The 68,388-nt window shown below is 43.6% G+C and overlaps 1 protein-coding gene across 1 annotated transcript; it reads right to left on the bottom strand.

The window, feature by feature from the left end:
- Window positions 1-23,447: 23,447 nt before the first annotated feature.
- Window positions 23,448-39,245, bottom strand: SLC10A2 (solute carrier family 10 member 2). Its single transcript, XM_033145882.1, has 6 exons — window positions 38,802-39,245; window positions 35,309-35,427; window positions 29,408-29,496; window positions 29,148-29,323; window positions 25,926-26,083; window positions 23,448-24,388 (listed from the first exon to the last, which is right to left on the bottom strand). Exons 1-6 carry the CDS (start codon window positions 39,239-39,241, stop codon window positions 24,219-24,221), a joined length of 1,152 nt encoding a protein of 383 aa, XP_033001773.1. The 5' UTR covers window positions 39,242-39,245; the 3' UTR covers window positions 23,448-24,218.
- Window positions 39,246-68,388: the final 29,143 nt, after the last annotated feature.

Here is a 68,388-nt window from a genome sequence, read left to right as displayed (position 1 = left end):
TTCCTTGATAATTCGTCACCCCTTCCATTATGGAACCCGGGGCGGCCCGCCCCCCTCGCCCCCCTTGCTATGCCCCTGAGCACTATGACCCAGTATTTCCCCATACACAATTCAAAGTGTTGGTCCTGACCTTTAAAGCCCTAAATGGCCTTGGCCCTATATACCCGAAGGAGCGTCTCCACCCCCATCATTCAGCCTAGACACTGAAATCCAGCACTGAGGGTCTTCTGGCAGTTCGCTCACTGCGAGAAGTGAGGTTACAGGGAACCAGGCAGAGGGCCTTCTTAGCAGTGGCGCCTGCCCTGTGGAACTCCCTCCCACCAGATGGGTGGGGTATAAATAATAACATTGTTGTTGTTGTTGTTGCTAATATCTGCAGATCAAGCTGTTTTCAAGAGTCACAGGAAAAGGTGTGTGTGTGTGTGTGTGTGTGTGTGTGTGTGTGTGTTGTCAGGCAGGAGGCAGCCCTGTTTACAATGCAAGGGAGGCTGCAATCACGTTTGCTAAAGAGCTGTGCCCAGTATTTTCTTTGATCCTGCCATAGAACTTCAGACACGCCTCTGATGAGATTCTCCAGTGCAGCCAGTAGGCATTGCAAAATATAATGGGCCTGTCCAGGTAATTTAATTTTCTGGCAGCCAAAGCAGAGTGGGAAAGGCAGGTGCATAGAGGGTGTGTGTGTGTGTGTGTGTGTGTGTTGCAACAGAGGGACCGTACATGTAAGGATCAAAAGAAGAAAGGATGAGATCATACACCAAACCTTAGAAAGGGGATGGGATGATAAAGGTTATTCTCCCAGGAGGATCAGCATTCGCTAGACATGGAACAGTTAGCAGCTGGAATCTTGACATCAACTCTTATCCCTCCCTTTCTTATACCACTTGAAATGTTTCCCTCCCCCCTCCCCCGCCATAGTGGTTAAGCCAACTTTCTCAAACTATTAATATTTGACAGTTGGGTAAATTATTAACAGGTACGTGAAATAAAGCCAACAATCGGAAAAAAAGAATGTTTTGCATTCTGGTGGCTGGGAACGCAAATGTCGAGACCCTCCGCCCCCCCCACCTCCCTCCGATGAATGGGTTTTATTAAGAAGATTTATAGACAGGTGCATTGTCAGCTGTATTTTAATTAAGACATAACGGCTAAAGGAGCTGTTCAATAATGAGCGCTTTAAAGTCAGGTTTCCCTAGTTCGGAGATAATGCAGCTAACATTTCAGCTTTGATGTAAATCCAAGATACCGTGGATGCATCTCCCGTCTCTGCTTCCCATCCAGTATGTCACACTTGAGATAATGATCGGGGTTCGGTTACCGCTCTAAAAAGAGCTTTTACGATCCATCAAGGAGCTGCCGTTACAAGGAGCTGCCACCGGGAGTCAGCATGGCTCTTTCGTCCCCCAAAATTGGGCTATTTATTTTGTCAATTAAAAAAATGGATCGGGGTGAGAAGGGCGGGTAAGAACACCAGTAAGCATAAATAGCGCAGAACTTAAAAGAACAAATCCAACAATGGGATCTGTATCGTCAGCTCAATGCGATGCATAAAAAAACATATTGTCAGGAGGGATTATTTCAAGGGGTGTTAGATTTCTCTCCAGTTACTGAATTTGTTGTGTATAAGAGGCCGAAGCAAAGAAATAGTCTGGTTTGTTTTTGAAAGGATGAGTATGGGTGTGTGTGTGTGTGTGTGTGGGGGCTCCAGATATTGTTAGAACAGCCCCAGCTAGTAATAGTCAGGTCTGATCAGTGCCGGATTTATGCATAAGCTAAACAAGCTATAGCTGATGGCCCCACTCTCTTGCCCACCCCCAATATACTTCTTCTTAATTGTATTTCACTATTAATGTACTTCTTCTTAATTTTATTTCAGTTCAACAGTTACTTTGATAAAATACCTATTTTGTTATGTGCAAATGGCTTTAGATACCTAAAGGTAAAGGGACCCCTGACCATTACGTCCAGTCGTGTTCGACTCTGGGGTTGCGGCGCTCATCTCGCGTTACTGGCCGAGGGAGCCGGCGTACAGCTTCCAGGTCATGTGGCCAGCATGACAAAGCCGCTTCTGGCGATCCAGAGCAGCACACAGAAATGCCATTTACCTTCCCGCTGGAGTGGTACCTATTTATCTACTTGCGCTTTGATGTGCTTTCGAACTGCTAGGTGGGCAGGAGCTGGGACTGAGCAACGGGAGCTCACCCCGCCGCGGGGATTCAAATCGCCGACCTTCTGATCTGTAAGCCCTAGGCTCTGTGGTTTAACCCACAGCGCCACCCGCATCCTATTAGATACCTATTATGTTCATAAATTAAAAGGGACGCGGGTGGCACTGTTGTCTAAACCACAGAAAGAAAAAGAGCAAAGCTGCAGGAGAAGGTAAAAGTGAAAATCTCTCATAATAGCAGCAAGGCATGGCCTGACTGAGATACTGTACAGCAGGCTGAGCTCTGGAAAGAGAGGAAAAGACAGTTGTTTGGAAGTTAGAAGAAGAGACTGTAAGCCCATGCTTGGATGATCATGTGACTGTAATTAATATGTTTTAATTCATCTATAACTATAAGTTTCTGCAAGTAAAAGTTTCGAACGTTAATGTCTGGACGTTGGTTTAATTTCCAAGGAAAGTTGTCAGTCATATATATGATTTGAGCTTCTTAGCTTGTTTCTGCTACCCTTGCTTCAACATTGGAGCCATTCTGTTTTGCTAGCACATCTTTTAAAAACTCCGTAGATTCTGCAATAACGGATCGCAGCCAATAATGGGTGGATGGAGAAAAAACCTTTGGCAAATATGCAATAACAGAGAGGGGGGCGCGTTAGACTAGGGCTGCCAGATGTACACAGGTATGTCCCTGTTGCCGTATCAGACCGTTGTTGGAGAGTGTTGTTGGAGACAGCCACAGGACAACAAGCAAGGGTTCAAAGGCCATTGATACCAGCAGCTGCAATTCAAAGCTACCTAAAGAGGTTAGAGCGGCTTCTGAAGGCAACGAATTGAGACACTCTGAATTTCTGTCATAATGGTGAACTTCCGTATTGTGGCTCAAACACACCACACACAGACACAGACACAGACACAGACACAGACATAGACACAGACACAGACACAGACACAGACACAGACACAGACACAGACACAAAGACCCCTCCTCTGCTTTTCCCATACTGATTTAAATGATTAGGAGAAGAGTCAGTGACGTGATGGATTCAGTAAAGTTGAAAACTTGAGCCACATCATTTTTTTTAAAAAAACATGATTGGGACAATTAAGCAGCACCAGTGATGTCCAGGGGGCAGCAATCAGAGAAACAGAGCTCAGCAAACAAGTACCATTTTGTGACCCATACATTACAATCAGCCTTCTGCTTGCTGATTATAATGCTGATATCTTTACTCTTTTAAAAGGCCTGACAGCAAGGGGTACCGTTGTGACCTCTTTAAGCCTAGCCTGACCCAGTAATTGATCTCTGTCTGTGGCATAAGGTGGACCCGACTGCATAGGTCAGGGTGTGCCAGCTTCTCTGGAGCCTATGGGCACATTTGCAAACTGGAGGAACTTTCGTGGCCACTGCATTTGCACCGTAACTGAGCGTGTCACAAAGCCTCTTCCATTGGCTACAATATAATGCTTTTTTCCAAGCCTAATTTCAGTGGAGGCGACCTGTGGGTACCAGCGATGGACTTCTGAGGATGCCATGTTGGTGATACCTGACAAAGGCTACCTGATTGATGGATTGCCAGGGTAAGCTGTGATCCTCCCACATAGCAGGGGGTTGAGCTCGGTGGTCTTTTAGTCATTTTTTTCTGTGTCTGGTCTCCAATATTAAATCGCAGAAAATCCGGAACAAGTTGTTTTCCACCTCTGCCTTCTTAAAAAACAAACAAGCACCAGGCTTCATGTGTACTATACTTTATAGCGCATTGGAGACAGGGATAGCCTGACTTCTATGACACACGCTCTGGTAACCTTGAGGTTATTCATGGAGCTGCCTCTGGAGACGGTTTGGAAACTTCATCTGGCGCAAAAATGCGATGGCCAGATTGCTCACCAGAACAAGACTGTTTGAGCATATAACTAGGGTTGCCATATTCCCCAAAGTGAACATCCGGACAAAGTTACCGAGCTTTTTTATTGGAATTCTGGGGGATTTTTAAAGCATTTTTTTTAAATTAAAAAAAATCACCCTACTTGGCAAACGTCTGGGTTTTCCTGGGCATTTTACTGATTCAGCAAAAATCTGCCTGGACGCCATTTTTGGGATGTGTCTAGGAAAACCACGACATATGGCAGCCCTAGCATAACACCAATCCTGGCACAACTGCGCTGGCTGCTGATTAGTTTCCAGGCCCAATGCAAAGTGCTGCTCTTGATCTATAAAACCTTTCACAGCTCAGGACCTCAGTAACTGACAAGGTTTTGTGAAGACTTCATATCCCCATATGAACAGACCCGGACCCTGCACTTGTCATCTGAGGGCCTTCTCTATGTTAACATAATAATTATATTAATTATTTCCTATGCCAGACCCCTCAAGTGCCCTGAATTATTCGGGACATCCTGAATTGGCAGAAGATGCTCCTGCTTCTCCCTATCCCGAAGGTCCCAATTTTGCTCCCTTGCGCTGGTCGCGCCAGAGCAAGGGAGCAAAAGGCGGGTGTTTTTTAGTTCTGCTGTGGCGCGAGTCCAGAAACAGGACCAAAAAATGGAAGAAAAACTTATTGACCTCCTCGTCCGGAAGTTCGTCTGAGGTGATGGAGGAGACGGAGGCAGGTCCAGTCTGCGCTGCATCAGGAGATGTACTGCAGGCTGGCCTGGCCTTCCAGCAAGCTGCACCAGGCTTCTCCAGACGGGGCGCCGTTTCCCCCAATGCTCCTGGAGGCTGCAGAGGAGGACGACTGACGGTGGGTGGTGGCGAGTGAGGAAGTGTCAGTGGCAGGGAGCCGGTGGGGGACGGTGTCAGCGGGGTGGTGGTGTCCCTGAATTGCCCCCCAAAAGAAACATGGGGGGGTACGGTATGCTGTAAAACAAAGACATATCTCAGAAGCCAAATACAGCACTAGTGTAGTCTAGCAAGGCTACTGAGAAGATGCACAAATGAATTCTCATGGTCAGAAGCACGAGGAAATTATTTGATTGTTGTGGGGCTTCTCTTGAAGCAGCCTACCAAAGGTTCGCTGGGCAGGGCCAGGGATTGTCACCGAAAGAATGCTTTATCTGTTTGCTTGCTGTATTCAATTAGATATTTTACACCTATTGCCTCCAGTGAATCAGCCAGGCAGGAAATCAGCCTGACCTTTCAAAAGTAACTGACAAGGTTTTGTGAAACGCAATTAATTAAAGAGACAGGGCAAAAGTTTCCACTCAAATGATCTCTCTCTCCCCCACCTTCCCAACATGCAATGCTTTCTGATAGAGTACAGCCTAGTGCATCACACCCAATGTGGTGCTGGTTCATTACGTATTCAGCAAGGAGCAAACCCTCTCACCAAGTATGGCCTAAAAGCTATAAAATATTCTATTTGAGACGGATCGACTCAATTATACCTTTCTCTGCAACGACTCTACTCATTCCCTAGCTGATAATTGAAGCAATCAGTTTCTCATTATCCAACTGATCCAGCTACAGCATTTTAATTTTAAAAATTCCATAATTTCTGGTTTAATAGCTGATGACGTTAGTGTAAACATCTGTTTATAAAATACACAAGTGATTTCCTTACCTGGCGCAACACCCTGGGAGTGCGAGCTTCATCTTCAGCAGACTCACGGGGCCCAAAACTTACACGGCTATCATGGTTTCCGACATTCCCGGATAAACCAAAGGCATCACTGTGTACAGACTAGCAAAGTTCGCATCATTATGGTCGGCTGTGTTTGCTTCAACACATAGAAGTAAATAGGAACAATTAAGGTCTGTGGAAGAAAAGGGGCTACAATCAGTAACGTGGCTGAGCTGGACAAAAATCAGGGCCGGCTCTGCCATTTGCAGACTGAGGCAGACAACTGCCTCAGGCAGCAGATTTTCAAGGGTGGCAGGGGTAGCTCTCAGCTATTCCCTCCAAACCCACCAGCCACTCTCCTCTCTCGGTGTGTGTGCATGCCACACAACCTGTCCGACGCCCACTAAACTTGCCTGGTTTGGTCAGGTGTGATAGCAGATAACATGAACATAAGAACATGCTGGATCCATGGCCCGGGTGGTCTAGCATCACGTTCCCACTATGACCACCCAGATGACTATTTAAGGCTGCTCACGTACCATACATTTAAAGCACCCTTCCACAATCCTGGGAACTGTAGCTTGTTAAAAGCGCTGGCAATTATAGCTCTGTGGGTGTAAACTATAGCTTCAGGGAGTCTTTGAAAAAGTGCTTGAAATGCTGTACCAGAAAGGTATCCATTGCACCTCTGTAGGGAGGGAATTCCAGAATTTAGGGGCTGTCACAGAGAATGTCCTCTCCTGGGCCATGATCCCCCAAACCTCTGAAGGTGGCAGAGCAGTCAAGAGGGCAGCCTTTGTTGCTCTTACCACCAGAGGGGGCCTGTAATGTATATTCCTTTCCCTGCATGGAAGTCCATGTTTGGATCTGAGCCTTGGGGAATGAAGCAAAGATCTCAAGCAGTTTTATAGGTACGAGTACCAGCCAATGATGAGTCCATGGGACACAGATTTGTCCTGTTGCCGTGTATCCAAAATGATAAATCCTCTCTCTACTTCCAAGTCATAGCAGAGTAATGCAGTAACATTCAACATCAATCAAGGGGCAGACACCCCCAGAAAAAAACCACTCATTTTGTACATTATTCGGAAGCGGAGCTGACTGAAATGATTAGGTTTGAGGGTACTCAAAACACAAAAATAAAAACAGCCATATTGCAAGTGGTAAAAGCTGACACCGTTCTGAAAAGTTAAGAAGGTGCGTCATTAAAGGGATTGCCTCCTAAGTGCTTAGGCCTTGAGCAATTTGTAGGATGACCTTGTAAATTCCAATAAACAGTAGCATTTGGGAGTGGTTTATAGTATGCCGTGTTGCTCACAATCATCATTGATTCTCTTGAACTTTGGTCCCACTGGTGGTTTTAGTAGATAATAGGAGTTGATGAACTCAGAAGGATAGACTCTCTCAGGACTATTGTGGCAACATGGTCATGAAGTCATTGCCTTCGCATCATTTCCTTGAATTCAGCAGTGGAACGCGCCCCCCCCCCCCCAGCTCAACCCACCTTTTGGATGTTCCTGGTTTCTGCGATAAGCAAAGAGAAGCATTTTCCCCTCCATCATCTGGTTTTAAAACATTATGCAACAAAATCTTCTTAACTGTTAATTGCTGTGGATATTTCAAGAGCTGGATATGATTGCTTAAATTTTGCATTTCGCTTTTGTACACTCATTATTCAAAGCAGGTTGGATCGGGGCCCCAAAACAAAATCGTCCGGCCTCCAGGTTTGGTACAACATTCTGTCCCCAACTTCAATTGCAAGGAAAAGAAGCCGTTGCGTTTCATGCGTTTACCGCCTTTATCGTATTGCTGTCTCCGAGGAAGGAGACGTAGTTAGTGACAGAACAAGGAAGAGAAACAACCGGGAGACAGTTCAGTGTTCATCTGTGTTAGAAATGGATGGTGAGCGGACATGCATGTCTCCTTGATTTGAGCATGTCAAGGAAGGAGCCTCTCTAGCCATAGGTACCTGTAATTGCTTCAGGTACAGATAATTGCTACAATATTCATGTAGACAAGAGTTGTTGTTCAAAATATAGTTTTGCCCGGTGGATGCAAGCTACTATACTCCTGGGTGTTTAAAGGATGCTTTCCTTATATTTTTACATATTGATATCGTTGTGTTAAAAATGCTTCTAAGACTCTGGCACTATTATTGTCATCCATATCTGCCTTGCAGGCCAGTTTGTACCTTAGCATGCATTGTGACATATCATCAATCATCTGTATTTGATGTCTTGTGGAAATTCATCTGTATTTGATGTCTTGTGGTTTCTTCCTGAATTACTGCTAGGCTTTAGGGGCAAAGAAGTTGTCTCCCAACCAATCTGTTAGAAAATTAATCCCCTTGCCCCACAAAGCATATGTTTCAATTGGAGGCAGAGATGCCATGTTCTGCCTAACATGCTTTCTGAAGCCCCGGAGAGCCAGTCAGTGTAGATAAAAGTGCATTAGATGGCCTGTCTCTGTATGGAGAAGCTCTAGATGTTGCTGCGTAGTCATACAACCTCTGACCTTGTAAGGGCAAAGTGCTGGCAGGCAAAGTATCCTTTAGGATGTCTCAGCTGCAATTGCTGATCTTCCTACTGAGGAGGAATGTGTGACACTTTTCCAGGGTCCCTTAGAATGCAGTTTGAAAACCATCACTGTATAAAGTTTCACATAACCAGCATTGGCACGAGACTGGACATTGGGCTGCATCCAGACTAAGTCTGTTAAATGTAGTTTAATTTAACAAGATATAATTTAAGTCATTGCTCATTTGTCACGTTGGTTTCAATAGGATCCAATCCTTTGGAAAGAATTTAAGGTCTCTGGTGTTTTATTGCAGGTGTCTCCTGCAACATGTTTCTGGCATCAGTGGTACATTTACTCTTCTTCATCTGACTGCTACTACATGTTGTGTAATAAGAACAGCACCAAATGAAATAGACTGAATTGCAGTGCGATTCAATAGAGAAAAGGGCGATTGGATGGGATGGTACCTTTGTGTAAAAAGCAATGCGGAACTTTGTAAACTTCAAACTTTTCATGATTTGGCCTATTTTATTTCATGAAGGTCAGCTCGGAAAGGTAAATTTCACTTCCACGGCACCTTCTGAAACAAATTCCAAGGATCAAAAGATGGCAGGCAAACTCTGCTGATGCTGTCTCCCTGTACAATTCAAAATATCAAGTGCTACAACATATAAAATGCAACAGCTATTACACTTTTAAAAGTAATACTAACAGAATTTTTGGGAAAGGCCTTGCAAGGTCTGAGTGCTATTTCTGATGATGGTAATAATAATAATAATAATAATAATAATAATAATAATAATAATAATAACAACAACAACAATAACAATAATAATAATAACCATTTGTTGTCATTCTCTGGCAAACATGAATGGCAGCACATTTAACAATGTTCATAACACCAGCATTTCTTAAGCTTTTAGTCCTGTGTAAATCTCCTGGAAATGTCAGGCACTCCTGCCGTAGCCACTTTGTGGTGGGAAACTATTGCCACTTGCAGAACTGAGTGCAGAAATAATTCTGCATATTTGGTTTGGACTGCTTTACATGTTTACCTGTAGAGATTTTTCATGTGCTACAGGAAAATGTAGACCCGTGTCTGTAACATTGTGGTGGAGGAGCAGGTTCAGGAAGCTATTGTCAGTGGAATCCCCCCATTGTGATGAGATCCTGTAAACAGGATTAAAGCTAAAGGGACCCCTGACCATTAGGTCCAGTCGTGGACGACTCTGGGGTTGTGGCCTCATCTCGCTTTACTGGCCGAGGGAGCCAGCGTACAGCTTCTGGGTCATGTGGCCAGCATGACTAAGCCGCTTCTGGCAAACCAGAGCAGTGCACGGAAATGCTGTTTACCTTCCCACTGGAGCGGTACCTATTTATCTACTTGCACTTTGACGTGCTTTCGAACTGCTAGGTTGGCAGGAGCAGGGACTGAGCAATGGGAGCTCCACCCTGTTGCGGGGATTCGAACCGCCGACCTTCTGATCGACAAGCCCTAGGCTCTGTGGTTTAACCCACAGCGCCACCCACGTTGTAAACAGGATTACCGACTTTCAAATCAGAAGAATGTGCGGTGTGCCTTTAGCATCATGTGGAGAGACAGTGGAGACACTCTCTCTTCCTCTGTCTTTGTCTCCCTCCATCAGTTGTAGGGCGACTCTCTGCAGACATTTTAGAATCTTGATTTTCCAGGGTTTGTGTGGAGAAATCCCAGGAAAGGAAAATTGGGGTGGAGTGAGGAGACAGTGGGAGAACAAGTCATTGCATCTAAAACAAGTGAGCCAAGGCCAAGAAGTCGTCATCAGTGGAAGAACATTCAAGAAAGGAGGACTACATCTGATCATATTAAGCGTTTCTTGCTCACTTTACACCGCTTGCTTTTAACAGCTTCATCGTGCATGGAAGTCAGAAAAGTGAAGTTTTGCCTGGCTGATAGGAAGCATTCTTTATTCAGAGTCAGCTTTCCCTATGTTCAGAACACGATGGAAACCTACATGTAGGAGAGATGCCCACTTCTGTAATATTTGCCTTAATATAAGCAGGCACTCGGTGAGCTTGTCTATATAAAGAACAAGATGAACTCACCTGCACAAGAAAAATGTTTCTTCTGAAGAGTTTTTATTTGGAGAAAAGTGCTTAGATTGGTAAACAAGATTATATTACTTCTGGGAAGAAAGAGTCAAATGAGTGTGTTTGTGCCTCTCAAATCAGCTTATGGAAAGAAGATTCAAGAATATTTATTTTCGGAGAAATTGACTTGCTAATAGATGTGCACAAATCATAGGAACTATAATCAGGCAGCTTCAGCAGTTGATATTACCATAATGCTGAAGACAGATGGAGCAAGATTATGACTTGATCAGTGATAGCAATGGGAGATCTTGCTAATTCAGAAAAGACACAATGTGCCTATTAATATTTAGGTAGCATGTCTCATGCCTCTCATACTACTGATTAAGGACTGTATGATTCATTTTGATATTTTTTTTTAACCCAGTAGATTCACAGTACACAATTTTATGGAACAGTTTTATAAAAGAAAATGTTACCAGGCTATAATTGGGAAAGGGTTTGGGGACATGGTGTGGGGTTTGGGGATGAAGGGAAACTTTGGGGGTTCTTCTTGGTCTGCTGTGACTGTTGATGGTTGATGATGATGATGATGACGACTTGTTACTCAGTGGTTACCCAAAAGTCTTCCAACTATTCACAATGCATTTAAAAACATAAACCTAAATAAACCTAAATACATTAGGTTTATATTTTTACCCATATCCACCATATCCACCTGTTTTCAGAATTGTGGGTCCAAATTTATGGTATTCACTTCTGGTTGAGGCCAGACAGACCTTCCATGTTGAACTTCTGATGCCTACTGAATATTCCCCCCTTTTTTATTTCAGCAGACATTTTAGCTAAATTCAGATAATATAGATTTACTGTCTAACTTAAGTTACGTGTGCATCGCTTAGGGACAATTGTTATCAAACAATATATAAAATGCCAAAATAATAAATTTAAAAAGGACAAAATGGAAATAATTTGTGGTATAAATAGGCCAATTGAAACATCCTATTAATTAATCAATATACAGTAAGGTGTGCTCTACTGGGAGCTGGCTTCAGACCCCAGGCCCATTGGCAGACCAACGTCAGACCCTCCAAGTGTCTGTTTTCTGATCCCAGAATGTCCTGCTTTTCCTTAGAACCTCCCTATTTTCATCAGAGAAATATTGGAGAGTATGGATAGGATTGTCAGGAGGTCCTACACACGAGTAGGTGTCCAGCAGAGACACATGCCTGACTGGCATGTTCTCTCCCTCCTGGTCGTTCATTCAGGAGATTCAAAAGCTTTCTCCAGCTGGAACATCACAGCGACTGATACCAAGAGGCACCAGCACACTTCAGGATCAGCAGAGTATAGGCAGTTGGCATTCAGCAACACTGGAAAAGAATCCTAACAAGGATGTCCCTGTTTTCATTGGAGAAATGCTGTAGGGTATGAACTCTGTGTTACAAAGATTCCCCAGATGTAACCTTCCAACAATTGGACTCCCCCCTCCCCAAAAGGGTACTCGTCTATTTTCTCTTGAGACAGACGGATGCCAACAAATGCAGTAAGTTTAAACAATGCACTAAATTCATGCTCCCAATTTTTGAGTTGCTCCTTGTAGACGTTTGCCCATCTGGTGTTTAAAAACGATTACAACTTAATTCACGAATGCCCTGACTTCAGTCAAAAAGAATGCAAACACCTCCTACTCTGGTCCAATTACTTTTTATTCCGATGTATTATGTCCTTTTGGCAGTCTTCTTTACATCTTTACACTAATTGGCTCAATGGACATAAATTAATATCTGATTTGCTCCACCCTGCAAATAACTGCCATGCTAAAGAACTGGCATAGCTGGGAGATGTTTCTTGGCCCCCGTGGAGGTGTGATCTCTGCAACAAGAGCCAAGTTGCTAAAGGGCAAAACATATGCATGTCCAAGTTAAACAAAGACACTATTGGTGCTAACCTGCTCCTAGGAACTCCCAAATGTAGACTTAAGCGTGCCTTGAGGAACGGCAAGTTATTCTCAACAGCATCTTATTTGACTTGGACACTTAAACACCCAGCAATTTTCTCTCTTGGCTGCTGCTGTAGACATCACACCTTTATGAGGTTGAACGCAAGGCTTTGTCTTATTTTTGGGGGGACACGTGCAATGTTTTCGACCTGAGATTACCATGTCTGTGTTGGGGTGTATGCTGTCCATTCATGGCATAATTATGTGTGATGCAGTATCTTCATAACCATTGGTATCAATGGTGACAAATTAGTCCAGAGGACTAACTGGTAGATTTAAAAATAAATAAATTCACATACAGTATATATGTGAAGGATAGTTCAGTTGGAAGAGCGCGAGACTCTTAATCTCAGGGTCATGGGTTTGAGCCCCATGTTGGGCAAAAGGTTTCCTGATTTCACATGTATCTCAAGAATTAAAATAATGGAGCAAAATGGAAGCAAATATCCCTGTCAGGAAGAAATAAAGAGCAGAGGAGGCAGAGACATAACATGGACCTGATGAAGTTTCAACAAGACAGAAAAGAACAGAGATCAAGACCAATCTATGGAATTAAAAATGCTAGACTAAATTAAAATAGTGCTGCCGATGGCATATTCCTTGCAGTACACATCAAGAAGTATCTGCCAAGAGGTTGCTCACATGGCAACTAGAGCAGGGTTGGGAAGGGGGAGGAAAACCTAGATTCCTACACCTTTAATAGAGCCATTGTGGCATAGTGGTTAGAGTCTTGGACTAGGACCTGGGAGACCAGGGTTCAATCCCCACTCAGTCATGAAGAAGAGTTTGGATTTGATATCCCGCTTTATCACTACCCTAGGGAGTCTCAAAGCGGCTAACATTCTCCTTTCCCTTCCTCCCCCACAACAAACACTCTGTGAGGTGAGTGGGGCTGAGAGACTTCAAAGAAGTGTGACTAGCCCAAGGTCACCCAGCAGCTGCATGTGGAAGGAGCGGAGACGCGAACCCGATTCACCAGATTATGAGTCTACTGCTCTTAACCACTACACCACACTGGCTCTCAGTCATGAAGCTCACTGGGTGACCTTGGGCCAGTCACAGCCTCTCAGCCTAAACCACCTCACAGGGTTGTTGTGAGGATTAAATGGGTAGGGTAAGAATCCACCTTGAGCTACTGGGAAGGGAGGTGAGATATAAATGCCATAAAATAATACTACCCTTCAAAATGTACAGGTACAGATTGTTATAGTTTGGAAATTAGTTACTTCTAAAATGGACATTCAAGAAGATATAAAGCGGGGAGATATCGTAGCTGAAGTTTATTCCTCCTGGTTATCATCTGGTTTCAGAATCCACCTTGTTGTGAAGATGAAATGAGTAGGAGAACCATGTAATAAACAAATAGTTGCACAGAAGAAGAATTTTCAGCAGACGTAGCTTGCAAGACTACCATTAAAGGTGCAGGAGCCCTGTTCTCTTTTTTCAGCTGACCACCCTAATGGCAAACAGATTAACACAACCTAATTGCACATTCCTTGGTGTAACAATCTTAATGGATGGAAAACTAACTGAGTTGCAGGGCTGGCCATTAACAGGAAGCTGTGAGGTTTTAGAGTATTTCCCCCAGGATCGTTTGCGTAACCTACTGCTTTACAGTCTTCTCCCAGCATCTTTTACGAACTTAGATCTTGCTCCAAATACATATTAGAGCAATGTGTTAGCAAATCCGAATCAAAGGCCTCAGTCCACAGAATTCTTTTAGAGTGCCTGAGGGCTTGCACATATCCAACCGATTTTTGTAATTTTTTTTACTCGAATTCTTAGAATACGACCCCCTTCAGAACATCCTTGTCATTTACCGGATGGAAGCTGGTTTGAGAGAAAGTGCATCAGACAGCAGTATTTCTCAAGAAACTACAAGATACATATGGATTTAGGGCATAGCTGTCAACCTTTTCCCTTTTTTGTGGGAAATTTCCTTATTATAGCAGTGGGGAACAGCAGGGAGGGTTGACAGCTATGATTTAGGGTGACAACATGGCTTCAAACACAAGTGGTGGGATTGCCCTGGAACTGGAATGAATAGCAATGGGTACACAGCCTCTGATAACGCTTTTGTGAAACACCCTTGTCAAACATCTTGGATAGCATTCAGAATATGCAGCCTTGGTTGATGAGGAGCAGCGGCCTGTTTATAAGGCAGCATTGTATAGTCATAAGATCACTATACCAAACTAGGGACTATGCCAACTTTCCGAATGAGTGAAATTGGCAAAAATTCCTGGCACATGACTGTGAAATTTGAACTTGACATTTCCCCCCCTCCGATTTCACCCCTGTAAAGAGGAACTCTCTCTGTTTCCCAAGGATTCTCAGAAACCTGTATAAGGAAGTATTTCAGATGTCTCTGACTCAGAAGACTGTCATTTATTTGACACCTTATGCAACCAACCTACGCACACGGCTATTTTGCTGTTTACAACACTAATTCAGTTATACCTGATCTGTTGAATCACTACATGGTACTACAAAGCTTTCTCTCTGAACATGAGATCCCACTAGCTTTATTCCCCTTCTCTACTGTGCATTTGTAACCTCATAAAAGACATTTTTTTTTTAGAACCCGTTTTAAAGATGAACGCTCACAAGGGTGCCCATCTTACTGAGTCTTTGTTACCTGGCATTTTCCTGGGGAAGGCAGTCCTTTTATCATGAACTAATTGTGTTTATTAGGCATCACTGCTCCTGTATGAGGGGGCTTCCAGGCTGTTGTCATTTCCAGGTGAGATTCAATCAGATACTAGCAAATTCCAGCTGCACAGTTAAAGTTGACTTGGAGTTTTCCCACAACAAACCTGCTTCCCTACTCCCCTGCCTCCAAATAGGACTTTTTGCAACAACAACAACAACAACAACAACAACAACAACAACTGGTGGGAAAATGCACTGGATAGTGTGGGATAACACTTGCTTGATGCTATGTTGTGTGTCCTCCATGCAAGCAAATCAGAACGGATGCTCAGTAAATCACCTACACCATCTAACCTCCCCGCAAATGTAGTGCAAACAAGTCAGAATGAATGCACAATAAGCAGGTTGTCTGGAAGTGACGTGTTCAAGTTGGGATCTTCACCAAAGGGCCTTCCCTGGGTGCTCATGCTGGCAGAAGTGAGACAGGTGGCTAATGGAGAGAGAAACTTGTCTGTGGTTGTAACAGATTTGCCGAGCTCCCTCCTGTGAGACATTTGCTTTAACAAAAGTTTACACACCCACTCTCATACATACACTGTAGGGAGTATTCATCTCAGCAGAGGATGATTCACAGATGATAAAGAAGAGGATTTAAAACTTTATTTGTAGGGAATAGGGATTTTAAAGCAGTGCGGAAGAACTTCTGAAACCGCCTTCTGAAATGGTAGCGTTTAGGTTACCGGTAGGTTGATGAGATGGAAAAGAGGACTCCTGCACCTTTAATAGATGTGCAGAATTAGTACTGGAATGGGAGACCAAAGATAACATGGCAAAGGCGACAATGACAAAATCGGCTATAAATATTGGTTACAACATAGAATTGTCTCCGTGGGAAAAACTATGGGGGGAAACGATGAATTTCTCTGCCTGCTATCTTATTAAGGAAAACCTACAAAAGATGATGTACTGGTGGTACCTGACACCCAGCAAATTAGTGAAAATGTACAAAAAAGGGTCTAATTTATGCTGGAAGTGTCAAGAGAAGAAGAAGAGTTTGGATTTGATATCCCGCTTTTCACTACCTGAAGGAGTCTCAAAGCGGCTAACATTCTCCTTTTCCTTCCTCCCCCACAACAAACACTCTGTGAGGTGAGTGGGGCTGAGAGACTTCAGAGAAGTGTGACTAGCCCAAGGTCACCCAGCAGCTGCATGTGGAGGAGCGGAGACACGAACCCGGTTCACCGGATTACGAGTCTGCAGCTCTTAACCACTACACCACACTGGCTCTCAATAGAGGTAGAGGGAACCCTGATTCATATGTGGTGGCCGTGTAAGTACGCTAGAGGGTATTGGGAAATGATTCACAAAGAATTAAAAAAGATTCTAAAACTCACATTTCCCCAAAGACCAGAGGCCTTTCTATTAGGGATAATAGGTGATGACATTCCAAAAAAGGCACGAAATATCATTATTGTACGCAACCACTGCAGCTAGAATAGTACATGCGAAGAAATGGAAAGAATAAGAGATACCCACAAAGGAATTTTGGCAGAATAAATTGATACAATACATAGAATTAGTAACCATGACCATGAAATTAAGGAATAAGGATGAGTTAAAGAGTAGAGTAGAGTAGAGGTGTTTGGGAGATTATCTTAGAGCATGGGTAGGCAAACTAAGGCCTGGGGGCCGGATCCAACCCAATCGCCTTCTAAATCTGGCCCATGGACAGTTCAGGAATCAGCGTGTTGTTACATTAGTAGAATGTGTGCTTTTATTTAAAATGCATCTCTGGGTTATTTGTGGGGCATAGGAATTTGTCCCCCCCCAAAAAAATAGTCCGGCCCCCCACAAGGCCTGAGGGACAGCGGACTGCCCCCCTGCTGAAATTGTTTGCTGACCCCTGTCTTAGAGGGTACAATATACAATTTAACATACAAGTAGGAGTTAACATATGAGCAGCAGTTTAAAAATAGATATGCTGAATTTGGTTTTTCCATAGGTTTCAGCTTCTCAAGAGACGAACAGAAAAGGTACAAGCGCACTTTTGTATCTGTTCACCCTAGTCTGGAAAAGGCTCTATCATGTGGCATTTCTGAATGTGCAGTTAAATTTGGAGGCCTCACATGTCCCCTTTGAACAAAAGATACAGCCCCAGCATTCTGAGATATTGGTTCAATTACAATTTGCTCAGACAGAGTTGACTGGGCCATATTTCATTCAGATACTTGGAGCTAAAAAGCACCTGAGAAACAATGGACTTGGGTGGACAATCAATGGCTGTATTTATTTATTTATTGAGAAAACAAAACTTGAAGAAGCAGATTGCTTAAGTGAAATGCATGCATGCAACAGCATAATTTTATGCATGACTACGCAAAAGCAGATTCCACTGGGGTCTACTTCTCTGGATTTTAGCCTAATAAACATAATTGGAACAAATAATGCAATCCTCAACTTGTTTACTCAGAGGCTCCTTCGGGAGAAAGTGTGGGTTAGACATTGAAACAATAATAATCATCATCAATATAAATACCGGTAATAAAAAGCCCCCTGAATTCAATGGTGTTTATTCCCCTGGAAATGTGTTTAGGATTGCCGTCTATAGGGGGCAATCCTACAGCAAGAACAACAGGTTAGGATCCAGCTAAGTTGAGATGTTCCCAGCATAACCGGGCTACACTGGTTTAAATCTCTCACTTTGACTCGGCAAAGATGCACAGTGCATCTCTTGCATGCTGGCTCAACCAAGACCTAGTCAGCTGAGTCAAACCCAACAGATAGGGTGAAAATATTTAAAATATAATTAGGACAGCTCACCATGGTACCCTGAAGTCAGTGTGTTAAGAATTTATGATTTTGAACTAGTGAAGAGATATGTGAATTGATTATCAGCAGCGGTTTAAGTAAAATAAGATGTAAGAATTGATTTAAGAAGTTATATGTTGTATTATGAAGTAAAAATAAATATTAAGAAGCTATATTTGGATATTTTGATGGTGATAGATTTAAATTTTAGAGATGAGAAGTTATTAAAGTAAATTAGAATTGGAAGCAAAGGAGAGAAAACGGGGGAAGTCCCCCAAGTAGATTTGAAACAAGATTTTTTAATTAGTAAAAGGAATGTTGGTATTCCAGTCCAGGTTTGTATCTTTGTTTATTTCTGTTTTAATTGTTGTATTTGTTGATGTTGTATTTGCTTTATTGTATTGTTTTTGTCTCTGTGGAAAACCAATAAAATCTTTGTAAAAAAAAAAAAAAAAAAAAAACCCAACAGACCTTAAGTCAGTGCAAGCCAGCCTTTCTCATACTCGAGTTCCTAGATGTTGATGGACCACAACTCCTATCATCCCTGACCACTAGTCCTGGTAGATAGGGATAATGGGAGTTGTAGTCCAACAGCATTTGGGGACCCAAGGGGTGTGTAGTAGCACCTGAGGTGCCTGGCAGAGGACTTAGGCTGGATCCCAGGCCCATTCGGCTTAGTCATGTCACCTTGGCAACCTGGCACAAGTTAAGCTGGCAAAAAAAGGTGGTGGAACTCAAATGCTATTTTAAAGGCTTGTTTCCCCTCTGCCTGGCTGAGGACAACTCAGCCAAAAGCAGCCCAAATACCGAACGGAATTTGGTTCTAATTTTATGCCTGCCTTGCTTTATGCCAACTTCTTGTGTATAGGATTGCTCCCTAAGTCACTTCTGTTGATCTTGAAAATGTCTGCAAGGGCTGTGTTGGAGTTAGTCTCAGGATCGTTGGCAGAGTTTCCAGCTTTCCGACTGGCCCCTGTATCTGTCTTTCCGACTGGCCCCTGTATCTGTCTTTCTAACAGCAGCAAGTCAATGTACATTAACAGATGATGAGGTTTCTCTCCCTGTTGTTGAAAGCTTCAGTTGTGGAAGGCATCCAGGCACTGGGGGGAGGGGGCATAGGCTGGAATAATTTCCTAGTTAGCTGGAATTTGGCTGGCCAAATGCAAAAGAGGACAGGCATCCCAGACCTGTAACAGTTGTGCAGAAAAGAGAACTTCAGCACGAAAAGTCGCATTGCTGAATTTTGCTCTTCTGTGTAGCTATCAAAGGTCCAGCAGCTCCTTTGCATCTGGCCACCTCCGCAGGCACCAGTAAGTGTGACTTTAGTCCTGTTGTGAGACAAATCAGGCAATCCTCCCATAAATGGCTTTCCAAGCGCATAATTTTATGTGATTTTTTTTTAATGCAAAGTTTAAAAAAGAAGTTAATTGCCTGGGTGTTCTTAGAGGTTCAAAACCAATCTTACCTGTGCTGTAACTGAAAGATAAGATGTCTATATAGAAATCAACGAGAACCTCGCATGTAATTTAAAGGACACCTATCCTTACAACTTATCAGATAAGCTGAGTAGATAAGGAGATATGCACTTTGCATTATCAAAGGTACAGTAGGAACTTAATGCTCTGCCAAGACCTAGGAGGAATTCTCTTACTTTTAACCCTCAAGCCGTCCACATGAGAGGACTTTTTCTGGTTGCCTTCCTATGCAGCCTTAATGGACCATATGTACCACTGAACTCTGTGGGACTTCTTTCTGAGTAACCATTCATTTCATCAGGTTACAATCTCTCTCTCTCTCTCTCTCTCTCTCTCTCTCTCTCTCTCTCTCTCTTTTGGGGGAGATTTCTGCTAAGCAAAGATGCGGAGCTACAGCTGCCATCAGCCCCAGAACCACGGCCAATGCCCAGGGACGATGGTAGATGTGCTTCAGCAACATCTGAAGGGCCGAAGGTTCTCCGCACCTGGGCTGGAAAAAAAATGGAGGCAAGAAACATCCGCCAGAAACATCCACAAGAAACTGGAAATTCTGCACTGTAGTTAATGGAAGTTACCATTGTACTCTTATGCAGGGGGGAAGAAGAAGAAGAAGAAGAAGAAGAAGAAGAAGAAGAAGAAGAAGAAGAAGAAGAGGAGTTTGGATTTGATATCCCGCTTTATCACTACCCAAAGGAGTCTCAAAGCGGCTAACATTCTCCTTTCCCTTCCTCCCCCACAACAAACACTCTGTGAGGTGAGTGGGGCTGAGAGACTTCAGAGAAGTGTGACTGGCCCAAGGTCACCCAGCAGCTGCATGTGGAGGAGTGGAGACGCGAACCCGGTTCACCAGATTACGAGTCTACCGCTCTTAGCCACTACACCACACTAGAAGTAAGCTTCACTGAAGATAGTAGAGCTTCTCAAGAGGCATGCCCCCCCCAATGTGATGTCATGCACTCAAAAGTGTGAGGAGCCAGGGGGCAGAACCAAACACCCTCTGAAAAATGAGAGGGCCTGGCCCTTCAAAAAATATATTTGGGAGGCTGAATCTGCCTTGGCCCCTAGGAGCCGGCACCTATGTTAGTGGGACTTTCACTTGGGCACAAATGCATTGAATTGCATTGGTGCTTGTCTTTTAAAATGTTCTTAATGGGAGTGTCTGGTGACACTCCTGCCTTATTAGCTCAGCATACAGAGAAAATGTTTACTTTCTCAGTGTGGCCTCATACCATCTCCTTTTCCGAGTATCCATGGTGTGAGAAAGCCTCTCCTCTTCCCAGAGGGGAGGGGTTGTGTGCGGGAATCGCTTCCCACGCTCTCAGGGGTGTGTGGCTAGGCCCCCTGTGTCACTGGAGCCCTGGGCCCGCGTCATGGCTGGGGGTGTGTGCTTTAGCCGGATTTAAATGGCTGCGGGCCCACAAGCTTCCCCTTGGTTTTCTGGCTTCCACGAATCACCCACTCTCCCTCCCTCTAGGTTTTGCTTCAGCTCCTGACCTTGCTTTGAACTGTGGTTGGCCACCTTTTTTTCCACTTGGCAGATTGGCCCCAGCCACTTGGTTTTTCACCTTGTAGCAACTTTGTAAGGTTTGGCGGTTAGGCAAACCCTCCTCTTGAAAGTTATTCTGTTAAAGGAATCCGGCGGTTGTGGTTCCTGTCCGATGCCCAGGTGGTGGCTAGGGCCATGGCACGACCCTCTGGTAACTCTAGGGGAAAGCTTCCAGTTGATTTGCATCAACAAGCTCCCTCTATAGTTAGTTAACCCTGCAGAGCAGGCAGGAGTCAAGTATAGTCTGTTTGGATCCAATGCCTAAGCCAGTGGTCGGCAACCTAAGGCCCATGGGCCGGTTCCGGCCCATGAGCTTGCTGGAACCGGCCCACAGCCGTTCCGTGGATCAGCATGGGGATTCTGTACTTTTCCCCTTGTGACGCCATTTTTTTTTCTCGCTGCGGGCACTGACTTCCTTCCCGGAAGTGCACCAGAAATAGTGTGTGTGCACACGCATGCTCCAGCCCACCGAGAGGTCTGCCGGGGAGTGGACCGGGCAGGCCTCAAAAAATGTTGCTGACCCCTGGCCTAAGCCAATACCACTCACATTCTCTAACCAATAAAGTTGTGGCCTTTTTTAGTCCATTAACCTAAATACTTGTGTCCATGTGTCTTATTTCATAGCCAAGCGGAGAGCGGGGCCTCAACTCCAAAAATGCAGACTGAGGCAGGGGAAGGTGTGGGGCAGCAAAAATTTGGAGGAAAACACCATTTGGACAAAGGAGAGGCACAGGAAGCTTGTTATTAATGTTAAATGACAGTATGGATGAGTCAATAAGGGGGGGGGTAGGCAACTTCAGGCTAGGCATGCATTGTAGCTTGATTTATTTTTGCCCCAAAAGTTGAAAGTGACATTATGTGTGTGTTTTAGGCAAAAGTGCATATCTCCTTCAACTGTATTAGAATTGAACACCTGTTTGCAGCTTTTCACATGGAACCTGCAGTGTGGAGCTTTTTGTTTTGGTGATGGAGACTAGAATATGCAAGAACCAGTAACCACACCTGCTAAATTACTTTTGGAATTTGCCATGTTAGGTTTAGTGGGCACATTGATCCGGCAAAGGTTTGTTTTCACCAATAAGAAACCAGACGGTTGCCATGGAGATCCCACACACAAACACACACACACACGGGCAAGGCATGGCATGGCATGGAGAAACTGTGCTTCTTCAGATGTTGATAGGCTACAGCTTCCCTCACCACTGACTGTTGGTCAGGCTGGCAGAGGCTGATGGGAAATGGATCTGGTCGGCCACTGTTTCCCCATCTCTGTACTAGAGATTCAGATCATTGCTTTAAGTAGTCATGCTTAGGTTGGACTGTAAATCCAACTCCACCATTTTCCGTGGGGCATGCCTCCCAGTTCTCCTCATGTTTATTTGGAAGTAAGAAGTCTGAATTTGTACACCATAAGGCATTTCCGAGCAAGTGTTCAAAGGATTGCAGTCTTAGTCACCATGTCTAATTTTTTCAGGGTTGTGCCTTGGCTTACTAGGACGGTTGCTTTCAGAGGTGCAATGCTATGGATGATTTAAGGGAGCAAATTTTGCGAAGTGCTGTGCGCTCATGTGGTGAAAGAGTTTCTGCACACTTTGGCATATGGTGCAGAATATGGCACTTCTTTTTCAACATCTGTCCCACAACGGCAACTCATTCTTTGCTCCGCTTTTGGCACATTCCTTTTTCCTGAATCGTGGAAAATAGCATGCTTGCTGCTTAGAATTCGTCATTTAAGCTGTGCTTGCCAAATGCACATTTTAAATAGAAAATGCAGAGCAATAACGTTGCCACATTAAATCACAGCACCCAGAAGTGGGTTAATTGATCTTTTCCATGTGCGGGAGCTTCGGCTAAGAATCTTTGAAGCAAATAGTCCTCTATATCTGCAGTATTTCTTTATTTTATTTATTTCTTTATTAAATTTGTAGACTGCCCTTCATAGAAAGATCTCAGGGAGGTTCACAGCATAAAAATACAGAATAAAACCACAAAGTACATAATAAAAACAAGAACAAAACAAACCATTAACACCCCCCCCCCATAAACACATTTAAAAGGTCACAGACTGTTCATCAGCTAAAGACTTGGTTGAAGAGGAACTCTTTTGCCTGATGCATATAGCTGTACAATGAAGGCGCCAGACAAACCTCCATGGGGAGAGCATTTCACAAACAGTAGACAATTTTTCTCCCTGGAAGAAGCAGCATTGGTTTTGAATCAGCGGTGCCAACTTGAATGAAATATTGAGGGGGCTAAGGTAATCAATCACAAGATGTGGTGTCTGCATACCCATTTGAATGGCAGTGCCTATCAACTTTGGGGAGACGAGCCCCCTCAAATAATTTATTGGGGGACCAAAGGATCTTGGCTCCTAGAAGTTGGCTCCTATGATTTGGAAACATAATGAATTTGGACTGGAGGGATTATCCACCATTCTTTGCTTAGAATGGACCACCTGTAACCAATCTGTGGAGTGGGAGATGCTAAAGCAATGTGCCTCAACTTTAGAAGTTCAGGGAATTCAGGGCTTAAATTGAGAGAGGAGCATTGCTGAAGTTGTTAGTTATACTTGTTTAGATAGCGATTCATAAACCAGTGTTGGTATTGTTGGTGTTGTTGTTGATGATGATAACGGTTCAGAATACGAATTTGTCTGCCCTGTAATGATCAGCTGCTTCAAGCCTCATTTCCCAGTTCTTCTGTGGCTTGGAGTGTACAACTCCAAGATTCTGCACATGCATGAACAATGTTCACGCTGGCCAGACTACTTTGTAGGTGTGCGCACGAAAGGTCTTAATAACTTCTTACTCCCTATGAATCTCTCATTGCTTGGGACTTCCAGGGAGGAGATGGTGGACTGAACATTTTCTGTCGACAACCCTTTGACAGAGATCATTATGTGGTGATTAATGATAGCCAAGCCATAAATTGCGGAGTCGGAAGGGACCCTGAGGATCAGCTAGTCCTGTTCCCTGCAGTACATGACTATGCAGCTGCCCCATATGGGGATCAAACCTGCAACCTTGGCATTATCAGCATGATGCTCCAACCAACTGATTTTAGATTTAATGATATTTATAATCTACAGCCATAGGAGAGCATTAAATAGTTAGCCACTTATTTAATGGTTTTATTTATTTATTTAGCCATTCATTCATTCCTAAATAGTGTTATTGGACACCCTAATCCCTGCCCAGCCGTGCATGGAATTCCAGATGTCTTGGTCCCCATCCAGGGTCTGTGCTCCTTTGGAGAATTGAAGATGTAGTGGAACTGTTGTAGCTTTAAGAAATATGGTCTATTCACATATTTACACTTTTACTCCTCATGGAGAGAGTACAGACCATACAGCATGGTCATCTCAAGAGGGACTTGTTCCCCACAGTCCAATGCATCTCTCCAAGTCTGCCTTCAGCCAGCCTGCTCAAGGCTATACTCTTCCATTGGGAGTCGCTGACACGTGCTTCTCTCCTTCTTCTCCCACCTCCAAAGTAAATCCTCCATTCATCATATTGTGTGTTGGCTCCTGAGTTGATTCAGGTTCGTTCTCCTCGTCGGTCGAGTCTCGATCAGCAAAATACCTTTTGTGCACCTGGTAGACTAACAACATTGGCACGACATGTCAAAGGTCGTAATAGACAGGATTGAAAGCATTTCAGTGTTTAACCGAACCTGGTATGTCAAAGAAGAGCTGGGCTGTGATTCTGTACCCGCTTGCCTGTGAGTAAGCCCCACTGAACTAAATGGGACTTCCTTCTGAGAAGATATAGCTAATAGTGCACTGTTGTTGTTAAGGCTGGTATTTCTTGCTAATGCTGAGGAGTGCTTAACAGCCAGCCTCTCTTTCCTGGGATTGTAGCTCTGTGGTTGTCTGGGGTCTCCAAACAACTCTCAGCAGCCTTAGCAAACTACAGTTCCCAGGATTCTTTGGGGAAAGCCATGGCCGTTTAAAGTGGCATGATATTGCTTTAAATGCAGGGTGCAGATGAAGTCATTAAGATGATACACTGCACACAACTTAAGGTCTCATTTGCACAACCCAGAGAGTTGTAGACTGGAAGGGAAATGAACAATATTGCGTGTATGTAGCTGCTGTATGGCTCAATAACCACCCCTGAGAAATAAACAATAAATCATGAACACTAGCCCTGAGATGAAATTACAGCCAAGGGAGGCGGGGGAAGGCCTTGTTGAAGTCAGCGCACAAAACTCTGGTTTGAGTTTCCATGTAAACCATGGTTTAGAGCAGTTTGTTAGCCTTTTATTTCTGTTTGCTCTCTCCCTAGGTGCAGTGGCCTTCGAAAGTGGAGCAACACCTGCAACAATGGTTTGCTAATTGTGGCTTCTGATTCTGATTTGCTGGCTGATTTGCCAAATTCAGACATTGCACCAAACAGTTAAGCTTTAATATCCATGTTTTGGCATAATGTTTGAGCTGAGCCAGGTGACATATTCTGCATACGTTGTTGGACAAGAGCAAAGGTTGAGACTGGATTGGCACCAAGTCCTCTCACCCCCTTTGGGGCAATCCTTTGTCTTGGATGGAGGGGAGGTTGTATTCTCTGCCTGCCCCTCCAAAGGCTGGGGTATCCCGTTAAAGGGATCCGGGGAGAGTGGTCATGTTTACGTGCCCAGGCGGGGCCAGGGCCAAAGGCACTTCCCCAAACAACGGTTCCTGCGGGGGTGACCCTGTTTGATGTAAGTCTTACGAACCCCCGCCTGGATTGACCTATGCGTCACTTCCTGGGGGCAGACCAGAAGTATTTCAATTGCCCCATGCCCAAGCCAAACATCTTTCATCTGTATTATGGTCTGTTTTGATCCAAACCGATCATATTGGCCTCTTACTTATATGGGTTGGGGAATGGGGGGGGGGACAAGGCAATTTACTTGTACAGTTTGCAACCTTGATGATTCTTGGATTTGTTAATTCATCTATGAGCAGTATTGGCAAAGTCAGAGTTTCTTGTTCTGTTTGGTTATTGTTTTTAACTCTCTCTCTCTCTCTCTCTCTCTCTCTCTCTCTCTCTCTCTCTCTCTAAAAGAAACAGAGTAAAAACCCTTGTTCTATTGTAAACTGATAAAAAGTGGGGGGGGGGAAGAGAGATTAGAATGGGATGTACATAGGGTGGCTTACCTCCCAAAAACATTGCTGCAAGTAATAGCTGGAAAATGCTGTAGATGAGTGGGAAAGTAAACATCAACTCCAATTGTTCTGGGCTGAATGAGAGCTGTACTATGGTGGAAGCGAGCTGAGTATTCTGCATCCCCGTTTCCAGAGCTACAGTACGACACCTAAAAGAAACAACATTATTTAAGAATCACACACACACGCACAACCACATTTAGGGTGCTTTCACACCCCACCCTAAGATTTTACTGTGAAATCACCACATCTTGTTCACTCTCTCTTTATGGTGAATCTGCACAACGCCATCACCCAAACATTCTCATCTTGTATGATGATGATAATAATAATAATAATAATAATAATAATAATAATAATAATAATAATAATAATAGTTTTATCATTTATACCCTGCCCATCTGGCTGGGTTTCCCCAGCCACTCTGGGCGGCTTACAGAATATATCGAAACATAATAAAACATCAAACGTTAAAAACTTCCTGATACAAGGCTGCCTCCTGATGTCTTCTAAAAGTTATGTAGTTCTTTACCTCCTTGACATCTGATGGGAGGGCGTTCTACAGGGAGGGTGCCACTACCAAGAAGGTCCTCTGCCTGCTTCCCTGTAACTTCACTTCTTGTATATATACAAGAATCTCAACAGGTATAGATGCCTTTAGCACCACCTTTATAAAAGGTTTGGGTTTTAACATAGGTCGTCCCCTATTGAGATATTAAACTTATCAAAGCTTAGCATATGATTAAAATCTTTGCGGTGAGCACTTCTTAATGGTCCCAGTGATATATTCCTTACATTAACATTTTAATTAGCACTAAAATAATTTCTTTTTAATGAAAGAACGATTATACACTATAAAGTCAAAAAGGTGTAATATGTTTGGTTTATCTCTTTTTTAAAAAAACAACTTAGCTGTGTCGCTGCTACAACAACAACAACAACAACAACATCATAGTCTACTTGTGTTATAGAACCATAACTTTACAACATTATATTATTTTCATGAAAAAATATAGCTTGAAAAGCATTTCAAAGCTAATTAAAAGATCAGTTAAGAGAAATAAACGAGGTAATAAAAGGTACCTTCCACAAGGGTTATAATGAATGTGACCTATGTCGCACACATTAGTGCTGACAGAACATAATGTGATGTACACATTGAAAAAGCACTGCATTCCTGATAGTGTGACAGCCAATTGCACTTCTGCTGAGAGGTTTTCTTCCCATCTAGCGGTATATAAAATTTGTAAAATAAATAAAATAAATATGAGCAATGATTGGGTAGGCTGGGAGCAGCTCTGAACTGGCAGTATCATCACCACCATCATCATCATGTTGTTGTTGTTGTTGTTGTTGTTGTTGTTGTTGTTGTTGTTGTTGTTGTTTTAAAAAATAAAATGCTTAAATTTACCTAGGGCTATACAATAAATTTTAAAAAGACATACACGCTTTAGACATTGTCCTCATGTTATATTTTTAAACAATGAGCCTGGCTTGCCTGCATCGTTATTCTGTTTATGGGCTACATTTTTTTTTCATTAATCTGCACGTGGCCAGACCAAACCAGAGATTTCACACAGTATACACTGAAAAAGGTGGTGCAAAAGTAGACATACTCAGTTTGCGATATACTAGGTAAATTTCTACTGCTGGAAAACTCAGGATGCAATACTTTGGGTGCATATTGGGCAGTGAGACCCACTCAAATAAGTGGGGATCGACCCCAAGTTATCACACATGGGATTGTGCTCCCATTCTCTTAACTCCATACCCAAGGGCTGAACGATATGACTGGAATAATAGGAAGGGTGGCGAAGTGAGCAAGGAAGGCATTGGATATTTCTCCAGTCATTTGACCAAGGGCAACCAATCTGTATGCCTTCCAGAGATTGTTGGACTGCAACATGCAACATCCCAGTGCCCAGACCATGGGCAGTGCTTGCTGGGAATTGTAGGCTCACCAACACTTAAAGGTAAAGGGACCCCTGACCATTAGGTCCAGTCGCGGACGACTCTGGGGTTGTGGCGCTCATCTCACTTTATTGGCTGAGGGAGCCGGTGTACAGCTTCTGGGTCATGTGGCCAGCATGACTAAGCCGCTTCTGGCGAACCAGAGCAGCACACGGAAATGCTGTTTACCTTCCCGCCGGAGCGGTACCTATTTATCTACTTGCACTTTGACATGTTTTCAAACTGCTAGGTTGGCAGGAGCAGGGACCGAGCAATGGGAGCTCACCCCGTTGTGTGGATTTGAACTGCTGACCTTCTGATCGACAAGCCCTAGGCTCTGTGGTTTAACCCACAGCGCCACCCGCGTCCCACTCATCAACTCTTGGAGAGCGCCATGTTAGCTCCCCCTGCACTTGACCAAGGGCAAGATGGAAATAGTTTGAATGGCAGACGGTGGGTTCTTTAAGAATCCGTGTGAACTTCCCTGCTGAGCAACCTCACCTAAAATTGCTCACTTGCATTCTGAATGCACACCTTGAAATTGGCCCTGGGGAGCTTCACCTTGAGCTGATCCAGAGTCAATTACACGATGCATGAATGTGTGACTAGTATCATACCGCATCAATGTATTTTCTGTCAGTGTACATTGCAAAACAGGGAGAAAGAACGAGACATTAAATTTGCAGATATAGCAGTGAGTGACCTTCCTGACTCTGCTGTGGAGTGCATCTTATATTGCCATTCCACACATGTACCTTGCGGCTGCTCGGACCTGTATGCATATTGAGGCCTTTAAAACAGGGTGCTGTCTGACCATGCATGTATTTCAGTCCCTGATGTGCCTTCTCAACTTGACTGGCCTTTGCAAATCTCTGTTATACAGCACAAGCTAATGGGACGTCCTTTGGGTAATCACCGAGGGACTTGTCGGTCACCTCTCTGTGTTGAAGCCATTAGTCAGCTCCCAGGAAATGAGAAGACAAATTTGCTTGTACACAGCACCAGATAAGTGGATGGGCACGGATTGCAAAATGTTGCCACAGTGGGGATGCTGAGGAACAACTTTACAAAAGTATTTCTTATAGCTTTGTTGCTGCAGAAGAGCTGTGTGTCGGGAAATTGCAAAAAATGAGATGTTCTGCAACATGTTTGGTGTGTTCCAAAACTTTTGCGTTGCATTTACAAGCATTACTCCAATGTGTGTGCATACATCAAGCCTGAAAGAAACAGAAGCTGTTCGATTCTTGTATTCTGGAGCCTTACCTGTGCCAGGACTGGCCAGCTATGCGAGCCAGAAAAAACCCCATCGAATAGCCAGCGAATGGGAAGATGGCTCCGATAATCCAGAGTGCAGGAGTGATGGTCCAGGAGCCCTGGTACAATATCCCTCCAACCACAGCTATGAGCACTATGAGAACTGCACCACCAATGGAACCAATCTGAGGGAGGAAAGAGGAGGTCAGTACACCTTGACATTTCTGGGTAGCTTTTAGATAATGCATTAGGGGAATGTCACACCTTACCCTGAGTACGATTTTAGCTTTTGTGGGCCATCGATGCTTAAAAAATATTCCGAGCGAAGCGGGAATGACAAGTGCTACCAGTGAAATGCCTGGAAAGAGAAGAGGACAGGTTGGGCACAGAACTCTTTGCTTGAGCACTTCCGGCGGCGACGACATCGCGGAGCGGTCGTGGGTTGCCTCGGCTGCGAGGCGACCCAGTCCGTCCCGGGGGTTGGAGCCCCGCTACCGCAAAGCGGGGCTCCGATGGGGTGCGGGAAGAGCGTCCCGCACCCTGGGCTCCCCGGCTATGCCCACTATGGCTCCGAACCCTTCCCTCGCTCCCCCTGTAAAGGGGGAGTGGGGGTGAAGGGAAAACGGAGCCGGGCTTCAGGGGACATGCCCCAACCGGGACGCGAAGCGGCGGTTGCCCCCGCGATGAGCGTTAACGTTCTACCTGTCAAAGTTGGAGTTTAAGAATCCCGGTGTCGTGAGTATTGGATTGGATCTGTTTTTGTGCTTTGTTGACGACCTGGGGGACATTTGGAAAGGGAGCCTGCCTTTTTCCCCTCGGGAGATAGAAAATAACCAGCTTAAGAGACTGCTGTTACAGCGGTGGCTACAAAGTATTTAAAATTTGACAAGTGAGACTTTTGGATTTCCCTTTGGGGATTAAACAGGAGGACAGTATCTCTTTTTAAAATTTTCGATTCTTGCGCCCTGGATTCAGGGAAAATGGCCGTGAAAGACTTGGACTGAATGGAAAGTTACTGGCAAGATGGAGAAGTCTGAGAACCGAAACTGCAATTTGACACCTATGCCCGCTTCTGCCATGCTCGGCTTTGTTTTTGACTTGGTTATGAACTGTGAAAGGACCCATGAAGAAAGGATTATTTTATTGAGACTGGAACTGCTCAACCGAAAATTGGAAATATTGAACTGTCATATGTCAAAAAAGCTATATCCCACAGAGGAGACTGTACAGGAAATGGCTGTATTGGAGGAGAGCCTTGGCACAGAACTGAAGGGGCTGATTGAACAACAGGATGAAAAGGTATGGCTACTCCGGAGTAATGGATCGTCTTTTGGGGGTGGCAGACCCAGGACGGAGAAAATTGTTATATCTAACTCCCAAGGTGAGAGCTTGGGAGCGAAGGTGAGAACTTTATGTTTATGTCTACAAATAAAAGAAGAATGTGATGATGAACCGGAGAGGCTGGGAGAAAAGGTGCGCACCCTGATGTTCTATGCAAGGACTATTTTGGATTTAGTCTGGATCTGTGGTTATGTAAAGAAAAAGGATACTTCGAGGAGCAGCTCTGGAGCAAGACGACCAAAGAAAATGGACAGAAGGGGGATAGGGTGAACGATATTAAGGTATAAAGGCAAAGAATGTATTATGGTAACCTGAAACCGGTGTGTCAAGACTTTAAGCTTTTAGAGAAAGAAAAGAGGTATTTTAAATTTTTGTTATTAACAGCAGTTATAGTGAATGAAGATATTTGTTATGATGCATATTGAAAATAAGGGGATAAGAACTAGAATCTTGTGTGGAATTAATATGAAGTTATAACATGTTTTGATTTATGTTAAGTTAAGAATGGGAAAATATTGTTTATTACGAAACAGGATTTGTTAAAAAGAAGCTTTTGAATTTTAATTTTTAGATATTTGGATTTTTTAAGATTATGATGGTATAAGATGTTATTAAAGTAATATTTGGGATTGGAACCGAAGGTGAAAAGGCAGGGGAAGTCTGTACCAAGATTCGACCAAGAATTTTTTTTTTTACAGCATAAGAAGAAGAATTATTGGTATTTGTGTATTTGTTTACTTCTAGTTGGGGGTGGGTTAATGTGGGTGTTATATTTGTATGTTGTTTGTTGTAAAACCAATAAATTCTTATAAAAAAAAAAAAGAACTCTTTGCTTGAGAAGGTTGAGGTCCGAACAATGTGATCTTTTGAAAATGCAGGTTTGGGGAAGGGGTCAATATATAATAATACTATAACAATTTATTACTTATACCCCGCCCATCTGGCTGGGTTTCCCCAGCTACTCTAGGCGGCTTCCAACAAGAGATTTAAAAATACAGTGGTACCTCGGGTTACAGACGCTTCAGTTTACAGACTCTGCTAACCCAGAAATAGTACTTCGGGTAAAGAACTTTGCTTCAGGATGAGAACAGAAATCATGTGGTGGTGGCACGGCGGCAGCAGGAATCCCCATTAGAACGGTTTCAGGTTAAGAACGGACCTCTGGAACGAATTAAGTTCTTAACCCGAGGTACCACTGTACATTAAAACATCAGTCATTAAAAACTTCCCTAAACAGGCCTGCCTTCAGATGTCTTCTAAATGTCAGAAGGTCCCAGGTTTCAACCCCTGGCATCTTCATGTAGGGCTGAGAAATACTTCTTGCCTTATACCCTGGAGAGTCACTACCAATCTGTGTAGACAATACACATAGGCTCCAATTCTATGGGGCTGAGGACACCTCACCCCCCCCCAAATATGTGGGAATAGGGCTGAGCCCCACCAATCCTGAAGGGCTGGGGCTCCTCGTGGTCTCCTCTCGACACACATGATGTGTCACACATGTGATGTCACGAACATGCAACGAGCCCCCCCAATGTCAGGTGGAACCCTGTGCCTCTGGCACGGAGCAATGGTCGGATTCTGCATAAGGCATCTCCCTGCGCTCTTTATTTCCGTTCCCATGCTTTCTCACACATAGTTGTCCTTTCTGCATTGAAGGATCAAATATTAATCAATTATCTCATTCAGGAAGCTCATGGCTGTGTAGGTGGGGATTTTCCTGTGGATGACAGAGCGAGGGACTGCCCTAACAGGGTCACCCAGGGATTGCCATGCCTGAGACGGTGCCACTGATCAAAGTCCTGACAACTACCTGCTGCACCATGCTGGCTCTGTGTTTGATAGCCTATAAAAAGTCACACGTTCACCCAGCTGGATAACAAAAATACAGCTTTATTTCTCCTGTGGTTAATCGTTGTCATTCTGCGGCGTACCTTTTCTTTTTTTTATGATGCTATGAAGCATTGATTTTTGCCTTTGGGGTTCTGCTTCTATAGTCGGCACTAGTTTAAAGCTTCTCTAGTTGTGTGGCATTCTAAGGTTTTTTTGTTTCGCAGAAGAAGAAGAGAAAATATAAGCAAATGGCTTCTTGCTTCTTGGAAGTGGAGGCAGAGAGTAATACTGCCGTCCCATTATTGTGCCATGCACACAGCATGCCTTAGTAGTACAATGGCATAGATCTGAAGGCAATTTTGGATCCCAAGGCAACAAATGTTGACCAGAAAACTATACCCAAAGAATTGACTGGTTAGCTGAAACCAATATGTGAAATTTCTCCGTCCTTATTGCCTCTTTAGAGTTGCTCAGTTGCAAGCATCTGCTAAAAACAAAAGCCACAACTGCTGGAATTCCCTTACTGCAGCCTAGACTCTACACTGAGCAAACCTATAACCCATTGACGACATCCACAAAGTCCTTTGCCTTCCCACTTTCTTCCTAGACCCTTTGAGGTTTCTCATTTTCTTCATTTCCTTGTCTTCGTCACTCATTGTTTCTCACATTTTTGCTTTCCAGGCCACTGACTACATTGTTCCTCTTCCTTTCAACACCTTATCACCTAACCAGCCATAAAATTCCTGTTCTCATTCTTATATTATACAGCCCATGCCTATCAAGTGCTGTGAAGTTTCTTTGGAGCTTTCTTAGCTGCTTGCCTCAGCTGATTCTTTTCTGTCCTTATTTTTCCAAGTCTCATTCTCTACTTACCCTTTCTTCATGCTCCCTCTTGGCTACTCTACATTCTTTGTGGCTAACCCTTTCCAATTCCATAGCATCCCTTCAGCCTAGAACCTGTTCCAAATATGCAATCTGAATCTGGGTGAGGTTTTAATTCCAGTCACACTAACATACTCCCCTGTCCTCACAGAAGCTGGACTGCAACCTGTTTAGTTTCCTTAGCAACTGAACATTCCATAACATGCTGTCTTGGTTGAACAGTTTCACAAGAAGCTTTATCACCACATGTGCAGAACTATATAGATTTCTTGCTTTTTTCAGAACTTCTGCTATGGCTGCATTATGATATCATGTTTGGTGCAGAACACATCCAAGTGAGCATCTTAATTTGTTGGTAGCAATCTTCAGCACTCCACATCTAATGCCTGTGTTACCAGCCTGTTTGGACTTTCTGCTAGCAAAAACTGTGGAAAGAGCTTGCACATTTATTTGTTTTTTGTACATGGTAACTTGACAGTCTGGGCATGATCTTTTGGTTTTAAGTATGTGAATAATATCACTGGCCACAAACTATACTAATGGTCCCATTGGCTACCAGCCTGTTCTTCAGACCTGTTAAGGGGCCCAGAAGACAATCTTTCTATCAGTCTTATACAAAGGATTCTTGATATAAACATACCTGTCTATTTGTAATAGGGAGAATTGTGTGACAAGTAAACTATCTTCCATGTTATTTTGGAAACATATATTAGTTTGTTTTGTGTTTTCTTGGCACAATGGCTATTCCACGTTTGTCTAGTTAAAACATAAGTTTAACGTGTCTTTCCTTGCTGATTTTAACTTATCCCACGTGAAATCTGGGAGCCCTTACAAATGCACCCCACATTTCACCCCAGAATTGAAATAAATTTTGTGGAGATCTTTGCACCTGTTGGAAATGTCAGGGTGCAACTCTGCTTTCACTGTAGGCTGATTTACCTGCATGAGAAATGGAAGGTAGAGAGGAACCTCTAACTTCAAGCTTCCTAGACTGTCCTCCTTGCACTGTCCTTTTGGCAGCTTTCTTCAGTGTTAGACTGATACCCTTAGGGTTGCTGAGCTGACCCCACTTTCTCCTTCTCCATGCCTTCCTTGTGAGAAGAAGACATGTGTGGAGCTCTCTCCACCTAAGATGCAAGAGCAAACATGGAGCAGTGCATCTCTGACTTAGTTAGACCAAAGTACGATAGTCCTATCAAGCATTCGTTTGCTGCAATAAACATAGCTTTCTTATTTTCGTAAACTCAACATCTCAGTGTGATTATAACCATTCCCCCAGTAGAGATGCTGTATTCAGTCCAGCTTCTACTCAGCATTTAAACTTCAAATGTTACCAGAACCATCATTCCATTTCCACAAAGGATGTTGATTGATAATGTAGAGACATAGATACACATCCTCTCAAAAAACAATGTAAATTGTGACCACAATAATGTCACACACCTTTAATGAAATACAGAAGCGTGTATTGATGCTGTCTTAACTGCACTTACAAGGGCGCCACTGGAAATGTAACACACATCCTGGGCGAAAACCTGGGGCACTTTGGTCCTTATTGTGAGGGAACATCCTACATTGTGCCAACGCAGATTGTGTAGCCTAGGAGGAAGCTACCGTGGGCTCAAATAAGTGTGCACACCTGGGAATGGGAAATGATGAAGTTTGGGAATGGGAAATGATGAAGCAGCACACTCACCAACCCCAAATTCAGCACTACAGAGGTGCTCTACATGGTAGGTCAATGGTGCATTGGCATTGTAGACTTATGGCGGAATTCAATGTCACACTACAGCTATTGTTCCACCACCCAAAGCATTTCTGCTTGCTGGGTTGAATGTCTTGCCCTGTGTGCTGCTCTGGGGGTTCTCCCTATCGTGTTTTATGACTTCCTTGATATTGTATGTGGGCTGGAACTGGTCTGTGACCGAAATAATAAAGCCATCCAGTCGTTCTCCTGACCAGATTTTTTTTTGGGGGGAGGGGGCAAAAGTCCCCTTGCACAAACGGGACTCACCGTGCCGGCTTCCGCTAGTGCAAGAATTCAGTTGCATGGAACCCTGGAGATGTATGATAAGAGAATGTTTGCTGTGGGAGAAGGTGCACATGTGACTTACCGATACTGTCGTAGGGGATTAAAAGGGAGCTGTAGTCTGTCCAGATTTTGGTATAAAGGAAGAGGCAAAGTGGCATCATTCCCATGGCCAGCAAAGTCGAACATGTTGTCATACTGATGCTGCAAGAGAGTTGGTTGCAATTACTATTTGTACCATGCAAACTACAAATACTTTTTGCGTTGGTGAGTCCATGGCTTTTAAATGGAGGCTCACCACAGATTTATGCTGGTTCTCCTGGCTCTGGGGCGGGTGTTTTGGACTGCAACGCCAACCAACTGTGTTCTGGCTGAGGCTCATGGGAGTTGTAGTCCAAAACATCTGGAGGCTGCTTTAAGGAGGTTGCTGGTTGAAAGCAGTTGGAGAAGGTCTTATTCTCTCCTCTTCCCCGTAAGGCCCTTGGCAGAACTTCTATGCTATAGCAGGGCCATCTGAAAAGCACAGGAACCTTGAGAGCTGCTTCTGGGTTGTTCACACTATATTTGCTCAGTGGGGTTTTATGTCCCTTCAGTCTTGCGAGCACTGAGGAAGGAATGCTGCTTGATAGGATTAGGTGGGTAGTCACAAGATGATGCCAAGTCATAGCTGTCAAGTTTTGGATTTGAAAATAAGGGATCAGCAGCCTCACCTATCCCGGGGACAGTCACATGGGGGCACTGGTGTGAACACGCGCAGTAGGCTTACTGTATTTTGGAAACGCTGCCTGTGGGCTACGGTGCCTGTAAGCGCAGGAAATGGCTCCCGCTTGCTTTGAGGCTGCAAGGAGGCGAGGTCTTCCCAGTCCCTGGCCAGCAGGGGGAGGGAGAGGAGCTGCTTCCTTTGAAAAAACGGGAAATTAAAGGGATATAAAAAATAAGGGATAGCAGCGGGAAACTGCTTGAAATAAGGGAGATCCCAGGGAAAACGGGATACTTGACAGCACTGTGCCAAGTTAGAATGTGAAGCCTTTGGTCCTGAGAAAATTAAATTCTTGGCTACAAAGAAAAGTCAAAACTGGTAAATGCCAGAATTGAAGTATAAAGATGGTGGCCAAAAGTCTTTAAGCACACCTACCTAGGAATAAGACCCACTGAAAACAAATGAATTTACTTCTGTGCAGAGATTATAGGATCACAGAAATTGTTTAAATTGCATTATTTAAAAACAGGCCAATTCAGTCTTTTGCTAGACTGGGGAAAAAAGGGAATTTACTCCTGTTCACCATTAATGTTGGAAGTGGGTACAGATTTTTATTACAGAAGTATTCCAGGGAAACTCCTTTGCCCTGGTGCAGAAAACACAAGGGATGTGTGGGAGACAAAAGACAATTCTAGCAACATGTTATTGCAGGCATAAGTTTGTATGTTTCTCCATATGCATTCCATATGTGCATATGGAAGACCTTTCTCCCTGGCAAGCCATCCGGCACTGTGGATCACCTGTGAAACAGCCCTTGTGGGTCTGAGGATCTCTTTAGTGGGGTGAATATTTGCACCATATAGTGTTTTGCTTTGCTTTTAAATGTCCTGTCTGAGCTCCGGAGTTTCAAAGGCAACTTGGTAGCCCAGCAGGTTTGAGACAAATGTGTGTATTAGGATGGGCCCTGATGCAGAATGTAAGAGTTGTGCCTCATGAGATTAACGCCCCCCCCCCCCATATATTCCGGCTGTCTTCAAATATTGAAAGGGCTGCCATGCAGAAAAGATGGAGCAGGATTGCTCTCTGTAGCCACAGAGGGCAGGACTAGAATGCATGGGTGGAAATGGCCACGAAGCAGATTTCAACTAAACGTTAGGAGAAATGTCTCAAGGATAGGAACTGTTCAGCAGTGGAACAGAAGCTCTCCTTCACTGCAGGCATTTAAGCAGAGTCTAGCCAGCCTTTGTCACTCAGGGATGCTAGCACTGCATCTCTGGTAGTGGCTGATCAACCTCTGCCGAAAGAGACCTGCATCGCTGATGTGAAACTGAGCCGGGGTGTGTGTGTATCTTACTATATGACCTTCCAGGTCTCTTCCTAATCTAAAGTTACTTGATTCAAAGCAGCCAGTCAGATGCTGCTGGAAGCTCTCAAGCAAGGTGTAGAGCTGATAGCCTTGATGGGATGGTTTGTCTCATGAAGGATATGCCTAGCATTTTAGGGTGGGGGAAAAAGTTATTTCAGAGCCAAGTTACTCAAGACACTGGGAGGCATGCCATGGGATCTGCTGCATGCCCCCACCCCCCTGATAAAAAGCTCAAAACAGCCTCAGGGGTTGCTGAATCGGATCAAGGCAGCAGTACTGGGGAAAAGAGTGACTTACCATTCCCACCCCCCTTGCCATTTTCCTAATGTGCATTGCCCCTTATATTGCCTTTTGCACCATTGGATAAAGTCCAGGACAAATTCTAATTTGGGAAAAAAACTTTAGATGGGGAAATGTGTGCTCCAAATGGCAGTAGGATCTATTGTTAATTGCCGCTGCTTCTACTACTGTACTGGGTTCTCCTGTTATCTCAAAGTCAGGCTGAGGCATAGCTGTCAACTTTTCCCTTTTCTTGCGAGGAATCCTATTCGGAATAAGGGAATTTCCCTTAAAAAGGGGGAAAAGTTGACAGCTATGGGCTGAGGTCAAATGGAATAGCCACCAAGGACACTCCTCCATCTGCCCTTGCTGCTCTAACCGTGATGTTAGAGTCAATAACTTTGCAAATGAGCCTGGAATTGCATGCTGAGTAGATAGTACCAACCCAAAATATGTTTACTGATGGACTAGCATGCAATTGTTCAATATCAACAGACACAATCCAGATAACCTTATTAGTAGCTCTATACACCCAGCAGCTTTGTATAGGTTTCTCCCTTCTGGGAAGTTCAACATAAGTTTGCCATGCGGCATCAGGGTTTGCTGTTGTATGGAGCCAGGATGCATGCAAGTTCCAAGAAGCTTTCTGGATTGTGTGGCTTCATGCCACAATAAATTTTCAGTAATTAATGTATACAGAGTTGGTACTATAATTCGGGGAAGGATTTGAGTGAGATACCTTAGAGGCCACTCCTGTTCCAGGTATCTGCACATTATTATTATTATTATTATTATTATTATTATTATTATTATTATTATTAAATTTATTCCATTACCTGTCCTTCACCCTAACATCCCAGCATGGGTTAGAACAATGAAAACACAACATTAGCATTAAAACACATTACTATACAATATGAAAAGCAGTTTAAAAGAACTTAAACTTAAGAAAATAAGGTGGATCCTAAACATATACATCTCAACAGCAAAAATCCAAGGAGAACAGATGTATCTTCAGCATTCACCGAAAGTTATATAATGAAGGTGCTAGATGCACCTCTGTGGGAAATTCCACAACTTAGGGGCTGCCACAGAGAATGTCATCTCCTGGGCTGCAACCTCCTGAGCTTCTGAGGGCAGTGGAATGACCAAAAGGACACTCTCCACCAACATTAGCACCTGAGAGGGTCTGTAGGGAAGGAGGCAATTCCATTGAAAGCCAATATCTCTTACCTTAGGTCCATGTCACCGTCTACCCAGTAGGCTAAAATATTGGAAGATGTTCCACCAGGACAGCACCCCATGATGATCACCACAACAGCTTGTATAGGAAGTATTTTGAAGGCATACGACAGCACAAAACCAGTCAGAGGCATAATTCCAAACTGGCAGAGGAAGCCTATGGCTATGCCCCATGGCCTTCTAATGTGTCCTAGAAATTTCTTCAGCTCCACGTTGCAGCCCATGGAGAACATCACCATTGCCAACAGGATTGTTAGGACGGTGCTTAAAATGGTGCTCAAAACTCTGTTGTAATTGTCAGTGGGCAGCGCACAGGACGTGCCATTGCAAATCGTGGCATTGGCAGAGCAATATGAAAAATTCGGAGTTGGCTGGGTTGTCAAAAAGTGAGTGGTCAAGATGCCCGCTGTGCTTGAAAGGTGGTCCTGCATTGTTACGGCAACGAAACACTCTGCCAGCCTCTTAAACTCTGTATGGATGCTAGTAACTCAAAGCAGTTCATTTTTAAATGACGAGGGGCAATAAAGTGCTAAATAAACACTTGAACTTGGCCGCTGTCAAGGTTTAGAGCTGAGAACAACTGCTGAGTCACAACATTCCAGTTGTACAAATGAATATACAGACACTTTGAATCAATCATTTATCCCCAAATTTGACTCCACGCCAAATTTTAATTTTAATATTTAAACACAAGGGCCATCAGGAAGGAATCGCGAATACAGTGAAATGAGGTTCATGAGGACTTCTTAAGGGCTTACTTTCTCATATTTATTTCTTTGCCTTGCTTTGTTTTTCATTTAACTTAATGTGATATGCCACACTTTACAACAGCTTTCCCCAAGCTAGTCCCCTCCAGTTGTTGCAAGACTACAATTCCAATCATCTCCAGCCAGCATGGATTGGTGGGGCTTGTCGCCCAACATCCAAAGGGCAACAGTGTCCTCATGCCCAACCCTAATATTTCCAGCTGAAAAATACAATGATAGGTGGTCTGTGTCTCCTTGTCTTATTCTGAAATGTTGAGGTGAAACACGTCCTTCGTTCTCCCATGGTCTTCTTCACGTGTGCATGTTTGTGTCTCTTTGTACACAAGGTTTATTATTGATATTATCTTTTCTGGAAGATTGCCTGTTTTGACTACAATGCATAAAGGCGCGTTGGCATTCATGATAACCTTATTGACTACCTGAGAAAATTGGTGATATCGTTATGACTGTTGTCCTTGGCTGTTGTTGGAACTCAGGGGTCTCTAAGGAGAGGCAGGGGCAGTGTGGGGTGGAGCTCTTCACTCACAGATCTGCCCTGTATTCCCTTAGATCATCATCTGAGGCTTCCTCCTTGAGAGGTGTGGAGGGTGGCAACATGAGAACGGGCCTTGTCTGCTGTGGCTCTCTGTCTGTGGAATGCTCTCCCCAGGGAACTTCACCTGGTGCCTTCATTATATACCTTTTGGCGCCAGCCAAAAACATTCCTTTTTAACCAGGCCTTTGGTTGATTTGATTGACACCCTATGTCCTTTTTTTTTGGGGGGGGGAAGGTTATTGGGTTGTTGTTTTTATTTTAATTATGTATTTTGTAGTTTTATATTTTGATTTTCTTCTGTGAAATGCCCTGAGACCTCCTGGTATAAGTCAGTATTAAATTCAATTATTATTATTCTCATTAATAGTAATAATAATACTTGAATTTTGTCAGCCCTGGCGACAAGACTGGCATAATCCAGACAGCAGCAATGGTGAATTTCGGGCATTGAGTGTGGCCTGGGAGCTCTGCTCAGCACCACTGCCAATTACAGGCAGGCAAGAAGTTTGCCCACAAGCGATAGAGTGGCAGGGATGGGCACTGGCTCAGGAGTCTAGAGATGGCAGAGAAATTTCATTCAGTTTTCCTTTAAAGACAAACTTACCTCATTTCCCACTCTCTGAAACAGAAGCACAGCCACCCCACCCCCAAATTCTCACTGTTCTGAATTTTGCAATGCAGTTCTTCAGCCAAGTAGTGTGCACAAAAATTTATATCCTAGGGTAAAGTGTGCATAAAAACATGTATACTACTGCTTTGCAAAAATGCACATGTTAAGCAAAATTGCACACAAAAATGTAGGAATTTGCACTAAAACGCTGATGGATTTGCATCAAAATCACCAACTGATGTGGAAATATAGAGGACTGAACTTAAGAATGAGGAACACGAGGAACTGAGAGAAACTGAAATTGACAGATTCTCCTATCCCTGCTGAGGTTTCCCCCAAATCTAGAGTCAGGCCTAAAAACCATTATGGTGAAGGGAATTCAGGAAACAACCATCCGCTTCTATTGGGAGATGATTTTGTTGTTGTTGAGAATTACAGATTTGCCAAACCCATGTTTCAGGCAGGATCTCTCTGGAAAAGCAGTTTGGGAGGAGTACAGACAGCTTTGTAGAACTGCAGAACGGTTCATGTAACTACAAATAATTAGTATTAATAAAGCAGCGTTTTGTGCTTGTCCAAAGCATGCAAGGCCTTCCTTGATCATTGTAATAATGCACAGTGGATCTTTCCCTATCTTTTATTTAGAGGATAAGATGCTAGTTAGGCTAAAAAATGGTTGCAGTGAAGTTTTTTTTGGGAGGGTGGTGAAAAGGTCACAATTGCTTCACAAGAATAGACTGAGTGCTGAATTGATGAAAACATTTTCTCTTGGCATCCAAGCAAAAACGTTATCAAGTTAGCATGCTGTAAGGATGGGTGTTTTATGAAATAAAGCAATTGCTTAAAGGTGGAGGTGCTGTTATGGAGACCTCTTTGTCAGATGGCAGGTGTAAAAGTTAAATAATTTTATAAGAACAAGTGAATTGTGAAGAGGAACAGCAAGTCTCTATGGAACTGATAGTGGAAATATTGCAGATTAGCAGACAAAAGAATGCAAGGGAAATGTTTTCTGACTTCAAGGCTGTTTGTGATCTTGAACATTGGATGCTGTGAGTTGAAATGCTGTTATTTTGAAGAATATCTGTTGCCTAAGTTTGCAAAGCTGACTTTTTCACTTAACAAAAATGAGAGTCTTATTAGAAGTTAATTAAATAAAATATATAGTTATATAATTACAGTCTTATCTGTAACAAATATGCTGCTGCCCTCAGATAACCTTGCTGGCAAAGACGATGGGTATAGAAGAAGAAGAGTTTGGATTTGATATCCCGCTTTTCACTACCCGAAGGAGTCTCAAAGTGGCTAACAATCTCCTTTTCCCTTCCTCCCCCACAACAAACACTCTGTGAGGTGAGTGGGGCTGAGAGACATCAAAGAAGTGTGACTAGCCCAAGGTCACCCAGCAGCTGCATGTGGAGGAGCAGAGACACGAACCCGGTTCCCCAGATTACGAGTCTACCACTCTTAACCACTACACCACACTGGCATATGTAGGGCAATGGTTAATACAGAGGTTGCTGCAACACATACCATAATTCAAACCTAAAGGTGGGTCTGCAAGTGAAATTGCTCAACAGCTAGGCAAAAACAAAGAGAGGGGCCTGGGGATAACAGCACCTTCATAAGCAAAATAATAAGCTTGTAGTGTCTACCCAGCTGTTGAACAATTTTCTCTGAAGAAGGCTTTACTGAGATTCCACATGGCAAAGCTCATTAATATGTGTAACATGGAACAATAGGAACAGTTAATGAAAATTCTAGTTAAGCAACTTCTTCTTCTTCTTCTTCTTCTTCTTCTTCTTCTTCTTCTTCTTCTTCTTCTTCTTCATTTATATTTATTTATACCCTGTCTTTTTCTCTGAAGGGACTCAAGGCAAATAAAAGAACTGCTAAAAACATAGAAAAATTAAACATGGACAGAATTAAAACTATATGCATGCACATATATATATATATTTAATAAACCTACCATTACAATAAACACAGCACGACACCAGCTCTTTCATTAAAAGCAGTCAATTCCCAAATGCCTGTTGGAACAAGAAAGTCTTCACCTGCCAGTGGAAGGACCAAGAAGGATGGAGCCATTCTAGCTTTTGCAGAGAGGGATTTCCAGAGTCTGGGAGCAGCCACTGAGAAGGCCCTCTTAAGAGTAGGCAGCCTTTAAATTTACCTGGAGTTAAGTTAAGGTTTCTGTTCTCAACTACTTAAAAGGCGTGACATCCGATGCAACGGGGTTTATCCTTCCTCTGCTTTCCCTACAGCCCCCTCCTACCCCATTATATTCTCCAGAGGGTTGGGAGATCTTCTGAAGCTATTTTTTTGGGGGGTGGGGGTGGGGGTGGGAGTGGGACCTCGAAAAGGGTGGCAGAGAAAACAGGAGTATTGTCGTGCAAACTGGCTTCTTTGTTGACTTCTGCAAGCAAACGGAAAACACAGGCAGGAACTAAGAACGCTGGAACCAGAAGCAGCTTGTCAGTTTGTGTGTGTGTGTGTGTGTGTGTGTGTGTGTGTGTGTGTGTGTGTTTGGGGAGCTACTACAACTAGCTTTCCAGCAGATGGGGCACTGTTGCATACCAGGAAGGAGAGAGGTGAAAAGGCAGGGAGGTCAGCACAGTGAAAATGCACTGGTAGAGCCAATCTCGAGCTCCTGCTGCGTGTTTGCACCACACCAACCTGTCTGCTGCCTCATCCTCCCAGTAAGCAACAGTTTCCCACTTGCTAGGAAGTTTGTGTAGCCCACTTGGCTTAAGAGATCATATGTCACAAGAAGCTGCACTGTTCTCTGTCTCTGCCTAGAGCAGGCATAGGCAACCTCCGGCTCTCCAGATGTTTCGGACTACAATTCCCATCATCCCTGACCACTGGTCCTGTTAGCTAGGGATCATGGGAGTTGTAGGCCTAAACATCTGGAGAGCCGAAGGTTGCCTATGTCTGGCCTAGAGTGTCAACAAAGAAATATTGTCATTCTGTGCAGAGTCCCAGAGATTGGGAAAACTCTGGGACAACTCAAGTTCCATCTTGGCTTTGTGTGCTAGAAGAAATGCATCCATAGTTTCATTTTGCCATGATGGTAATCACAATTTATGTGATAAGCGGATTTGCCCTATGCTGCCATCTAACTGTCTCTAAGCACATTTCAATTTTTTTAATAGACGACCACATCATCTTGGTGGAATGAAAAAAGTGTTCCGAAACCCAGATTTACTGTGTCTATGCCCATCAATGATTACGAGGCAGATACTCAATGATTACCAAGAATGTAATTTTTGGCCTTTTGGCAACTGAACTGTCAAAGTGACCTCAAAGCTTATTGGTTAAATAGCTGTAATGTACATCACTCCATATTTCTGAAGTCAAAGAAATATGACTCATGTCATAACTGTAGACGTTAATGTTTTCAAATCATTTTATTGGATTGGAATACTTTAATAAAAGCCGGCATTTTCATTTTCCCTAGTAAGTATCAACCTTGGACTTTGTCATGTAATAGACTATGCAAATCAACCCAGCCTTTACTTGAAAAGTTACAGTTTTACTTGATAGGGAAGATTCACCTAGGCCTATTGAGCCAAATTTCAGAACTTTTCATGTGATACCAGGGGAATGTGTATATGCACGACTGCTTGTTTTTTAAATGTTGTTTCTTTCAGTAAAGTATCTGAATTTTTGCAGTTAATTTTGAGCAAAATAATATAACGTGGTTTCATTAGAATGCATAGAAACTTATGCATTGCTCTCTAGAAAACATTTTGGTTTGTAACTGTTTTCCTTGCAAAGTTTGGTAGGAGTGAAACTAACATGTCAGTTGACACATACCTTTGTAATTTGCCATTTCGAGGTACTGGGTTACATGCGGCTTACTTGATGTCTTGCCACAAAGTTATTAAACATGTAGGCTAAACTCCATCTCCACCTTATGTTGCACTTTGGATAGAGATGTTGGAGGGACAAAAAATGAGGAGTGAAGGTGGATCAGTTGGGGGAGTTGGAAGTGTCCCTTTTTTCATCGGAGGAATGTTGGAGGTTGTGCAAGAGGTTCCTCTTTATGTTTCCATTGTCTGGCTTTCATAGTTTATCGTGTGCCAATACTTAAGGTTGGAATAAGATAGAAACCAGTGCTCACTGGAAGGACAGATCCTGAAGTTGAGGCTCCAATACTTTGGCCACCTCATGAGAAGAGAAGACTCCCTGGAAAAGACCCTGATGTTGGGAAAGATGGAGGGCACAAGGAGAAGGGGACGACAGAGGATGAGATGGTTGGACAGTGTTCTCGAAGCTACTAACATGAGTTTGGCCAAACTGCGAGAGGCAGTGGAGGATAAGGGTGCCTGGCGTGCTCTGGTCCATGGGGTCACGAAGAGTCGGACACGACTGAACGACTGAACAACAACAACAAGATAGAAACCTAAAGAATAAGAATAAGAGCTATGCATGCACACACACACACACACACACACAGAGAGAGAGAGAGAGAGAGAGAATAGCTTAAGCTGCATCCGTAATTAAAATAAATCCATCACACTAGCTTCAAGATACCGCAGCCAATTAATCTGAGTCACGAGCGCCAATTAGATCTTATTGATGCACTGTATTTTACCAGACAAATTGGCTTGTATAGTGGCTTTTTGTGTACTCCAAACACGCTGTAATTTGATGTTAAGACCTTGATTCTGTTATTTCGCAAGGTAGCCTGAAACTAATGGTGTGTAATCTCTCCAGAATTCAATTAAACCACCTTCTCCTTCATTCAAATCTTTAACTGCAAAGGCAGCAATTAATTCTGGAAAGCTGGGTGGGGGATAAACAAGAAAGGAAAAAGAGAAGCAACCAGACTACTGGAAAGGGAAGTTTTGTATGTGAGAGAGATAAAAACAGCATGAGGACACTATTTGATACGCTCCGTCTTGAGCACCAGTCAGTAAGATGCTTAATTCTGGTGTTTGGGGGGTTCCCAGGGGATCCGTTGCTCTCAGTCAGTCCCAACATTTGTGCCCCGAGGCCCCCAAGCCCTTCCCCAAGTAAATAACTTCACACTGGCACATAATTTTGGTTTAAGTTAATGGGCAAAATTTAGGCCACAACTTTATTGATTACAGCAAAGTGAGTGGTATTGGCTTAGGCATTGGCAACAGACTATAACTGACTCCTGCCTCTCTGGCTGGTAGTCTGAAAGGGTAAACACCAAACGAGGGAGCAACATCGATGAAGATCAACTGAAGCTCACCCCGGGGTTCCTGTGGTCCTGGCATGGCCCGAGCCCCTCAAGCGGACTTCGGATGAGATCCAGCTCCCTGAGATTCCTTTACTGGAATATCCTTATTCATGGAGGGGCAGGTGATGGCCACACCTCCCCTCCCACACGCTTCATTAAGCCAATGCCTAACCACCAAACCTTACAAAGTTGTGATGATTGCTAAGGGGGTAGGCGAAAACCAAGTGGCCACTGCCAATTTGGCAGATGGGAAAATTCCTACCCGGCCCCTGTTCCAAAACAGGTGACCAACCAATATCCGAAGCAAGGCCAAAGCAGCAACACCTACAAATAGGGACGGGAGGGTGGGTGTTCGGCAGCGCGAAGCAAGTGCCTCAGCCACATCGCGCTTTTATAGGCCCCCACCAATCACGCCACCTGCACTGATTGGCTCAAATAGCCTGGTGTGATTGTGGGGCCATACAGACAAGGCCTGGGCCACACCCAGCACCTTCAACCTGGCAGGGGTTCTCTTAGGGGCCCATGTGCAACCAGGACCCTCGTTAAAGAGGATCCCATTAAGTTTGCTCTAGTCCCGATTTGATCTGCATGTTAGGCAGGTATAAATGTAAGACTGGCTTTTTAGGAAACAATTGATTTTAATGTGATAAAAGTGTTGGATTTATGCTTGTTTCACCCTCCCTCTGCCCCACCCCCAAATATAATAATTGGCATCCGTCTGTCTCGGGAGACAATGAAGGGGTGAAGTCAAACCATTGGAAAGTTACAGTGTCTGCTGTGGCTGGAGACAATTGCTGCCTCCCATGTTGTTTTTGCTTCATTTGCAGCACTGAAGTTACCTCTCTGGGGTGCAAGCCTGGGCAGTGTGTATGGAGGTCCTGGGCTGCCCAGATGACAAGACCCCCTCCCTCTCAGCCTCGCTGATGTGGTCCAAAGGAAAGGAAAGCAATACATTTGGGGCTGGCAACGAAGTTATGCTGGGAATAAGAGAAGTTCTTAAACAGACATATGTATATTTTAGCCACCTATTTGGGACGATGAGTCAACAGTGTCAACAGCATCAGAAAAGGCTAACGCTATTCTAGGCTGCACCAACAGAAGTATAGTGTCCAGATCAAGGGAAGTAATAGTACTCTATTCTGCCTTGGTCTGACCAAAGCTGGAACACTTGGAATTCTGGGCACCACAAATTTGTAAAGGATGTTGGCAAGCTGGAACGTGTGCAGAGGAGGGAGACCAAGATGACCAAAGGTCTGGAAACTAAGTCTTATGAGGAACGCTTGAAGGAGCTGGGTATGCTTAGCCTGGAGAAGAGGAGACTGAGAGGAGTTATGATAGCCATCTTCAGATATCTTAAGGGCTGTCACATGGAGGAGGGAGCATGCTTGTTTTCTCCTGCTCTGGAGGGTAGGACCAATGGCTTCAAGTTACAAGAAATGAGGTTCCGAAGAAACATTCGGAAAAACTTTCTGACAGTCAGAGTTGTTCAGCAGTGGAACAGACCCCAACAAGAGGTGGATTGGAGCTGGATCTCAGTGTCCAGGCTGAATGATGGGGGTGGAGACACTCCGTTAGGTATACTGGGCCGAGGCTGCATAGGGTTTTAAAGGTCAGCACCAACACTTACTCCAAGGTTGTGAAGCAACACATTCGGTACTTGCACATGTCATTGTATTCCCTTTTCGACTGGGAAGTTTTATTAGGACTTTTCATACCACATTACAATAAAAAAACTGATCTAAACAAAAATAGAAACAGAAAAATGAGAAGGGAAAATGCAAAGTCCTCTCTCACAGGTAGATCTTAACTCTTGCCCCACACAGTCATATTCCTGAGAGGCTGTTGTGAGGTATTGTGATGCTGACTACGAAACAAACTGCGGTGCAATTGCACTTAAAGTTGTGCCAGCCCAGAGCAGACCCTTTCGGTACAAAAGTGACAGTTTGTTAACATTGTCAAATATTTTTGGAATGGTCTGTAGAAAACACGCTCCCTGTAGTTATGAAAATTTGGAAGGAGACTCCAAAGCCACTTTTAGTTTAAGATAAACGTGGAAGTTTTTGAAAGACTGTCACATTCTGAAATAGGAAGTTGTCATGTTTTCAAAATCCAACCTAGAAATGTCCTTGTGCCACAATCAATTTTTTCCCTATTAAAAATAAACATGCTTTAATAGAAAACCGTGGCATGCTGCCATACTGCAGAAGATTATACTAAAGAATGGAGAGTGTATAATCTTATGGTCTCTTAGACTCTAGGGAGATGATTTCAGAAACAGAAGATCTTTTAAGCCTTAATTCAGAAACGTCTGCTGTTTCTGACTTCTGTTTAGTAAGATTTCTGTATATGGATGAGCAGTTTGGCCAGGTGGCCAGTTTGTTAATCACACAAGTGCATTCATTTGTGATCTCCCCCCCCCCCATCCAGCATATGTTCTGAATCACTCATATGTAAAATAGTCTCTATGAATTCCAGACTGCAGTTGAGCTGTGGCATGAGCCGCAGCACTTTAAACTGGAAAGCTGTATTAATAAACACCATGCAAAAGGTCTATGTGCGAAACCTTTCGGAAAGTAATAGTAAATACAGCTTTTGTTGAATGTCCTGTGATTTTTACACAACGAGTAGCAATGAAATTATTGATTTGTTCCCTCTCATCCCCTTTCTGCGGTTTGCTTTTGAGAACTGTGGGTCTACATGTGGGTGCTCGTGAAATTCTTGTGACATTTGTTATTAAACAGATGTCAAAGCCCAGTTAATGTACATCAAGTCCATATTTGTTAGATCCCCCCTGGCCTCAAATTGAGATGCTCTAGTTTGTAAGATTAGAGTCTTCAGCAATCCATCTTCTTCCCATGGCTGCCTTAAAATGACCCTTCACCTTTGCCTGTCATGGAATTTCTGCTTCTTCCGTCCCGCAGTTGTTAGTTCTGTGGACTCCATCCTTTGCGTTGCCTTTGATTGGCTAGTCCACAGCTGTATCTGGAGCTGTCTGTGTACCTGTTTGTTTGCCACTGACCATAGATTCATAACCAAAAAGAATACATTGACTTTAACTTGAAGTTAAAGTCATATGAGCAACTTAAAGACAAGCTAAGTGATTGGTTGATAACAAAAATATAGGTTTTCAGACAGATAAATCCAGATTGGAAACAGAATTGTTGGATTCAAAGAGTAAAAATCTTTCTAGGATGTATAATTTATTACTGGAGTGGCATACAAAAGATGAACAAGTGAAATCGGTAGTGATTGATTGGGCTAAAGATGTGGGGCACAATATTATGCTTAAAGATTGGGAGAGGTTGTAGAAAAAAAGGTTACAGGTTTACTGCATGCACAGCGTTGAGGGAAAATATGATGAAAATGAAGTATAGATGGTATTTAACACATGTAAAACTTGCAAAAATGTATCATACATCAGATAACAAATGTTGGAAATGCAAAGAAAAAGACGGAACCTTTTATCACATGTGGTGGACGTGCCCCAAGATAAAGGACTTCTGGGAAAGGATTTATAATGAAATGAAAAAAGTGTTGAAAGACACCTTTATTAAGAAACCATTGGGAATATCTTTCCATTGGGAATAATAGGGGAAGAAATCCCCCAAAAGGATATTACTTTCTTTTTGTATGCCACGACAGCAACAAGAATATTAATCGCCAAGAATTGGAAGAATTAAGAGATATCTACTGTAGATGAATGGCAAATGAAGATGATGGACTTCATGGAACTTGCCGAGCTGACAGGGAGACTACGCGACCAAGATGAAGAGTTGGTGCAGGAAGATTGGAATAAATTTAAACTTTATTTGAAAAAATGTTGCAATATTTAAATTTTCTATTCCCTAGGGAAGCTATTATAGGCTTTCGGTAATGATGTAGGGTGTAGGTTTAATTTAATCTAGAGTGTTTTAGGGTAAAAATTATTGTTGATTTGTTAATGAATGAAACTGCCAATGAGGATAGAAAATGAAATTCAGAAGGAAGGGATCAGGGGAAGTCACCCTAAGATGTTAGAAAAAATGTTAAGATTGTATAAGAATTATTTGTGTTTTGTCTGTTTTGTATTTGTATTTGTTTTTTCTTATAAAATGAATAAAAAGTATTTTTTTTTAAAAAAAAGAACACATTGAACATGGTGTGTGATCTGTTGCATAAAATTGCAATGCGCTGATTCTCATACACGGTTGGCCATCATCACTTGTTTACCCAACAGTTGATGATCATCAGCCCTACATGGCAACTGTGTGAGGGTGTTGTAGTGTTTAGAGTGTTGGACTAGGACTGGGGAGATCCAGGTTTGAATCCCTACTTGGCCATGGAAGATGCTGAGAGGCCTTCAACTAGTCATTATCTGCCAGTCTAACTTAACTCATCCCAAGGATAAAATGTGAGGAGGGCAGTGTGAGATTCCTGCATGCATGTCCCCTTGATCTCATTGGAGGAAAGGTGAGATATAAATGATATGAATATTTTTCCATTTGGAAAAGATTGCATGGATGACCGGTGTACTTGTCTTGCTCGAAAGGAGACCTGATGCTAAATAATAATAATAATAATAATAATAATAATTATTATTATTATTATTATTATTATTATTATTTTGTATTTATTTATACCCTGTCTTTCCCCCTGCAATAATACTTGGGCTTGTCAATCAGAAGGTCGGCAGTTCGAATCCCTGTGATGGGGTGAGCTCCTATTGCTCTGTCCCAGGTCCTGCCAACCTAGCAGTTTGAAAGCAGGCCAGTGCAAGTAGATAAATGCTACGGCGGGAAGGTAAATGGCATTTCTGTGCGCTCTGGTTTCTGTCATGGTGTTCCGTTGTGCCAGAAGCGGTTTAGTCATGCTGGCCACATGATCTGGAAAGCTGTCTGTGGACAAATGCCGGTTCCCTTGGTCTGAAAGTGAGATAAGCGCCACAACCCCATAGTCACCTTTGATTGCACTTAACCATCCAGAGGTCCCATACCCCCCTTTTAACCCCCTGCAATATTAGAAACAGGGAAGGGTGGTTGTTGTTCATACAAGCAAGTCATCACTTGATTCTGGAGTTTGCAAGTAGCAAACATGCATGTTTGAACGGGCCTCCTGTGCAGAGAAATCATGAAATGTGAGGTGTTGCTGAAGGCTGAACTAGATGGGATGTTAATTATGTGATTGCAATCAATGTGTCTAGTTTGGTGCTGGGTCTGCCAAGGGCTGGTGGGACAATTCAGGTGACAAGTGATCAATGTGTCCAGAATGTGGGAGAATCATTTTACATAGATTTTTTTAAATTGGCTGTAATTGTAGATGAAGATGAAAATGAATATGGTTGGAAGTTAGTTTATGTCATTGTTTTTGCTTTCACTATGGCATCAACAAGTGCTGATGAATCAGTGGCACTTCAGATGTTGTTAGACTACAACTCCCATCATCCCTGACCATTGGGTGTACCGACTGGGACTGATGGGAGTTTAAGTCCAACAATATCTGGATGGCCCTCACAGACATAAAGAGATGAGAAGTTGCCTTCCATGATTTCATCTCATGTTTTCTTTTTAAGGCTTCTGTGTATGAGAAATTGCATACTACTGGGGAGCCTTTAAAACAACAATGCTGGCATATAATAGTTGAATTTCTGCAGACTTATTAAGCTGTGTAAATAATAGAAAGTGTGTGATAAAAATCTACTGAAATGTTTCTGTTGAAATTAAATTAGCATGTGGCGATGGCTGGTAGGGGATAATGACTCTGGGAATTTTAAAGCAGATATTTGCAATAAAAATGCAGTGATATAAATACCGAAGAAGGCATGCTTGCAGTTCAGATTTCAGTGGATGTACAAATGTTCTGCCTAAGTGTCTTCTTTAGGAAAAGTAAGGGCAAGTAGCAAGTGGGTAGAAATATAATGTAACAAATAAATGATGAGCCTGTGTCAAAAACCTGCACTGGAATTGCTTAGCTGCTTTCCTGTTCTTATCAATGTAGGTCTGGGACCTCAAATCCATGTGAAATTTCAGAACTATCAATCATTGTAGCAGTAACTGATTGTAGAAAACGTGATTTCAGAATCGATTTGTCATACTCCAGTATGGATTTACCGCTTGATTTGTTTTGGCATTTCTCATTTGCTAAGTGCAGGTATGCCACAGTAATCTCTCTCTCTCTCTCTCTCTCTCTCTCTCTCTCTCTCTCTCTCTCTCTCTCTCTCTCTCTCTCTCTCTGCGTTTCATTTATGAAACAAGACACTGGTATGCAGATGGGTTTTTGAGTTTGCAACGGAGATGGAATTTCCTGCCAATGGTTTGGCCCCATCATTTATCTGGTCCTAGCAGTGAAATGTATGTGCTGTCTTATTTTTGTGTTGAAACCTTTTAAAATTTTCCATTCTCACAAAGTAAGATTCCGGGAGATAGCTGTGAGTGCATAGGTGTGTGTGTGTGTGTGTGTGTGTGTGTGTGTGTAAAAGCTGGCCAGGGAAGCCAGGAATATATTGCTGTACTTTTCGGGGCCTTGGGGACCCTCAGGACACCCTCTCCGAGTTGACCCATCTCCTCTTTGATATGGTCACTAATGCCTATTCACTTCCTTTGTCTCTCTGGACTCAATCGTCACAACCATACAGAAGTGCAAAGCAGGTGATCCTCCATTGCATTGCTTCCTGTTGTTTGGGGAGAGGTCAGGTGACAGCAAGGAGAAGCAGGAGCAACAGCAGCAGGTATAGGAGCTTCTATGACAGACACCTGAGCGTTAGGAGGTTCCTCTCAATGCTGACCATGGAGATCGATTTGGGGGAGCACAATTGGTTTGGTTGCAATGGAGCCTCAGGCGAGTCACCGGAGACGATGCAACCGGTGCTATTTTTCTGGAAAAATAGATGCCAGAGCTCACCATAAAATTCTCCCTTGCTCTCTTAGTATGGCAATGACACCCACCTTGGAAGTGCCATAGCTCAGCTCCGGTAAGCTCTGGCTGAAAAAGCAAGCCCTGGCTGCAACTATTATTTAGATTGGAGTGCAAGAGCCAGGGGGCACCAAATGTTGGAGTTGCCTGGGGGGGGCACTGGAATTTGAGATCCCAAGGTCTGCAATCGCTGACTGCTGCTCATGCCACAGGTTCCCTGAGCAACAGGCCTAAGGCTAGAAGGTTGGACATACCTGGGTGTAAGGCAGGAGAAGAGGAGTCTTTCAGTCTGAGGGCCACATTTCCTACTGGACAATCTTCTGGGGAGCACATGCCGGTGGTGAGAAGGGCCAGAAGTAAAAGTGGGTAGAGCAACACATGCAGATTTAACTTTTTATACAGTAATCTAGTTTCTAAACACACACACCCTCTCCATCAACTATCCATACATGCAAGAAGCATATCAAGGACCCTTCCTAACTGGGCAAAAATGTTTGAGGAATGTGAGAAGCTGGGTGTGGCCTGGGAAAAGGGGTTGTAGCTTAGGGGGGAGTTTGCAGGGCCGGATAGAGAGACACAGAGGGCTGCATTCCCCACCCCCCACCCCCAGCCACTTCTGGGCTAAGATTCCCTGCCGCCGGTGTAAGGGATTAAATGCTCAAGTATATATCTTTTAAATTAGCCTGAACTTTTCATTCCGACTGATGAAAATAGATGGATACATTTGAGAGAGACTATTGCGTGAGCTTGAATGGTTCGGTAATAGTTGGCTGGAAGGAAGCCAGGCATTCTCCACTCATTTCATGACAGAGAGTGGTATCTTTTGAACCATAGCGCTGAAGCTCTTATTCTCACCCTACAACGAGAAGTGTAAGATTGAGTTTGAAGGAAGTTCCTTGCCAGGCATAGGGAATCTGGAGGGCCCCAGATATTGTTGGCCATCAACTCCCATGCTCAGGGATGTTGAGAATCGTAGTCCCCTCCCTCATAGATCAGTAGTCTTCAACCTTTTCGGACGTGGGACCCTCCTTGAACCCAAACAAACATTCTGGGGATTCACTTCTTAATTTCTCATCTGAGGTTGGCATGCTGTTGCTGTTGCTGTTGCTACCCATCTTGGATCAGGTCATGAATTGTTAGTGCAGGGTTGGACCTTCTTTCTCAGTTCAAAGGGCCGTGCTGTCTTCTCACCAACATTCAGGGGACCACAGACCACTTGTGGGCAGGCTCAGAAAGAAAAGTGAGCAGAGCAATGGTTGTGAATTTTACCTTTGTAACGTAGGCTCGTTTCTACATGCGCCCCTCCCTGTCCTCCATGCAGGCAAGCAAGAGGCATTATCAGACAAGCTCCACGCAGGCAAAAGCACACAAGGGAGAGAGGTATTGGCGAGCTAGCGAGGGGTGTGTCGACATGCTCCCATTGCCAGTACTGAAGGCCTCTTCTTCACTATGCATTTAAAGCAGTATCGTGCCACTTTCCCTGGCATGATTCCCAAAGAATGCTGGGAAATGAGGTTTCTTAAGGGCACTGAACATTGCTGGGAGACCCCTTTTCTCCTCAAAGGGCTACAATTCCCCTAGTTCCCTGGGAAGAGGGATAGACCATTAAGAATTGTATAATAATAATAATAATAATAATAATAATAATAATAATAATAATTTTATTTTATACCCCACCTATCTGGTTGAGTTTCCTAACTACTTTTAGCATGCTTAATGAACTACATCTCCCAGGAATCTTGGGGTGAAGCCATGACGGTTTAAGATGGTATGATACTGCTTTAAATATATGGTGCAGAGGGCACCGATGACTCAACTCTCATCCCAGTCAGCTGTGGGCATGTGAGGATCTTGCCCTTTGTCTCAGGCAACAAAAGATATTAGGCCGACCCCGGTTATCACCAAGGAAAACTGAAAAAACAGTCACGATGAGCCAAACACTGCCTTGTGTTGTATTCTTGTGAAACAGATGTCTCCAAGGCTTATACTGAGCACACTGCCAGAATCACAGTCTCCTTGACAAGTGGAGAGGCAAGTGGAATAAGTGGCACCGTAGCCAAAGTGTTCTTTAACACGTTTGAAGGACTGGCAAGGCCACATATTGCTGGCAGAAAAGAATCTCATTCTCGTTGTGCTGAACTGACGCTTGCTCTGAAACCAGAGTCAAGAGCATCAAGTGTAATCGGAGAAAGATTACCCTTTTCTTCTCCACTGTTACTAAACAGTAACACCTTTGCTGTGAATAATAAGCTATAATTCATCAGGGCATAACGATACCTAGAGGAGATAGTGGTTACTCAGAAATAAAAGACAGTGTCTCTGCTTGGCTCAAGCACTCTCTCTTTTCAAAGCAAATTAAGATCCAGGAGAAAGCAACAGTAAGCTGGGAAATGGGAGACATTGGTTCCTATCTTATGTTGGCTGTGTATATTCACTGAGAGCCAGTGTGGTGTAGTGGTTAAGAGCAGTAGACTCGTAATCTGGGGAACCGGGTTTGCGTCTCCGCTCCTCCACATGCAGCTGCTGGGTGACCTTGGGCTAGTCACACTTCTCTGAAGTCTCTCAGCCCCACTCACCTCACAGAGTGTTTGTTGTGGGGGAGGAAGGGAAAGGAGAATGTTAGCCGCTTTGAGACTCCTTCGGGTAGTGATAAAGCGGGATATCAAATCCAAACTCTTCTTCTTCTTCTTCTTCTTCTTCTTGGTTGGCTATAACACACCCCAAGTTTTTCTCCCACTTCTGTTCCTTTCCTTTTGTTTATAAATGGTGCAATACTACTACTACTAATAATAATGAGATGCTTCTGTAGTAGGTATTTATTCTGTAGTATCTGGCATTCTCTGGGAAGACAAAGGGATTATTAAACAAATTTTCATCCAGTGGGTCAGGAACTATTACTACAGGGTTGCAGAGCCTCAGGCCTGGGAACTGAATGTGGCCCTCCAAGGCTCTCAATCTGGCCCTTGGGACTCTCCCCAGGCCACACCCTCTCCAGCCACATCCCTTGCCAGCTCTGCTCAATACCTCTCTCCCTTGTGTGCTTTTGCCTGCATGGGGCAAGTTTGGTAAACTCTGGGCTAGAACAGTAAACTTATGAACTGAACTGAACTTATGAATTACCACTCTCTGCCACCCAGCATCTGCTGCCTGAAGTGGCTGGGTGACTCTGCCTAATGTCCTGTTTATGATTATTCTGACTTTTAGCTTCTACTGGGTGGGTCATGGTGTGAGACAAGGCGTTCTCAGAGGTGCATTCCCCCCACCCCCGATTATGTATCTCCCTCAAACGCTAAAATGACATCCAGTTGTTGGCTGGGTTGATCTCACATGAGTGCAAGGTGAAAGCCTTTCTGCTTACTCAACTCTTTGGAATGTAATCCGCCTTCTTGCGGGCACTCCTGTGTGGTTAATGTGTGTTCCCATTAGGAGGAAGAGCAGGCTGTAAGTACAAGGGAATAAGGAAATAACCGGGGTGACGTCCATGGTCATGCAGATATGAGCCTGTTCGATCCTATCTTATATGGAACAACCATTCCCTAAAGCAGAGACAGCTAGCATTTATTGGTACAGGTCACTCTTGTACTGATTTGCGTAGCATCTTGCTTCCTTCTAGCACCATGCTCTTGGATGACTTGAGTTCTTAAAGTGCTGTTGGTAGGCAAAATATTTGACTTTGGGGCCAAGCAGCATGAGACAGAGACAGCCACGTTTGCTTGCTCATGTGTCTGTCCCCTTTGTGCGGCAGGTAGCGTTGCCCAGCGTGTGTGTGTGTGTGTGTGTGTGTGTGTGTGTGGAATTTAACTTTTATAGCATTAAAAATCAGAATTAAGAGCTCTCGGCTGGTATATTGATAAGAAAGCCAAAGTTCCGTACTGTAACAGGTAATGAAGTAAAATGAAGGTTATAATCCACCATAAACACACTGGCATTATAATCGGGAAGACTGATGCAGGAACCCCCGCAGGGGAATGCACGGAGAATCACTTAGGCTATGGGTTTTGTTTTGTTTTTAACAAAAAACAACCACCACAAATTGACATGATTTCTATTGTCTCAAGCCAATTCAGTTTTTGAATGCAGTGATGTACTGATAACCACACATGGTGGACAGTGAAACAGCCTGCAGTGGAGACAAGCTACCTCTGAAATAATCAGGGAAACAATTGGAATGAGAAGTAACCACAAATGCATCTAAAGCAGCCTTGCTGGTTAGATCCCTGTATGCCAAGAAACAGGCACAAACAGTGGAAGTTGCCCTGAGACTCTTCCAAATGAAAGTCCTTCCACTACTACTGGTGGGCATTGCTTTGGGTTCACGTAGAGACTTTGTAAGATTGGAATCTATCCAATCTCAATTCCTCGGGGCCATTCTCAGGATCCCCCCTTCCGTTGCGGCTGCGGTCATGAGATTAGAGAACGGCTGCCAAGCCTTTAGGTATGTGGCCCTGAAAGCGAAATTATGGCTATGGGTCAAGTTATGCTTTAGACCGGTGGGTTTGATCCCTCTCATACTGAGGGATCATTTTAAATCACCATGGGAAGGGGAGGTGGTGGAGGAAGTGCAGGAGTGTGGACTGTCCTCCCTTTATATAGAGTCCATGACGTACAGACATGCTAAAGCGATGATCGCTCAGAGATTGGAGGATATCGCCAGACACGAGGACATAGCCCGCGTGAAACCTGGGATGTTTATGGGGGAGCAGGTGTATCGGGCTGCACCAGCCCGTTACCTGGTGGATATCCACTATGTGGAATACCGCAGACTTCTTACTGTGGCCAGACTGAACATTCTTGACTCGGCGGTTTTGAGGGGAAGATTTAGAGGAGTTCCATATGATCAGAGAACGTGCCATTGTGCTTTAGGAGAGGTAGAATCCACAGAACACATTCTACTGAGTTGTCCCTTTTATAACGATTTAAGGCAATATGTCATAGCCCCATATTTATCTCAGTTTAGCTCTCGATTAAGAGAAAGGCAGGTAGGATATCTGCTGAATAAGCCCACTGGGAAAGTAGCCTTATCTGTGGCTAAATTCCTCTTCCTGGCACTGAAGTGTCGGAAGTGTAAAATCGAATGTCTCGATGTGGGTTATCTGTATGAGGTTTACTAGTGCTGTCCTATTTTAATTGTGTATCCCTCTGATGTTTTTTTTTAGTTCTATAATTTTGTATTGAGAATTTTTTTTTTCTTTCCGACTATCGGTCGAATAAAGGATATGTATGTATGTATTGGAATGAGAAGCGGTTGGGTGGAAATAAGAGAAGGACCAGAAGAAGCAGGAAACTGGAAGGGGGCAAAAACAGGAAGGAAAGAAGGAAGGAAGGAATATTTTGGGTAAATGGTGGTCTAGGCAGTTGTCTTTAATGGGCCACTAGTTGCTGATTGCAGTAATGCCGATGCTTGTTCTTGTCCCAAAGGAGTGCATTTAAGAAGTAAAAGGGTGGTGGCAGATAGAGAGTGACAAAAACATGCTTGGGTGGCAGAGAGGGTAATGATCTCTGGCTACCAGCTGTCTACTTTGACAGGCAACTTGTTGAATTTGACTGCTTAACTGTGCGGTTGCTAATTATCTGCCTTACAGAGATGAGAAATGTGCAACATTCACTTTGTCAAGCACAGTTTTTTTTTGTTTTAAATATATTTAAAAATCCATTCACACTGCTTCAAGGCCATCATGTTTAATCTGTTAAGCAGTCAACTCCTGAGCAGAGAGTTGATGCGCTACAAGATAACATCACTGTTGTGATGGGTGCATTGCCTCTGAAAATGAATACATCTTCTACATCCTTCTTTGTGTACAAATTAATTTAGTCACTGTTCTTCCCCGTGCCATATTTAAATTCGTTTTCACTGCTTACTGAAAACACCTTTCACGTGAAATCCTTGCGTACGGTTGCCTAGATGTTAATGCCACATGGCAGGAATGGACGTTCTGAGTTATAAAGCCATAAAAGAAATCTAACTTGAGCAGAACCTCATATTTGCAAGCTCTTCTGATGCAATATTATCAGCAGATTGCACAGCTATAATGGGCAGCAGCTGCCAGGAAGTCATAACTGATGGACATCTTCTTTTGTGGGATTCACTTCCAGTCTCAGATTAGATGTGGCATGTATTAGAGGTTATCAGTGTTAATTGAGATTTGATTTACATTCTCGAAAGCTCTGGAAACGAAACTTTGCAAAGGTGGTTGCCATCAGGCGAGTCAGGCACACCAACCTTGACAACTGTCTACGACAGCATTGTGCAAGGGGCTGCTTTTCTATTTATAGTGAGTTTGAAGCCACTGCAGGGTGGGACTCAGTTCAGGATGAGGAGGAAATAGGATTCAGGGTTCTCTGCTGGGGAAGAAGAGTGGCAAAAAAATGGTAGGTACCATGAGTCTGGCAACAAGTTATGGTGTTGATGTCTTGTGGGAAGGTGGATATGTTTTAATATTCTGCCTTGGGCACCAAATGCTAAATACCAAAAGACGGATATGATTTATGAATGTTATGGGACATTGGTTAATTGCTCCCAGTTCATTTCTGGGCACAAACTCCTATCTGAAACCAGGAGAGTTGAAAGGACCATTCCCTTCCCCCCCCCAATATGAATATGCTTGGAAGCTGAGATCCTCACTGGGCCCCTTTCTCTAAGTGTCCACATATTCAGTTATTAGATGGGTGGCTACCATCTAAGGGCCATTCCCCATGTTTGCAGTTGTGGAACTCCTTCAAAGAGAGACCCACCCAGTTCTTACTTAACTATTTTTGAGGTAACTGTCGAAGGGTGTCCTGTATACTTGAGCTTTGGGCAATCATGGAGTTGTTTTGTATTTGTTAGTTTTGTACTGGAGTTAGTGTGGTTTTTATATAGGCGGCAACAAAGTGTTGAAGTGTGCAGTCTCCCTGTTCAGGGTGCCAGCTTCCTATGCCCATTTCCGGGATACTCCATTCTGTTTCATTACTCCCTAGTTTTCAGCCTTCCCCCTGCCCCCAGCCACATTAGGAGTGGAGCAGGTGGGTGTGGGGCGAATCATCCCACAGACCAAATCGGAACCCATGCCAGGCCATTCTAATGTGGCTACGCTCATCTATGGCTAAGGACTTAGTGCAATTAAATTTTATTAACCGTTTGTCTCCAGAACCATGAGGTCTAGGAACTTTATAACTTTGTATTTTACAAGTCAACAGCTTGCAAGCTGCAGAGAAGTATCTTGGAGGTGGTGCTGGTTACAGGCGTACCACACGCATAAATGGGAGTTGCATGTAGTGTGACAGAAGAATACATTCATTAGTGTTTAATGCACTTCCCAAGGTTATAAAGTTTAATGAGAAATTAATGAGAATGCTAGTACCACTGATTAAGTATATTCATCATGCTGTGGACATGAGTAGCAATGCTCAGTGCTGTTTCAGTCGAAAGGAAGTGAAGTCCTAATATGTCATTGTCTCAAGCCATTAATTATATACCATGATGACAACATTTCTTACCCCTAACTTGGTACCTATTGATATTGATCTGTTGAACTAAATAGTCATCCATCAAGTTAACTAGTACGGCAGTTTCTGCCACTGATTGATATTGCTGGTCAACAGATCAAGCCAACCACCATTCTCAGAGGTGGTAAACCACCAAGAGAGGGAGCCTTATGACGTACATCAAATAGGGGCACCCTCAGGGGTCCCTGTTAGTGTTGTGACATTGCCCTAGCCCATGTCTGGGCATTGGACAGAAACCACACCCCCAGATCCCTTTAACAGGAGGGGCAGGAGGAGGCTTCAACCTCCCCTCCATCCAATCAAAGGCTTACCCAATGCCTAACTGCCACTCGAGCCCAAACAGCTCGCTGCCAACACCCTCACACCTGCAATCAATCTCTGACACCCTCTGAAATGTGATTCAAGCAGATATCATTGCCAGCATCAGAAAGGTGTACCCCGTAATCGCAAAACAAGGCCTCTTGGTCGAAGGCGGTGTCAGGGTGATGTATCACACGGCCTTTCAAGTGCTGCACTTTTTGCTCAACTGCACGGCTTGCTTTCTTCCTAGGCAGCTATCATAAATATGGGCAGCTAAGGGTGCAACACATTCAGGAGTTGAGTAAGCACCCCACTGACACTGAGGCAAACAGAGGCATTACATTTAGTAGCCCCATGAAGTATGACATGGAAATGGGCTTCTTTGTTCGGGATCTTCGTTGCAGATCTGCACAGAGAAGAGCTTGCGGGATGGGAACTCACAGCCAGTGACTGGAGAAGGAAGCCAAGTGCTCTTCCAATGTGTATGTATCAATGAATGCGTTATTTGCAGCGGAAATTGTGAAGCCACCTGATTCTTTATTGTAAGCATATAACCACCAGCTGTCTCATGAATATAAAACAAGAGTTTATTCTCATCATTGGGCTAATTCATCCTCGGACTTGGGAATTTTGACCACCATTGGGACTTCAGTTGGTATCACATCTTAAGTTTTTGCACATTCATGATTATTAATCCTCCAAGGTACATCCCACCTACCCCTCCCAGCACCGATGAGTCGATTGTAGGTTCCAGTGCTTTTCTTCTAGAAAAAAAAGCTGCTGGTACTGTGTACTCTTGAGTACCCCTAGGGAAAAAAGTACTGGTAGGTTCCTATATGGAGTTGCATGAAAGTTGTGTGTGTGTGTTAGCATTTTTTAATTGCTCGGATGTTAGTATTTTCAATGAAATTTGTGCTTATTATAATCTTGAAAAGTTTGCCTTTTGATTTATTTGTGATATAGGCCAACATAAAATCAGTGGGTTTAATCACACCCAGTTATAGGCCAGATTCAATCTGCTTTAATAAGTGCAAAAGATCCGGCTAAATTTATACACTGCAGTCCTGTGTGCTTAACTTTCCCACTGAAATCAATAGAACTAGCAGCCCAGTCATAACATGTTTACTCAGAACTAATCCCAGCTGAGTCCAATGAGATTTGCTCTCAACAAATTATGTAAAGGAACACAGCATACAAAAGTTTCATTTTGGTTTCATTTGCCCCCAACTATTCTTCTTTATATTGGTTTTAAAATTGACCCTCGCAAGTAGACAACATGAAAATATAATGTGAATTTCTTTCTGGAATTAACTTAGACACATCCCAATTGCAGGTCTGAATTGGGTAATGAAATAACGGGGGGGGGGAGGAACCCATTGAAAACTGGATGAAGTTGCCATATAATAGCAATTTTCATTGTTTGTGTAATAGGCACTTGCAAATAATTACTCTTTAACTGAGAAGAATTCATCAGCTGGATACACCAAAATAATTATAAAGTATATTATCATGGTGACTGCCTAAATTAAGCTAAAGTATGAAGAAACACAGTTAACTAAATCTTATAGATAAACCAATCTGTTCTATAATCTGTAAGAACTGAGGGTGTGCATTAGGACTTGGTTCAAAGATAACTAGATTGCTTCTAATAAACAGCAGCTGTGTTGTTCACAGAGAAATGATAGAATAATTCTAAGTCTATGAAGTTCTCCATCTATCTTCATTAGAGACACAAATAAAAGATTTCTGACTCCTAAATCTTTGTGTATCATGTTCATTATATGCTTATAAAACTGGTCTGGGTGATAGCAGAACCAAGAAGGATACTCATCTTTAATAATGTATCAAATTAAAGTAGTTGGGGTGTGTGTGTTTGACATCATATGATGCCTCCACCGCAAGTGTACATTGGAAGAACGCATACCAATGCATGCATGTAGTACATTATGGGGTGGGGGGTCTAATTGGACAAGGTGGTACTAAGATGAATATTGTAGACTTGAGTTTGCAAGAGTTTCCCACTGGATCTGCAATTCAGTTCCTCCAAATGTGGAGACTTAAATATTGCATCCTGTTGAAGCCAGTGCTTAATTTGACTATGGAAACAGAATCCTGAGAGGGCAGGATATGCAGGGAACATTTTGCAAGGTGCACAACTAAAGATAACTCCTTGATCCTCAGAGTTGACTCCAGGGAAGGAGCAGGCATTAAGGGAGATTGGCTTTTTCCTGTTGCTGCTAGGGACTAAAACTACATATCACATATATAACACAACCCCAGTGGTTGTTGCTGCAAGAGGGGATTGGAATTCCAGAAGGGGTGCATGGGTGAGTTGCTGGGATTTGTCTGGAGCAGGTATGTGGTGATCAAGGAAAGGATTAACATCCTGTCCCCCACTGTTTCACCATCCCAAATTGTCCCAGAAATACCCATAGCCGTCAGCATTTTGTTATGTGTGTTTGCATAGTTAGGCCCTTAATTTATTCTGAGAGTAATCTCCTTTAGTCAGTTGAGTCTAGATATAGATAAAGCTTTTTGCAATGAATAATGATAAGACATTTAAATTATATGCATGATGCTTTTCCCGAGTTCAGTTTTGTAGGTGCACAAAATAGGACTCATTCAATATATATATATATATGTAAGGACGCTTAGTGGTTGCTCATGAGTAACAGTCCAAGGCAAAGAACTTCTGAAAACTAAGTTCTTTATTGTGCAAGCTATGTACAGCAAAGCAAAGTCTCAAGCGTCCTCTCAATGCTCAGCAGTGTCCAGGAATGAACTCTTTCGGTTTCTCTTCCAGCAGAAAAGCCTCGGAACCCTGAAACCTCTCCTTCTTCCCTCCTGTGACCGACCACGTAGCGTGGGAACCTGACCTCTACCTCTGCTTTCCCTGTGGCGTTGAGGCTCTCCGACCCCTTTTGAGCCCCTGCATTGCCTTCTTGTCTCCCCCTCTCCGTCCCCGCCTGAGGAATGCGAAGAATGTGAGCTCCCACTGGAAGAGGGGGAGGGGGAGCTCGTAAACAGCAGACGTGGATCCCTGTACTCTAAATGCTCCTGCGACGCCAGCCGTAGCGGGGAGGGGTTTTTCCTGACTATATATATATATATATATATATACCATATATATAGTGTGTGTGTGTAGATCTAGTGTAAGTGGTAAAACTATGTTGTGTGCAATTTATATTCATAACAAATCGTGAAAGTATCTGATGGGCTTACATCTACAGAGCAATGCCACTACAACCACCTCCTGTGCAGATGTCATGTAAGAATGTGAGCTGACTCATTTTCTTGCCTCGCTGTTTGAAATAACATAATTTACAGATTTATGGGGAACGGTGGATAGGCCACATAGCTAACTGTGGTCTACATTCAACAAATGACCTTCACCTTCACATTTCCATACCTAACCAAGATATGTTTTAACCACGTAGGCAGCTGAGCTATCAGACTCTCATCTGACTCCCCCAAGCAGCTGATTTCTAGAAGCTCCATGTTAGTAGGGTTTGGTCAGGGGACAGGGGAGGAAAAGGAATATAATGTTTCTTTTCTCATGGATGAGTATAACCACAAAGGAGCAAAGGTTTAGGATCAGAGTCTTCTCCTAAAGAGGCTACCTTCCCAGGTTGATGAGCCCCACCTGTCCCTCATTTCTCTCTACAGCATGCACAGAAACCACCTTCTTGACTGTTGGGCCCACTATTGGACTTGCCTGCTCAATCTGTCAGAACGAGTCTTCACACGTAGGGGAAGTTCCTAACTCCATGAGAGTTTGAGACCCATTGGCTACCCTCACCTGGTTTAGCTGGACAATTGAAGCTATTTCCTGGTGTGTGTGTGTGTGTGTGTGTGTGTGTGTGTGGCTGCTATTCCATGCTGTTAACTTCTAGGAGCCACAGGTGAGAGCTGAGTGGACTACATACATAGAACAAAAATAAAAATAATATACTCCCTCTTCCACTGATGCAAGAATAAATTGTTGTGTGTACATAGGCCGCAGGTGCAGATATGAGGAGTAGGATGGAGGAGAATACCACAACAATTGAAGCATCTCTCTACATTTGGAGTTAGTTTGTCCTTTTTAGCCACTCTTTCCAGATTTGCTGGGTGGTTTTAGGGAGCAAAGAGGAGAACAGTTAATCATGCTGTGGGAGGGGGCCTCTAGCAGCTGGAATAAGAAAACAGAGGGGAGCTGGAACGAGAAACCAGAGAATCTAAGGATGAAACATCATGTTCTGCAGTGAGAATGCTTATTAAATTTACCCATGCTGGTGCTCTACAATTGACCATCTGGCTTAGTAAAGAGCAAAATTAATTTACATGTTGACCAACAGTACATATCGGCAATTTGCATTACAATAAACACCTGTTATCACTTTTTAAAGCCCTCTTCCTGGAAAAAATGAAACAGGGTACATCACTGATTCTCACAGCCCACGAGGATGCATGCTAATGTCACCCACTTACATGGTTCAAATGGCGAGTAAACAAACCTACTGCGTTGACTGCAGAGCTCAGGACTAAAAGAATAGTGTTTATAATGCCTGCTGAACATCCTTAATTATATCTGTGTAAATATTCATGATGAGGACACTTGAAAACACAATGTCCCGTAAACTACCAAAGTAAAAAGCTTGTGTCTAAAATAATGGGTTTTGCCCTAGAGATTTCCACCCCACTGCAATGAAATGGATCACTTTCTCAGGACTTTAGTAGCTGAGTACCACTATGTTGGACAGGTTTATTGAAGTGTCTCTTAAAGAGAAAGAGGGTATAATGGTATCTTTGCTTTGGTGTGCAGGAATCTGAGCCTCTGTGATGTTTCGGGCCTTGGGCTGCAATCCTAACCATGTATACACACAAGTAAGCAGTAGCCGCTGGTGAAGTGCTGAAGGTGGGGCAGCATCTTCCCAACACAGCAGGTCACTGGTTGTTGCCGAGAGAAGGAAGTGAGGTGCAAGGTGTGGTGAGCTTGGTGCAATGTGGCCGCTGGGCCCTTCCAATCCTGCCCACCCCTCCCTTCTCTGCCAAGGGTGCCAATTTGAATAAAATGTTGAGGGTAAGCCCCACCCTACACAACTGACCACAAGATCAATTGGGATCTGTTGTTTGTGAAGGGTGCTGTGAGTTGTAAGGAAACCCCAGTTCCCTGCGATTTCCAGAGTGGTTCTACAATTCACCCCCCCTTTTTTGCAGGGGATTCTGCAAAGAGTACAATGTTTCACATGACACGAATCAATGACAAATGAAAGAAATGGGCTGCAAAATGGCAAACTGCTGCCACGGGCTCCTTAGTTCCTGAATTTAACTTTGCAGTCTTCCTACAATGTGCATGTTTGTGCCGGAACTTGTTTTCGTCTGCAACCCCAGCTCCCACATTGCCCTTCACAATTTTGCTCTTTGCCTTCTTACTGTCCCTCACAGCAGAATTCCATCCTTCAAAGGGGGAAAAAATGGGTCAGTTGTCCAGCCTCCAATGCTCTGAAATCCGTGACCTGAATTTCTGGCTGGCCCTTGTCATGGATTTTTTTTTTTGGTCTCACATTGTTTTGCTCTTGACCATGCTGTTTCCCCCCTCCAGCTTTTTCGCTCAGGCAGGTTGCCACCTGCCTTGGCTTGCAGTGTGCTTGCAGAAGGTCAGTGTGTACTGTGCATGATGATAGATTAGGAAAAAAACACTGTGACTGAAGTAAGGCCAGAAGGAAAGGCTCGAAATAACTATGGGCCGTGTATGTCCTGTAGTCGCTCCATCTTCATCCCATGAAAGCATCCCAGTGAACATCATTCCTCTATGTGTCTTCTGTAAAAAGCATAAAAACCATTTGTTGTCATTGCTAATGGTAAGTTCATCTTGTGGGTACAGTATATGAGGACCAAGGTGTTTTATTAGTGTTAGGGAAGGACGGTTTTTGTTGTGGGATCACCTGATATCCCTGAATAGGTAAATGCTAATGGTAAATCACTTACTGATCATTTTAGGATTTCATCTCACGTTAGGAATTGCCCTTGTAGAACTCAATAGGGAGAGGATGTGTCGAGAACATGCATGGGTCCAGCATATCTAAAACAGTCAAGAACCACGACAACAGCTTCTCTGAAGCCATGTAACACTTAAATAAGGTTAAGACTTCAAATGTAGAATTTTGGTTTGTTAGAAAGTTTGATGGGCTCCATCTTCAATGTGACAGAAAGACAAGGTGTGTTTCACAGATGGAGTCCACTGGAAATCCACCAACACTGGACAACTGAGCATTTAAGAGTCCCAAGTTAATAAGGAATCCCATGTTTCTCCTTTACACTGTTTTCTGTTGTCTTTTCTTTCCAATGAGAGAATGAGTAGACTCCACCCACCAATGGCTCTGGCACTGCCTGTCATGGGCTCTGGATCCATCTACTGTTGGGGATCCCTGCCTTCTGCAGTCCCAAGGGGCAACAGCCACCACTGGATCTTGATCTGCTTGCTTCCCACCCCAATGTAAGGCATGCCTGAATGGTGGCTGGCCTGGCTCCTGCTACGGAACACATTCCTGGTAAAGTTGGTATCTTATAGCCAAGGACAGGGTTGGAGAACCTCAGGCTTGTGAATGGAACCCTCCAGGCCCCTCTAACTTACCTTCAGGTCTCTCTCCAGGCCAAGCCCCCTATGTCCAGCCCATTATCCCATCACCAGTCTGGCTATATGCACTCCACAAGAGTGTTGGCCCACCCGAAATGTGTCCTTCTACTGTAGAGATGGTGGCACGCAAAGGAGGCAGGTTTATGAAGAAATTGTTCTTAAGATACAATTAAAGCCACGTAAGGCTTGGAGGGGACGACAGAGGAGGGGACGACAGAGGATGAGATGGTTGGACAGTGTTCTCGAAGCGACTGGCATGAGTTTGGCCAAACTGCGGGAGGCAGTGAAGGATAGGCGTGCCTGGCGTGCTCTGGTCCATGGGGTCACGAAGAGTCGGACACGACTGAACGACTGAACAACAACAAGGCTTGGAAGGGGGAAAATAAGCAGCTCTTCATATTGAATCTGGAAATGGACAGTTTCTTTGGGACTGGTGAAACATGTTCCTAAATAACAAGTCCCAGATAGCAATTTAGCTGTGGCGTTTTGTACCAAAGGAAGCTTCCAGACAGTTTTCAAAGGCAGCCTTTCTTATGTTCATATTGCCCCAGCCACTCTGGGAGACTTCCAACATATCTAGAAACATAATAAAACATTAAGCATTAAAAAAACCCTTCCATATACAGAGCTGCCTTCATATGTCTTCTAAAGGTTTGCAAAGTTACTTATCTACTTGACTTGGGGGGGTCTCATAACTCCATATCCTCCAACATTTCTCCAATGAAAAGAGGGACGTCCTAAGGAAAAGCAGGAAAGTGCTGAGATAGCTCAGTTGGTAGAGCATAAGACTCTTAATTCCAGGGTCGTGGGTTTGAGCCCCACGTTGGGCAAAAGATTCCTGCATGGCAGGGGGTTGAACTAGATGACCCTGGTGGTCCCTTCCAACCCTAAAATTCTATGATGAAAATTATATGATCCCAGGATCAAATCAGAAACTGAGATGGCTTCTGTAAATCTGGGACTGTCCCTGGAAAATAGGGACACTTGGAGGGTCTGTATGTCCCTCAGCCAGGTAGCATGTCCAATAGTCAGGGATGATGGGAGTTGTAGTCTAACAACATCTAGAGGGCATCACATTGGCTACACCTGCATTATAGTAAACCAGGTAAGGATTAGTGCAATCTGAAACCTTCATGTGTTCTTCTGGCTGGTTCAGAAG

The sequence above is a fragment of the Lacerta agilis genome, chromosome 4 (assembly GCF_009819535.1).
Source record: "Lacerta agilis isolate rLacAgi1 chromosome 4, rLacAgi1.pri, whole genome shotgun sequence".
Classification (NCBI taxonomy): Eukaryota; Metazoa; Chordata; class Lepidosauria; order Squamata; family Lacertidae; genus Lacerta; species Lacerta agilis.
The sequence above is the reverse complement of the archived record's forward strand: the minus strand, read 5'-3'. Positions and strand labels throughout refer to the sequence as shown.

Coding starts and splice junctions, on each gene's coding strand:
- SLC10A2 (XM_033145882.1), bottom strand. CDS start 39,241: ATGCAGGACCACCTTTCAAGCACAGCGGGCATCTTGACCACTCACTTT. Junction 35,428..38,801: donor GACGGTGACATGGACCTAAG/GTAAGAGATATT, acceptor ACTCTCTTGCAG/CATCAGTATGACAACATGTT. Junction 29,324..29,407: donor AAGCTAAAATCGTACTCAGG/GTAAGGTGTGAC, acceptor TTCCTCCCTCAG/ATTGGTTCCATTGGTGGTGC.